The sequence below is a fragment of the Microplitis mediator genome, chromosome 1 (assembly GCF_029852145.1).
Source record: "Microplitis mediator isolate UGA2020A chromosome 1, iyMicMedi2.1, whole genome shotgun sequence".
NCBI classification, from domain to species: domain Eukaryota; kingdom Metazoa; phylum Arthropoda; class Insecta; order Hymenoptera; family Braconidae; genus Microplitis; species Microplitis mediator.
Window position 1 is genome coordinate 13,294,961 of NC_079969.1, and position 72,089 is coordinate 13,367,049.

Genomic DNA, 72,089 nt, shown 5'->3' on the forward strand with positions numbered 1-72,089 from the left:
TAAATTCCCTACAAAAATCTATGCTGGGCTTATTTGTACAATGAGCCATTGCCAAGGTAACAAATTCAAAATTAAAAAAAAATTTTTTTCCTATGTTATTTAAATGGAAAATCGAATTTTTAGATGCGCTAAGCCCCTAATTGACTTAGAATTTTTTTTCAAGCGGGAATATTTTTTTTGTTCTATAAATTGTTAGTTTTTCAGGTAGGACCGAAAAAAAAATATCGCTTAAATATGAAACACCCTAATACTTATTAATACTAGATTTGTATTATTCTTTTTTAAATTTACAAAACTATGTCATTGCTGCACCTGTCCACCAAAGTTCAATGGAGCCTTATCCAAAGAAAAGAGTGAATAAAAAATACTTACAATCACCTTTCAATCTACACCGTGTTTCCAAAAGAACAAGACAGCGATGGAGCCTTTTATGTCAGCAAGCTTCTGAATGTTCCGTCACTGAAGAAGAAAGTCAAAATCCGAATGTGTATGAAAATAGAGTTGATGACAAAGATCAGCACCCTATACCCACTGAAACCAACAACTCAGAAGACTCACTTAATGATGATTCTGATAGCTCTTCAGACACTTCTAGTTGTTTATCTAACCGTAACTACAGAGATTATTCAGTTGACGATTCTGATCGCTCGTCAGCTGATGATTTTGACTGTTTATTGAATGATAATTTAAACAGCTTATCCAATGATGAATCAAATTGTGCATCTGATAATAATAATCATACCAAATTTAACACAGAACATTTGCAAGGTGATATTGTGATGTTTCCCCAATCACAGCTTACTATCTCTGATGTTCTACTGATGATAACAGTATATTCTGTGAAGAAAAATTTAACAAAACAAGACGAAGATGATCTAATAGACCTGGTTAAAGTATTCGCTGGCCCGGAGTTCACATCATGGAACGCTTCACAGCATGCGAGGGCAAAAGCTTATAACCCACCGAAATCAAAAATCAATACTCATTTTTTTTGTGAAGCATGTAATGTTGTGTTAATCACGCATAATAACGGTAAAGTAATGCAACCAATATCTACTAAATGTCAAAGTTGTCAAGTTGAATATAAGCTGACATCAGAAAGTTCAAATCAATTTATGATTGTTGATTTGGATTACCAATTGGAACTTCTTTTGCATGAAGAAAAAGTACAAAAAGACTTATTAAACACATTAAATAAACTTAATGAAAGTACAAACGACGGCGTTATTCACAATATTTTTGATTCACAGTTATATAAAAACTTACAACGTTTTTCACCACAAACATTAACTTACAATTTAAATACTGACGGTGCACCTCCATTTAAAAGTTCAAACCGTAGTTTTTGGCCAATACAACTATATTTAAATGAACTCTCAGCTCCAATTCAAAAGCAAAATGTAATTCTTTGTGGAATGTTTTTAACTTCGACGGAACCAAGTCCTGAGTTTATGAAAATTTACTTATCTGCATTTATTGATAACGCTACAAAACTGATGACTGAAGGAATGAATGTTACTATACGTGATTCGAATTTGCAAAGAAATTTTAAATTTCATTGCCTTTTAATATGTGTAGACTCTGTCGCTAGACCAGTTCTACAAAACCGTTATCAATACAGTGGTTACTATGGTTGTAGTTGGTGTTATGCTTTTGGAGATCATTACAATTTTGCAATGCGATATCCTATTACAGAGAACGATCCAGCTTTAAGAACACATAAAGACTATATCGCTAACGTAAATGAAGTTGAACGACTTGGTAGACATATCAACGGAGTAAAAGGACGATCAGAGTTATTGCGTTTAAAACATTTTGATGTAGTGTGGGGTTTTCCGTTGGACTATATGCATGGTGTTCTATTAGGAGTCACAAGACAATTATGGACTATATGGACAACTGCAAAAACTTCATATTATTTGACTCAAGCACACCGTGAAGAAATTAATAAACGGTTTCTTCAAATAAAACGACCACATGAAATTCACAGATTAGTTAGGCCTATAAAAACTATGGCTAAGTGGAAAGCATCAGAGTGGGAATCGTGGTTATTATTTGATAGTTTGCCTTGTTTAGTTGGAATTCTAAACAAGGAATGCTTTGATTCATACTGTTTATTTGTTTCAAGCATATTTAAACTATCATCTAACAATATAAGTGAAAGAGATATTATACAATGCGAACTAGATTTGTTACAATTCGTGGGCGAGTGCCAGCAGTTTTATGGAAAATCTGCAATGACTTTCAATTTGCATTCTTTACTCCATATCGGACATTCAGTGCGACAAAGCGGGCCACTTTTTTCAAGCAATACATTCATATTTGAGAGTCAAATATTCACTTTCAAGCAAGAAATTAATGCTGCTCATGGTGTTTCTCATGAAATTGTTACTTCAACCTTAAAAAAAAATTTTATTAAATGTAACATCGATAATGCTACGGAGTCAATCGTTTGCCGTGATTACTGTAAAAACCTATTTTATCCCAAACGTTTACCAAATAATTTATGTACGATTAATAATGCAATACTCGTAGGTAAAGCAAATGGATCAAATGCAAGAATTAACAGTCTTATTCTTCAACACAACATTGAAGAAAACCAATCCATAAAAACTTTTAACCGCTGTATTTTTAAGAAAATTATTCTTCGTAGTATAAAGTATACTCGATCAAAAAAAACTGATGATACTGTTGTTCAATTAACGTCAAAAAAAATAATGCGAATTCACGATTTTGTTGTTATTAATAACATTTGCTATTTATATGGACGTGAACTTTTGACAGCTCCTGCAGAATTTTGTACATCAAGATTGACCCACATTTTCCAAGTACTTGAAGTGCAAGGTGGTGAGATTTTCATAAATATTGAATGTTTAGAGGCAAAGTTGATTTTTTTTACCAACGGACTCAAAAATTATATTTCAATACTACCGGAGCATTTAGGAATTTAATAACTGTATAAGATAATCAAATCGATTCTCTTCCTTCGAAATGTAAGATGTATTTTGTGATCCCCTGATTAAAAAAAGCGATTTAAAACGATTTGAAATAAAAAATTTTAAATCCTTTTTAATGCTTTTGAATACTTTGAATACTTTTGAATCCCTCTTTTTATGGGCATTTAACATTGCAAATCGTTTTAAATCACTTTTTTTAATCAGGGTCAAACCTTTTTATATAAACTAACATTATTAATTTTTGTAATTGCTTCATAAATATATTTTCGATTTAATTTAGATAAGTTACTTAGAAAATGATAACTCTGTGCATATTTCTATAAAAAGTTTTTTTGTCTAGTCATGTATGATGTATACTTTGTTATATATATGATTAAATAAAAAATTTTTTTTTGGATCATACTAAATTATTATATACTATTAAACAATGCGCATAAAAATAATACACTGTATCAAAATCTTTAAGCTCTGGCACGTGGCCCGATAGGGACAAAATCCAAAAAGGAAACAAAATCATTAAGTCACAGAGATATTCTTTCGACGATTATTCAACTTGTAGTGTTTGTTTTGCATCCAAATTAAATATAGAAATCAAGTTAATTAATTATTTTTCAGAAATACAAATTATGTTGAGTAGTAAATAGATCAAAAATTATAAATTCTACAAATCAATTTTTTTAATTTTATTATAGATGACGGATTTAAAACATCAAGAAAATAATTTGACTGAGGAAAATAATCCGTCTGCAATTAATGAACGAAATACTATCAACGAAAAAGATAATAATGAAGATATAGCTAAAGAAAGTTTTAAAAACTTGGAATTATTGAACAACAAAAAAATTAACAAAAAGGAAGCAAAGGTTCGTGTTATTTATTAAACATTTGGTATATTGAAATTGAATGAATTGGAATTTTTTTTTATTGTTTATTAACAAAATGTAATCCAGAAACAATATATTTCGAAAGAAATACCAGTTATGATGAATATTAAATAGATCAAAATTAATAAATTATACTAATTAATTTTTCTTATTTTATTATAGATGATGGATTTAAAACATCAAGAAAATAATTTGACTAAAGAGAATAATCCGAATGCAATTAATGAACGAAGTACTATCAATGAAGAAAATAATAGTGTAGAAATGGCTAAAGAAAGTATTGAAAACTCGGAATTATTGAACAACAATGAAATTGCGAATGTTTCAATAACGCCTCCGCTTCAGGAAATCTTAAATGTGGATGAAAAAGTGGTTAAAAAAAAAAAAAAAAAAAAAAACGAAGGTTCGTGTTATTTATTAAACATTTGGTATATTTAACTTGGATTAATTTAAAATGTCGTTTTTTTTCTTATTGTTTATTAACAAAATTTAATCTAGAAACAAAAGATTTTGAAAGAAACACCATTGAGAAGAGAATTCAGGTCAGCGATAGATAATAAGAATAAGGTATAATAAACTATAATTATAAAAAACTTGCCATTTAGGGAACATTTCACGTAATATACTATGATTACCTTCAACAGTTAACATATTTTGTACTTGTATATAATTTTAAACTATTAAATTACTAGCCAATTGAAGATGTTCATGATGCAGAAGGTGATGTGTTTACGCCCATAGATAATCATGATTCACTAAAAGATAATGATACAACTTTAATTAATCCTCCAGTCAATGATGATTTAGATTCTCAAAGTCAGAAAAAAAATGTTAGACTTTCAGGATCAAAACGATCACGATCTAGCTATCAGTGTTCTTATAGTTCTAAAAAAGTAAGTTGAAATGTCGAGTATTGATGATTTTTTTAACTTGATAATAAATTGGAAGTTATAATGAATATCAACAATTTTGCAATGTAATTTATTAACTCTAAAATAAATTCATTAACTTTGAAATTGTGAGCTTTTGAAATAGAGATAGAAATTAAATAAAATCAAAATTTTCTGACATTAATCGATAATAAAATAAACATCCAATAATTCACTATCGATAATTTAAAAAAAAAAAAAACATTTTTATTACAGCGTAAGAAAAATACAGACTCAGTTGTTAATGAAGAGAATGGTCAGGTATGTATACACACATATATATACATATATGTATATACTAGGGCGTTTCAGAAAAAAAAAAGATTTTTTTTTCTCGCAACCAGGCTCAAAAGTTTCGTTTAGATGCCTAAATAGGCCTCAGAAAATTTAAACCCTTAATATTAATATTAAGGTTGTACGCATCGTACTTTTCGATTTCCCGTAAGACTTATACAGGAAAAAAATTTTTTTTTTATGATTTTTAAAAATAATGAACTATAAATTGCATTGTAATGCCCATCAAATATTCTTGTAGAGGATTAAATGCGCTACAAAAAAAGTTTTATCATTTTTTGATAAATCCATCTGTTCGAAAGTTATTGGAGCTGAAAGTCAAATCTTTAGTAAATTTCGAGATCTTTTTAATTTTCCAGCAAAACTATCAGACTTATCAAAAAATGTCATAGGACCTTTTTTGCAGACAGTGTTATTTCCTACATAATATTTTTAATGAAGTTCATTCAAATTCCGCATTGTTTTCTAGTTATTTTTATTTTAATGTTAAGTTCTCAAAATCGGTTAGGAGACTATTAATTTTATGAGTTTAGCATTAAAATGATAATAACTAGAAAACAATGCGGAATTTGAATAAACTTTTGCTAGAAAAGTAAAAAGATCTCAAAATATACGATAGATTTGACTTTCAGCTCCAATAACTTTCGAACAGATGGATTTATAAAAAAATGATAAGAGCCTTTTTTTGTAGAGCGTTCAATTCCCTACAAAAATATCTGATGGACATTACAATGCAATTTATGGTTCATTAATTTCAAAAATCAGAAAAAAAATTTTTTTTTCCTGTGTTATTCTCATGGGAAATCGAAAAGTGCGATACGGACAACCTTAATATTAATATTAAGTGCTCATATTTTCAGAGGCCTATTTTGGCATCTAAACGAAACTTTTTAGCCTGGTTCCGAGAAAAAAAAAATTTTTTTTTTCTGAAACGCCCTAATTCATACATACAAGAGTTTATAATCTAAATATATATAGATTCTATTAGTAAAATTAATCTTTCTAATTTATTAATCCAGATTAATTTGTTCATGTATGTTTTTGTTCTAGAACCAGAGTAATAATTCTGAGATGTTGATGTTGCTGAAATCAATAAATGTGGCTTTATCGGGTCTAAACGAAAAATTTCGTAATTTTGAGGAGTTTGTTGTGGAAAAACTGTCTACCAATGATGAAAATTGGAAGCAGCTAAAGAGTAAGCAATAATTTTCCATTCAAGTTTTTTAGATTGTGCTTTGTTCATTTATTTATGTTTTGTCAATAATGTAAACTTTATGCGATATCACCTAATTAATTCAAGCTATTTTTATAAATCATACAATATAACAACTCAACTTCACATTATTTTTAATTGTTTAGACGTACAATCGATGCTTAATGATGATGATCAGATTGACTTGATTGACTTTAATCGGCCACCTGCTGTTGGCTATGTTCGACTTGATAACGACATGGTAGTGTAAATTTAAGTTTAACAAAATTATCCATTTGTAGTCATTATTTATATTGATTTAACGAAAATTTTAGATACATTTAGGACAAGGCGTGTGGATACCACACTTATCATATAAAAATGCAATCTTCACTGCATCAACAAATGCGATGTTTGTCAAAAATATCGCAGTATCAGTTTTTGGCGACCAATATTTAAAACAGCATAGCGTCAAGGGTAAAATCTGTAACAAAACTAAAAGTGCAGCAAGACCTGCAATAGATCCAACTAAGGCACTCGCCATTCGAGGTAAAATCAATGTCTTCATAATATTTTAGAAAAAATCCTTTGAACAGTTATTTAATCACCTAAACAGTTGAAAAAATTTTCATATCACTTGCATCGAAACTGCAAGTTTCAATGTCTGTTTTACTAGTCATGATTGGAAAATTAAAAAAACAATATGCGCTTTAAATTAAAAAAAAACATTAATTTAATTAAAAGCCATTGTTAATTAACTTCAATTTGTGTATTGAAAAAAAACATTAGTTTTGTGATTTGCTATCGGTAAAAAATTGGCCTCTTCTGACTGGCTTCGGACATCAAAACTCCAAGTATCGATGGATAGCTATGAAAAAAATAGTGCGTGGCACAAAATAAAGCACGATTTTGGACTTCGGGTGTTATCAACTCTCACTTTCGGCTCGGACAATCAACTTCACCCTCGTCTGAAATCGTCTTGTTTCATCCCTTGCTACGCAGCATACTACATAAAATATAGAAAAATAGCATTTGTAAAATTATCAAAAAATAAAATCTCAGATTGTGTGTGTGATTTTTTAAAATGTTATAAGGAGAAAAATCTACCTTACATACCATTTGAAATCTGTAATAAAAATTTAATATTTTTGTAGATATTTTTGAATATTATTTGAAGCACAATAAGAAATTAGTGGGCCAAGAATTGCTTGTTGAAAGGGATATGTATGAAGATCACATAAGAGGAAAAATTGCTGATCTACTTCGTCCGCCGAGAAAGTCTAAAGTCAATGATAAAGGTATAAGAGCTTCATACTATTCAAGTATTTAAAGCGATAAAATTTTATTGCTCACTAATTTATTTATAAAATCAAATGAAAGCAAACAACTATTAATGTTCTTCTGAATGTCTAGTGAACCCTATAGCGGACTGGTTAAACCGATTGAATAGATTTAATTTAGGTTTCAGTTTATATCGTTTTAATAAGGTTTATCTTGAGTTTGAAAGCTTATTTTGAACTAAAAGTAGGAGTTCATTTACGCGAAACAAACCTAAATAAACTCGTAACTAAACCAGTTTATTTTTAGTTTATATAAAACTGTAGGTAAACTGAATTCAAACTGTTTTTACTCGATGATTTATTCGCTGTACGGATATTTGTACATTTTAATTTTTGCAATTTACAGCTGGTTTATTTTCAGTTCATTTTATTTTGGGTTTAATTGGGGTTTATTATCAATATTTTTGTTTTGTCAAAATAGTTTAAATTCGGTTCAATAGTAGTTACATTCAGGTCCGGATTAACAAAAGTTCAGAATTTGTTTTTCTTTTTTGTATATTTCAACCATTTAATTAGATTTTATATTGAGATTTCTCAAATCCACTAGGAAACTGAGTAAAAAATGCTATTTATTATTATAGAATGTCCTGGGAGTCAAAGCAACAAAGTAAGTCGTGATGTCGATAAAACAACAACTTCGAGTACTTCAGTAAAACCAGCAGGTCCAAATCGAGCAGATGATATCACTATAGAAAGATTGTCGAATAATCAGTTAAAAATTATTGGTGACTCTGGGACTGATGACTCTGAGTCTGATGATTCCTCATCTTCAAGAAATAGTTCATCAGACGAATCCGAAGAGGGTAACCAATCAGGAAATAAGTTGGAGATAGTATAGTGGTAACATGTAAAATGTAATTCACCCAATAAATTATAGCTCTAAAAATAATTAAAGAAATCTTTGGAGTAAATATTTTAATCCAGACTTTGTTCCTTCAATAACTTGGAAATAATTTATCTATATGTACTTCTTATGAAATTTTAAATTGTCCAAAAAGTCCAAAACAAACCGAAACAGGCACAAAATTACCTCGAAAGATATAAGGTAAGCAGTGTTTTGATTAAAAATCCAAAAATGTTCCTGATTTTTTTCCAACATCGATGAGTAAGTACACATGAATACTCATGAGAAAAATATTTATTTCTTATTGTATACTACAATAAAATCCAAATTTTTCTATTGTTTACAATATACGGTGTTCCCGATAGAGATACGTAGCATAAAAGCTATGGTTCTTTTGGAAATTCCAGTAAATTTCTCGCTTATTTTTCTAATTGTCTGAGGAACTACGCACAAGTACCCACAGGACTGATATTCATTTATTGTTGTATATTACGACAGAATCCAACTACATTTATCATTTACAACATACGGTATTCCCGTTAGCAATCCATGGCATAAGCGCTATGGTTGATTTGGAAATCCCACCAAATTTCTAGCTTATTTTTCTAATTGTATGAGAAACTACACACAAATACTCACAGGACTGATATTCATTTATTGTTGTATATTACGACAGAATCCAACTACATTTACTATTTACAACATACGGTATTCCCGTTAGCAATCCATCCCTGGCGGATCTGATTCCACTGAATCCCCTGAAATCCCACCGTGTAAATGTGAAAAAATTCCACACAACATAAACTTAAATTACACTGTACTCCTCCGGGTTACACGATTTTTACCTGCTATTCCCACCGGAGATTTAATGAAAGAAAGAGTACACCAATACTACACTGACTTTACACGACGACTGTTTTAGTGAAAATTTAAATTTTACGCTTAAATTACATCGTATTACACGATTCTTACTCGCTATTCCCAGCGGAGCTTCAATAGAAGAAAGAGTACACTATAACTACACTTATTTTACACCACGAATGATTCAGTGGAAATGTAAATTGTACGCTTAAATTTCATCCTATACAACGTATTAAATAAATTGTAAATTTTTGTTCATATAGTAGAAACTCTGTACTTTTTACAAAAATAATTTTTTTTTGTAAGTCCAAGTTTAATTTCTGAGAATTATTATTCATGGAAGCATTGGTAATAAATACTAATGCCACGATGTAAAATAGGATATACTATGATACCAACAAAAAAGGTACTCATCACTCTGTCAAATGACAGAGGAGTACTCGTGCCAAAATTGCTTCCAGCATTGGAATATAAAACTTATGAAATGAGTCTCTTACTAGAGACACAACAACCCGTGGGCGCGATCTCGTGGCGAGCATAGAACTACTTCCGCTGCTGCTTATAGCACCGGTGACCTCCCTCTCCTACATATATACATATATATCTTTACTCCCGAGTTATTTTTCTCTTAGTTTAAGCATTTTTTTTTTGGTTGGAGCATATAAAAATTTTTGCGCTTAAAAAAATGTACTTATTCCAAGAAAATTTATTGTCTTCAAATCAAAAAATGTAATATTGTTTCAAAAAACTAATACATCTTTCTTTAAGAAAATATCCCTCATGTTAAGAAAAAAAAACTCTTAAAACAAGTATAAACTTTTTTTGTTCAAGCATAAAAATATGTTGACTTGAGGAAAAAAAAATTTTGATTTAAGATAATTATTTACTACGTGCAAGAAAATTTCAATTTTCTGAATCGTTAAACAAAATCTCTTGTATCAAGATTAATTTTCTTGGTTCAAGTGAACTGTATTACTTTGTGAAAAATAAGTTGTAGGAAGTGAAATGATTTACATAAAAGACTCTATCACATTTTAAGATAAGTCTGATAGTTTCGCCGAAAAAGTCAAATAATACTAAAATTTACTATGAATCCAACATTGACCTCAAATAATTTTCAAAAAATTAACTTTATCGAAAAATTATAAGAGACTTTTATTATAGAACGTTCAATTTTCAACACAAGTATTCATTGATTTTTCCGATACACTAATTCCCTGGTGAGTGATAAAATTCTAAACTGTGAAAAAATATTTTTCCTATGTTATTTAAATCAGAAATCGAAAAATGCGATGGACTACCTCTAAAGCTTGAATTTAAGAGCCGATCTTTTGCCAGAATTTGTATTTTAACATATTTCATAAATTTCTAGTGGTACCCAGAAAAAAAAATCTGTCTATGGGTTGACCCTGCGGGCCAGCCCCAAAACTTCCCGCTATTTTCGAACTCAAGGAGCTCGAAAACATTGTTGTGGATACATTTTCGAGCTCTTCGTGAAAAGCGATTTTTCGTGAAAAATGATCGTATCAAAAATATTAAAAAAGCAAATTGAAGCTTGAAATCTCTAGTTTAAGGATCTTCCAGCAAAATGATTTTTTGAGCTGCGGTTTTTGCGGAATCATAAGAAATAGCTCGAGACAAAATTTTTTTAAATTTTTTGGTTTTGGTTTTTGGGTCTACGGGGTCGGGAAAATTGTTTGGCTCGTTTAGGAATTTTATTTATCTACAATTTGCGTCTTTTTTGTTTATTTGTACGACAATTTGCTGCTGAGATATCAGCCTTATAATAAGAAAGGATCTTTTTTCCTTGATAATCGATATCTCAGCAACTAATGGTCGCACAGTGATTTTGAGGGCAGCTTTAGAACTCGAATTAATGCCCCACAAGCCTCATTTCCGATTTAAAAAAAAAAAATTTTTTTTCATCCTTAATATTAATTTGAAAAACTTACAAAAAATGGTCTTTTTATGGTTTTTTAGTAAATCAACCGCTGTTTTAAGAATATTGATGGAAAGGGAAATGTTGCCAGGTGATTTTACAGCTTAATGTACCCCCAAAAGCCCTGGAAATTTTCAAATCGATCCATTGAACTGTTTGTCCGGGCCGATTGTTCTAAGTTTTACAAAACAATTTAAGGAACAATCTTTGTTCCTTAATTTGTATAATCATTACCAAAATGGAAAAATTAATTTTCTTTCATTTTTGCGTTAGTTATTCAGTAAATGTAAGGAAAAGAAAAAAAAATAAATCTCCAAATACGAGATAAAACAAAAATTTTTTTACGTTTTACTCGGAGTTTTTGTTTCCTTTTTTATTATAAGGCTGATATCTCAGCAGCAAATTCTCGTACAAAGAAACAAAAAAGGCAAATTGTAGCTGAATAAATTTCCTAAACGAGCCAGTAATTAATTTTTCGGAAAAAAATTTTCTCGACCCCGTAGACCCAAAAACCAAAACCAAAAAATTTAGAAAAATTTTGTCTCGAGCTATTTCTTATGATTCCGCAAAAACTGTAGCTCAAAAAATTATTTTGCTGGAAGATCTTCAAACTAGAGATTTCAAGCTTCAATTTGCTTTTTTAATTTTTTCGATACGATCATTTTTCACGAAAATATAGCCTTCCAAAAGTCACTAAAAAATTTATAAAATTTTCTTGTTACTTTAATTTTTTGGATAAGTGTAGAATTATATATAATTATTTAAAATTATATATAATTTTTTTCACTCGGGCGCTTAAATTACATCGTATTACACGATTTTTACATGCTATTCCCACCGGAGCTTCGATAAAAGAAAGAGTACACCAAAACTACACTTATTTTACACGGCGGCGGTTTTAGTGGGAATTTCAATGTTACGCTTAAATTACACCATGTTAAACGGGTTTTTTCAGTGCACGAACTCCTTTAACGTGAAAATAACTAATTTACATACTAATTACACCAAAATTTAAAAATTTTAAAAATACGCTAGAAAATGCAGACAAAACGTCGTAAAAACTCCGAGGAAACACTGTAGAAACCTCTTGTCATCATGGCAGACAAAACACCGCTTTTTAACGAAAAACACCGTCGAAACTCCGTTGATACGTCGATTTTTTAGCGAGTTTGTACGGTGGCGCTTGAACCACTAGAATATACAGTGGAAACTCAATGGTAATAGAATGTAAAATGAGTGTCAGTAGATTAGTGTGAAACAAGGGTAAACTAAGAGTGAAATTTTCACAAACCCACCGTGTGATACACGTGAAATTCCGGTGTATTTTCAGTGTAATTTGGATTACACTAAGTTAACACTGAAACCCACGGTGGAAACGGATCCGCCAGGGATGGCATAAGCGCTATGGTTGATTTGGAAATCCCACCAAATTTATAGCTTATTTTTCTAATTGTATGAGAAACTACACACAAATACCCACAGGACTGATATTCATTTATTATTGCATACTACGATAAAATCCAACAACTTTTATTGTTTACAACATACGGTATTCCTAATAGAATTACTTGACATAAAAGCTGCGTTATATTTGGAAATCCCAAAACGTTCCAAATTTCTTTTCTAATTTCAATAAGTAACAACACACAAATACCCATATGCTTAATATTTATTTATTATTGTATATCACAATAAATTCCGAGAACGTCTATTGTCCACAAGATATGGTATTCCTGATAGAAATACTAGGTCTGAAAGCTGTACTTCATATGGAAATCTCAGAATGTTCCAAGACTTTTTCGAAGGTTCAATGAGAAATTACACTTAAAAACTCATAGAATAAAGATTTTGTCTGGTTAGCCATATAGATTACTCTTTATTTATTCGGCGGCTCGTAATATCCGATTAGAAATTTTCAATACGTTTACATTCCAATAAAGTTCAATATTTTTTAACTCTAGACATGTATTGGTGCGTATACGGATTTGCTGCGGCAAAAGCACAATACGCACCAATACAATTTTCTTTTTTATTGGAATCTGTTGGTTGTTTTCAACAGGGAAAATAATTTTTTGAGCTACAGTTTTTGCGGAATCATAAGAAATAGCTCGAGACAAAATTTTTCTAAATTTTTTGGTTTTGGTTTTTGGGTCTACGGGGTCGAGAAAATTTTTTTCCGAAAAATTAATTACTGGCTCGTTTAGGAAATTTATTCAGCTACAATTTGCCTTTTTTGTTTCTTTGTACGAGAATTTGCTGCTGAGATATCAGCCTTATAATAAAAAAGGAAACAAAAACTCCGAGTAAAACGTAAAAAAATTTTTGTTTTATCTCGTATTTGGAGATTTATTTTTTTTTCTTTTCCTTACATTTACTGAATAACTAACGCAAAAATGAAAGAAAATTAATTTTTCCATTTTGGTAATGATTATACAAATTAAGGAACAAAGATTGTTCCTTAAATTGTTTTGTAAAACTTAGAACAATCGGCCCGGACAAACAGTTCAATGGATCGATTTGAAAATTTCCAGGGCTTTTGGGGGTACATTAAGCTGTAAAATCACCTGGCAACATTTCCCTTTCCATCAATATTCTTAAAACAGCGGTTGATTTACTAAAAAACCATAAAAAGACCATTTTTTGTAAGTTTTTCAAATTAATATTAAGGATGAAAAAAAATTTTTTTTTTTTAAATCGGAAATGAGGCTTGTGGGGCATTAATTCGAGTTCTAAAGCTGCCCTCAAAATCACTGTGCGACCATTAGTTGCTGAGATATCGATTATCAAGGAAAAAAGATCCTTTCTTATTATAAGGCTGATATCTCAGCAGCAAATTGTCGTACAAATAAACAAAAAAGACGCAAATTGTAGATAAATAAAATTCCTAAACGAGCCAAACAATTTTCCCGACCCCGTAGACCCAAAAACCAAAACCAAAAAATTTAAAAAAATTTTGTCTCGAGCTATTTCTTATGATTCCGCAAAAACCGCAGCTCAAAAAATCATTTTGCTGGAAGATCCTTAAACTAGAGATTTCAAGCTTCAATTTGCTTTTTTAATATTTTTGATACGATCATTTTTCACGAAAAATCGCTTTTCACGAAGAGCTCGAAAATGTATCCACAACAATGTTTTCGAGCTCCTTGAGTTCGAAAATAGCGGGAAGTTTTGGGGCTGGCCCGCAGGGTCAACCCATAGACAGATTTTTTTTTCTGGGTACCACTAGAAATTTATGAAATATGTTAAAATACAAATTCTGGCAAAAGATCGGCTCTTAAATTCAAGCTTTAGAGGTAGTCCATCGCATTTTTCGATTTCTGATTTAAATAACATAGGAAAAATATTTTTTCACAGTTTAGAATTTTATCACTCACCAGGGAATTAGTGTATCGGAAAAATCAATGAATACTTGTGTTGAAAATTGAACGTTCTATAATAAAAGTCTCTTATAATTTTTCGATAAAGTTAATTTTTTGAAAATTATTTGAGGTCAATGTTGGATTCATAGTAAATTTTAGTATTATTTGACTTTTTCGGCGAAACTATCAGACTTATCTTAAAATGTGATAGAGTCTTTTATGTAAATCATTTCACTTCCTACAACTTATTTTTCACAAAGTAATACAGTTCACTTGAACCAAGAAAATTAATCTTGATACAAGAGATTTTGTTTAACGATTCAGAAAATTGAAATTTTCTTGCACGTAGTAAATAATTATCTTAAATCAAAATTTTTTTTTCCTCAAGTCAACATATTTTTATGCTTGAACAAAAAAAGTTTATACTTGTTTTAAGAGTTTTTTTTTCTTAACATGAGGGATATTTTCTTAAAGAAAGATGTATTAGTTTTTTGAAACAATATTACATTTTTTGATTTGAAGACAATAAATTTTCTTGGAATAAGTACATTTTTTTAAGCGCAAAAATTTTTATATGCTCCAACCAAAAAAAAAAATGCTTAAACTAAGAGAAAAATAACTCGGGAGTAAAGATATATATGTATATATGTAGGAGAGGGAGGTCACCGGTGCTATAAGCAGCAGCGGAAGTAGTTCTATGCTCGCCACGAGATCGCGCCCACGGGTTGTTGTGTCTCTAGTAAGAGACTCATTTCATAAGTTTTATATTCCAATGCTGGAAGCAATTTTGGCACGAGTACTCCTCTGTCATTTGACAGAGTGATGAGTACCTTTTTTGTTGGTATCATAGTATATCCTATTTTACATCGTGGCATTAGTATTTATTACCAATGCTTCCATGAATAATAATTCTCAGAAATTAAACTTGGACTTACAAAAAAAAATTATTTTTGTAAAAAGTACAGAGTTTCTACTATATGAACAAAAATTTACAATTTATTTAATACGTTGTATAGGATGAAATTTAAGCGTACAATTTACATTTCCACTGAATCATTCGTGGTGTAAAATAAGTGTAGTTATAGTGTACTCTTTCTTCTATTGAAGCTCCGCTGGGAATAGCGAGTAAGAATCGTGTAATACGATGTAATTTAAGCGTAAAATTTAAATTTTCACTAAAACAGTCGTCGTGTAAAGTCAGTGTAGTATTGGTGTACTCTTTCTTTCATTAAATCTCCGGTGGGAATAGCAGGTAAAAATCGTGTAACCCGGAGGAGTACAGTGTAATTTAAGTGTATGTTGTGTGGAATTTTTTCACATTTACACGGTGGGATTTCAGGGGATTCAGTGGAATCAGATCCGCCAGGGCGTCAGTATGTAATATAAATATAACGTCACATTTAGGTCACCAATGTAATATCACTCGGTCAGTAACATGCATGTAATTTTAATGTCACATTTACGTCACAAATTTGACGTACCATTTACATTACAATTTATATCATCAGAATGTAAAATTTACGTTGAATTTGTTATGTTACATGTTCTCTAGATGTGATATCACTGCTACGTTGGTGTGTTCACTGGCTCGTGACGATTTAAAACGATTGAAACAGTTTTAATCCTCACGAGTCGTATTTTCTAATCAGGGTCGGTTCATTCTGGACTTCCACTGGATTTGCTCAGAATTTGCTCTGGATTCACTCTGAATTTATACTCTTGAATTACTCTGAATACACTCTGGGAATACTCTGGATATGCCCTGGTTTCAGTCTGATTTCAGTCTGGTATCACACTTGAAAAAGGGCACAAAACCGCTCTGGAATCAGTATGGTTCCATTCTGATTCTGGTTCCAGAATATATTTCATACCGCTAGGGGTTGGTTGAAATTATTTTCAATAAAAAACTATGGCGGAAAACACCTGGAATTAATTTTCTCCTTTAAATAACAATTCGATCATGACTGAAAGATAATCACGTGTTCAGACATAGCTTTTCATTAATTTTTTTCCATAGATTAAAATTTAATTTTATTTAGTAAATTTTAATTTTTCTTGCACGTCAGGGCCATTTGTCAAGAAAAATATCACCGGTAAAGGAGATTAAAAAATATTAGCTACATTTTTCACCACCAGATGTTTCTAGCTCTATTTTTTCTGATGGGGACAATGAAAACTGGGACATTGACCAACTATGGGACATTGTTGAGGTGGGACAATGACATATTCCCGACAAAGGGTAAATTTCATTTTGCAAAAAAGATACCCCTGATAGTTGATTGAAAGTTTCACTTCAAATTGACGGCAAGTTTTTCTGTCAAATTACATTCAGATGACGGCAGTAGATTTGCATCAATTTGCACGCAAGTATTATCCAGCCGAGGCTTACCAGAAACTTGTCATTAAGTTAGCCGAAAATGTTTCACTGCAAAACTTGCTGAGCAATTATACCCTAATAGTCACTTTAGCTTGAAATTGACAGTAATTTAATATTAAAATTACCTGAAATCTGCTGCCCGAATTTGCCGACAATTTGACAGCAAAAGTTGAAAAGAAAAATGCGCGGTTAATTTTTTTTCAATTTAGAGGTAAGTCAAATTAACAATAAATTGACATCAAATTTGCCTGAAAATTGACGACAACTTTTGTCTAGTCAACTTTTGAAATGAATTTGCATTTTAATTTGGGTAGTAAATTTACGTCAAAAATTTACGTAAAAAACAAAAAAGTCCGAAGTGGACGGAAATTTTACGAAAAATTTAAGGAAACTTTTGTAAAGTAAACTTTTGCTAAAGCAAACTGTGCTATTAGGGTATAATCAAGATCATGATCCTGAAGTTAGCAGACAATAAACAATTTTTGAATTTTTTTTTTCAACAGATGAATTACAAAAAAAAAAAAAATAAAAATATGCACATGTAGAAAATTAAAAAAACTACAAGTGCAATTTTTTAAAATATATTTTTTTTTATAATTTATCGTTTTGAAAATAATCAAAAAATTACTAGACGTCGGCTAACTTCAGTATTATTCAAGATCTGGAATCTGGTTAAAAGACAATTATCATTAACTTGCAGTCAAGTTGGCTATTCGAGTAAAGAAAATGATGTGATTGGAAATATGCCTGAATGAATTGAAAAATATCGATAGTGAATTATCGATTGCCCACTATACACTATACCTATAGCCCCTATAGGTAAATATTTTATACATTATACCTAATGCTGAAATGTTGACAACTAACATGGCGGTATGTCGTCAGTGCTGTGCTGTGTCGTGGTAAGTTTTCTGAAAATTAATTTTTCTTCATAATTGCAAGCTTCATATTGATTGATAAATAATTATATTAATGTTTTAGTAGAATTTATAGTATCGTGCATGATAAGTAATAATATTTTTTTAATTAATAATATTCTTATTTTACCAACAAATTCATTTTCTCATACGATGTACTTAAAATATCGTAGTAATTGCCGATTGAACTTGAGACATTTGTTGTTTTATTTTATTAAATTAACTCATGAAAACTTGTAATGTATTCAAATATTTTTTCATTTTTGATAAGTCACGAATTATTTTTATTTAATTCCTTTGGATTTTTTTTTCACGTGGAGATAATTTTTATAAACTATTTAGAAATTTACCAAATGTCACATCTTACCGGATATCACAGATAACCTATATGTGCTTGATATAAATTTCAATATTGAAAGCTTTTATCTATGTCACGAATACTTTAAATCGCCAGTCAAAATTAATTGCACCAATTATTTTATTTACAGATATACATATAAAAACTAATGAAGAATATCAGTTTAAAGCTTGCAATGACAAAATTAAATCTGTTAATGTTTTTATGACTGATAATTTTTCTTTTGTTGCAGCTTGTGTAACTGTTAGTTTGGGACAATTTATAAATTTAGCACTAACTGTAAATTTCACTTTAAAAATAAAAGTTAAAATAATAAAAAATATAACACAGTCACACTCAGCACGCATTGAAGACATCTGAAGATTATCATGTTGATATCTATTTAATAATATAATTTATTGTCTTGGTTTCGTCTTATTTATCATAAAATATTTATTTTATAATAGTTGAGATTTAATTTTCAATGCAACACTATTGTTTTTTAATTATAAAGTGATTAAAAGATAAAACAACAAAACAAAACAAAACATAATTACCATAAATCAAGTTTTTCCAATCTGATGAAATAGATAATAATTTTACAAGTTATCACTACGAAAGTTCAATAAGATGCTTATTGTATATATTAGATAAAGTACCGTACAAAAATTAACTATTACTGCGTATCGTGGGTGAATACTAAAAATTATTTTCATCGACACAACTCTTATACGCAACATTTTTTTTCCAAAGAGTATTAATTTTGTTTTTAAGAAATAAAATAATTTTTTTGGTGCTTTGATTTTGGTGATAAATAAAAGAAACAAACTTTAACAATAACGATGATAATAATTACTACACTTTGAAATAATAAATAATAACTAAAATAGTATTAATTGAAGACACGAATTCAAATGATGAATTAAAAAAAAAAATAACAATTATCATTCTTTCGTCCTCACTGTCAATCTCGTTATATTCTGGTCACGAAAATACGACTTGATCCATTAGTTTATGATTGCATTTGAAAGATGTTTTTTTTTGTAAAGTTATTATATTTTAACGTTTACTTAATTCTATAAAAAAATTGATAATATTAAATAACGTAAAACTAAATAATGAACGATGTAAGGTACCAAGAACCATTCTGTGATATGTATGTTAACACTTAAATATTTGAAGACTAAAAATTTCTTTGTATAAATATATTTCTTCAATTGAGCGTTGTCAGCAGAACAAGCATTACTTGTTTTTTTATATAAAAAAAAAAATAAACTAAAATGATATTAAACTAAGGAGAAAATAAAATACCTTATTTAGACTGGAAGCTAATAATTTATATAAATTAAAATATTAAAACAACTTTAAACTCGTTCGTTTAAACTTTGAAATTTGTACTAAAGAAAAGTGCCGAAAGAATTTTAAAAGCATTATGTCCAACAATCCTCAGTGGAAAACGTTTCATCCACCAATTATGAATTCTGATCCTGCTATACTTGATTATAAATCAATGTCGATATCTACGAAAAGTATTATTAGTGAATCACAACAAACAGCAACTAATAACTATCGTGACGGTTCGAATTATTGTAGTGATCACAGCTTTATGGGATCCCCGGATGAATGTGGAAAAAATTCGTCTTCATATAGCACTTGTTCTAATAATGTTATTACGTCACATAATGACGCTACTCGATTTTCTGATCGTACTCTGTCAAGTATGGATATTGGTATTAACTACACGACTGAGTCAACTACTAATAATTCAATATATCAAGACCAATCTGGTCCACGAGAGGCCGGAATTATTGAGAAATTATTGGTAAGTAGAGATCATATGTTATCATTATATTTAAAAAAAACTAATATTTTACTTATTATTTTTAGCATTCGTATGGATTTATACAGTGTTGTGAACGGCAAGCGAGATTATTTTTTCACTTTAGCCAGTTTAGTGGTACAATAGAACATCTCAAAATAGGTGATCCGGTTGAATTTGAAATGACTTATGACAGGAGAACTGGCAAGCCAATCGCTAGCACTGTCAACAAAATTGCGCCTGAAGTAGTAAGATACATTTATATTATTTATTTAAATATCATGCATACTAAAAGAAAAAAATACTCGATTTAAGTATTTTAGTTACTTAAATAGTGCCAAGCAATTATTTTCTTCAATCAATTAAAATAATTACTTTTTCCAAATACTTTATTTACTAGCTCAATACTTAGAAAAAAATTTGATTTTGTCAAAAAAATCCCGTGCAAAAAAATTCGTTCCAAAAAGATTCAACATGTGGAGCTTCCAAACTTAAGACAGATTAGAACTTCGAGTGGAACTTGTTTTGAACTTTTTGTAATTTTTATAGAAAAAAAAGAAAAAAAAAGACGTGTGTGTCATGGGATACCCGAGAGATGCTAAGCTCCTTTTCAGTTCTACATAAAACCCTAGTTATTGATTAATATAATTTAATTTCGCTGTATAATAATAAATTATTGTAATATTTTTTAAATTAAAAATTCTTAACTTTGAAAACAAAATTTTATTTTAGAATTGAAAAAAATACTCGTATTTATTTTATCGACATTTAGACGATTATTTTTTTTGGCTTAGGTAGACTTAGGTAGTAATTGTTTCAATCTAATCCTATAGTATCGTCGTTAAATCTATATATTTACTTTCTTAAATATGATGAAACAAACGCGATGATACTCCTGTTCGTATTGTTAAGATTATTAATATTCCCGTGATAATTCTAAATCCCATCTAAATATTCATTACTATAATGAGTCCGTGTATCAGCAGAGTGGTAAATGCTTTGACTGATATGCAAACAGATCCATGATCAATCCCCAATGACAACGAATAATTTTTCATTAATAAAAACATTAATCGTAAACAAACAATCATTATATGCAATCTATGTTGATTATTAATAATAGGTATTGAGTGAAGAGAGAGTGACTGGTAATGTAACTACGGAACTTCAAGCCAATGGTGACTCTCAAGGCCGTATCAGCTATGAGAATCGTGGTGAATGTTTTTTTTTGCCATATACCAAAGATGATGTCGAAGGCAATGTTACTTTGCGAGCTGGCGATAAAGTATCCTTTCAAATTGCAACTAATCAAAGGTATTTTTTAAATTTTGTTATTCAATGCACGGAGAAAAAAAAATTTGATAATATTTATTATTTTTTAAATAAAAATTACTATTTAACCGAAGCAAACTTGAAACGGTCCAAGAATACAGAAATTTTCCTTCAAATAGGTATAAATTATAATCGCTTAATTTTATTAATTGCTAAATCATACGTAAAATTACTTTAAGTATTACAGTACAAAAAAAGAACCATTCAATAAATTTTATTATTTGATTTACTAAAAAATCTATTTTAAAATAAAACTCACTGAGACTGCTATTGAGTTTTTACCAATCCAGATTGTCAAAATTGTCTCCTTGTGTGTAATAATACATTTTTTCGTTCCAATGATGTATATATGCATATAATATATACACATGAGATATACTACACGGAAAGAATTTTTGTATGAATATTGCTATGCCGTTTATTCTAAAAATTACTCTAAATCGAGTAATCTTGGGCCATTATGACTTTTTTACTTTTGAATTAAGAAATTTTACTCCTTTATTGAGTAAAAATCAATCAGATTAATTTTTACTCACAATTATGAATAAAAATTACCCCTAGTGGCTGTCTTAATAAACTCTCTCTAATTCAATTTTTACTCGTAGGTTATGATATAAAGTTGATTATTCAATTTATAAAATTTATATTGAATTACAATAAAATTTACAATTAATAGGCTGAAATTTCTATAAAAAATCTAAAAACCATCTTATTGCCTTAGAATATTACTTAAAATAAATATTTAGAAAAAGAATAAAAAAAGAAATCTGTCTATCGGGTGACCCTGCGGGCCAGCCCCAAAACTTCCCGCTATTTTCGAGCTCCTTGAGCTCAAGGAGCTAGAAAACATTGTTGTAGATACATTGCCGAGCTCTTCGAGCTCGAAAATACTTTTGTATACCATTGTTTTCGAAAAAACCGTTTTTTAGCATTTCTTTCTCCCACGATATCTCACGAACGAATCAACCGATTTTGATGGTTGAGGCGGCAATCGACGTATTCTATTGAGTTCTAGAGCTGATAAGATTTTGAAGTTGATCGTATAAGTCGTTTCTAAGAAATCAATAAAAAAACTAAAAAAAAAAATTTAACTTCCCGCTAAGAAAATTGTAAATTTCCAAAAATTCGGGAAGTTATTGGTTTCGGTCCGATTTACGAAAATCGAATTTCCATCAGATGTCGACGTTTCGAGGTCCTAGGAAGCTATTCTGACTAATTTCAAGATGATGTCCGAGTGTATGTATGTACGTATGTAAATACCTGTATCTTTTGAACGGATGAACCGATTTTGAACTTTAAGGTGTCATTCGATGCGGATTGTCAATATCTTGAAGCCGAGAGAAAAATGAGCTTGATCGGTAGGGCTCGTTCAGAGATATTCCAAAAATAAAATTTTCGCAAAAATGTTTTTTTCGGATAATTTTTAATGTGCTCCATGGATTGATTCCAAAATGGACTGGGCTCTAGAGCTTTATAAGCTGCGTCGAATGCCACCTCAACCATCAAAATCGGTTCATTCGTTCAAGAGAAACCGTTGTCGAAAGAATTAAAAAAAAAAAAAAATTTTATTTTTTCTGAAATACCTCGAAAACGACTCGATAAATCGAATCCAAAATTTGATTAGCTTCAGAACTTGACAAAACACGTCGATTGCCGCCTCAACCATCAAAATCGGTTAATTCGTTCGCGAGATATCGTGGGAGAAAGAAATGCTAAAAAATGGTTTATTACAAAACAATGGCATACAAAAGTATTTGCGAGCTCGAAGAGCTCGAAAATGTATTCACAATAATGTTTTCGAGCTCAAAAACAGCGGGAAGTTTTGGGGCTGGCCCGCAGGGTCAACCGATAGACAGATTTTTTTTTTTTTCGTAATTCTCCAACATTATCGAGTCTACTTGATCAAATGATCTAAAATCTTCAGAAAAGTAAATGGCTAACAAGCTCTTTCGATTGCTGCCTTAACCATCCGAATCTGTACATTCGTTAAAAAGTTATAGACCGGTCACACATATACATTAGGGTGTGTCATTTTAAGGCTATATTTTTTTTTTTATTGTTATATCAGAAAATCTAGTAGTAAATAGAAAATAAAAAATTATGCCGCTGGGCTAAAGGGTCTAAGTCCAATAGAGGCTTGGCTCATCAAAAAACTCGGTTTCCCATTTGAATAACACGGGACATTTTTTTTTAACTTTGAGTATTTTTAGCTCGTGAACAAATCAATAGATCGAATTGACCAATACATATTTTTGTAGGAAATTGAACGCTCTACAAAAAAGGTCTCTTATCATTTTTCGATCAATCCATCTGTTCTAAAGTTATTAGAGCTCGAATTCAAGTTATAGTACATTTCGAGATCTTTTTACTTTTCCGGCAAAACTATCAGACTTATCATACAATGTTGTAGGGTCTTTTTTGTTGACAATTTTATTCTCTACAAATTATTATCAGTAAAGTTTTTTCAAATTCTGCATTGTTTTCTAGTTATTTTCATTTCAATGTCGAGCTCTTGAAATCGATCAGAACACTACTTTTTTAAGAGCTTGGAATTAAAATGAAAATAACTAGAAAACAATGCGGAATTTGAAAAAATTTTACTGATAATAATTTGTAGAGAATATAATTGTCAACAAAAAAGACCCTACAACATTTTATGATAAGTATGATAGTTATGCCGGAAAAGTAAAAAGATCTCGAAATTTACTATAACTTGACTTCGAGCTCGAATAACTTTAGAACAGATGGATTGATCGAAAAATGATAAGAGACATTTTTTGTATAGCGTTCAATTTCCTACAAAAATATGTATCAGTCAATTCGATCTATTGATTTGATAACGAGTTAAAAGTACTCAAAGTTAAATAAAAAAATCTGGGCATCGGTTGGCCCTGCAGGCCAGCCCCTAAACTTCCCGCTGTTTTCGAGCTCTAAGAGTTCGAAAACATTAGTATAAATACATTTTCGAGCTCTTCGAGCTCGACAATACCTTTGTTTTCCTTTTTTATGAGCTTTTCAAGCTCAAAAGGGTTACGGTTTATATGAAAGTTTAAAAATTTAGAATCCAAAATAATCAATGAATGAGCGTTATTTATATATTTATTTACAATTATGGTCAATAATTAGCTCAAAAATGAGTATTTACGTGATACGTTGTATCTACGTCGTGTAAATATATCGTGATACCAACGAACATGACGATTTTTGAGCAACCACTTTTAATGACTTATATAAAGAAGAAAATATTAGTTTTAAGTGATTATGTTCAGTAATTATGATGTTATTCAATGGAAAAAGCAGATATAGATTTTACAATTATTATTCCGTCGACGATATCTCTCGAACGGATAATCCGATTGAGACGGTTGAGGTGGCAATCGAATGCTTTTATCGAGTTCTAGAGCTGATTAGATTTTGGAATTGATCGATTTGATAGTTTCCGAAATAATCACGAAAAATGAAAAAAAAAACGATTTTTTTCTATGCTTTCGTCGACGATATCTCTCGAACGGATTATCCGATTGGGATGGTTGAGGTGGCAATAGATTGCTTACATCAAGTTCTAGAGCTGATCAGATTTTGGAATTGAACGATTTGATAGTTTCCGAAATATCCACGAAAAACGGAAAAAAACGATTTTTTTCCATTCTTTCGTCGACGACATCTCTTGAACGGATTATCCGATTGAGACGGTTGAGGTGGCAATCGACGCGTTTTATTGAGGTCTAGAGCTGATGAAATTTTGGAAATGATTGGTTTGGTCGTTTCGACGATATTTTCAAAAAACCGTTTCCTACTGTTTCTTTCGTCGACGATATCTTTTAAACGGATTATCTGATTGAGACGTTCTTGGTGGCAATCGAAAGCTTTTATCGAGTTCTAGAGCTGATTAGATTTTGGAATCGATCGATCCAACAGTTTTCACAATATTAAAAAAAAACGAAAAAAAAAATTTTTTTTTTTCGTATTTCTCAAATATCTCCGAGTTTATTTGACTAAATGGTCTGAAATTTTTTTGAAAATCTAAGTTCAGAAGATATCTTTCGAATGCCGCAAGAACCATCTAAATCGGTTCATTCATCAAAAAGATATGAGAGGTTTACACAAACACACACACACATATATATATATATATATATATATATATATATATACAGGCCCAGGATTCCTTGAAATTGCAGGGTAATTTTCATTAAAAAATTCTTTCCGTGTATATATTTATAAACAAATTGAGGATAAAAAATTTAAAACTATGATGTGAGTAATAAGAACCACAACTATTATCTATCAAGGAGTCGTTTTAACCAACGACGGTAGTAGATGTTACTACAATTTGTGCACCACAATAGGCTAGTAATCATTACTAAATGTGTAGTGATTCTATATATTACTCGTCAGTGTCGTATATGTATCTCAGACTGTAGTAAATTCAACTACACAATTTTTTATGTGTATATCTCACATCTTAAAAGTTACAATGACAAATAGTAATTTTTACCCGTCAAGTAGCAATTCACATTATCGATGTTTTAAAAATTGCAATACCTCAACAAAATTTTATTTGATATTATAATTTTTAGAATACTTGAGTTCTTTTTACAATTTTTTCAGTAATAGTTCTAAAATGTTATGAAGTAAAATTTATAATCTTACACCATCTACTCTATACCAATATTTTCTATTTTATTTGCTGGATTTTATAGAATGGTTGAAAATAATAATAAGTTTTATAGTAATTTATTTTAAATGTATTGTTATATTCAAGTTATACTCTCACAAATGTTGTCAACTCAAAATTTTAGTATTATCAAAGAGATTTTTGAATATTGTTATTTACAGAATGATCGTTGTAAAACAATTATTGATTTTCACAATTCTCTATTCAATTATTACTTATCTGTAGTTTAATTTTTACAAATCGTACAATTTACAATGCCGATTGTAAGAATTAACGAAGAAATGGAATTTTTCGCTAATAGTAATTTTTGGTTTGAATAATTAATTAGTAATTATTAACTAATTTTGAGCTGCGTTTTCTTCCGTGTACATACGTTCATATCGATAATATGACATGACAATTATCATATTGTTTCTTTCAGAGGAAATTTAGGTGCTTGTCACGTTAGACTTGAAAATCCTGCACACCCAGTTCGTTATCGTGGTGTAATATGTACAATGAAAGAAAGTTTTGGATTTATTGAACGTGCGGATGTAGTCAAAGAAATATTTTTTCATTTTAGTGAAGCTAAATCATTAAAAGAAGAATTGAAACTTGGAGACGATGTTGAATTTATTATTCAAACGCGTAATGTAATAATATGTTCTTATAAAAACAAAAAATCTTAGATATTAAAGTTTATCACACCATAAAAATCAACATTTTTTTATTTTATCGAATTGAATTCTTTGTAGGGAAAAGAAGTAGCGTGTAATATTAGTAAATTACCTCCGGGTTCTATTATCTTTGAAGAAATTAGTAACGAAATAATTAAAGGTCAAGTATTAAAAACGTTAGAAAGAGGAAACGCTGCCCGCCATCAAAACGATCCATTACCAGGACGTATTCGCTACAGAGCTGCCGATTATTCTGAAGAAGAAATTCCGTTTGGTGATAAAGATCAAAAGGGGGATTTTACTCTTAAGTATAGATTTTAAGAGTTATAATTTAATCTACTTTACTTTTATTCTCAGTAGACTTTTATTCTGTAAAATATTTATTTTTTTTTCACAGGCATGGTGATTGGGTTCAATTTCTAATTGCAACCGACACTAGAGATCAATTAAAAAGAGCTACAGAAATATCATTACTACCAGAGTCTTTTACAGTATCTGGTGAAAGACGAGAACAAGGTATAATTGCGGCATTAAAAGACGGTTTTGGATTTATTCGTTGTGTTGATCGAGATGCAAGACTATTTTTCCATTTTAATGAAGTCCTTGATATCGATAGAGAAATAGCTGTAGGCGATGAAGTGGAATTCACTGTGATACAAGTATTTACTTGATGTTATTTGAATACATTTAGTAGGGCGCTCCGTTTAAAATGAACATTTCTTTTTTTTTGGTCCCTATTGGAAATCTGGTTTTACGTTAAATTGCAAATTCAGTCCAATTGTAAGCTCTTAATATCAATTTTAAGAACTGGAATGACGTCGTTGAAGTTATTCCATGCTAACAGCATGACAATCTCGATTTTTTTCTTTCTGTTGAATACAAAAAGTTCCATTCGAATTTTTAAGTTTTTCGGAACGTAACAAAAGAATTGAGTCAAAAAAACATTATTAATATAAATATTATTCAATTATAAAACCGTTAATCTTGACATTTCGCTAAAATTTTTTACTTTAAATGACTTTAAGTTCACGTATCTCGTTAAATATCAATTTTAGAGATTCGAATTATATGAGTTTTTTTGTAGAAGATTAAATTTACTACAAAAAATAATATACTTTTTTCTCTCAAATAAGTCAACCGTTTACAAGTTAATAGCAAAAAATCACCGATATCATAAGAAATTAAATATTCAAGGCTTACACGTGAACTATAGTTAAAGAAACCGCTAAGCACGTACAGGAGTTTTCAAAGAGCATACAGTTCTCTTCAAATTGAACTTTGAACTAACAAGATGCGTTAATATGGGGCTGAGTTTTATTCAATAAAAAGAAAAAAATCTAGATTTACATGCTTTTAACATGGAAAGACTTCAACGACGTTGGTCAAGTTCTTAAAATTTATTTTAAAAGCTCAGAATTGGACTCAATTTTTATTTAAAATGTAAAACGAGATTGTCAATGGGGAACGAAACACAAAAAATGTCCATTTCAAACGGAGCACCCTACACGGAAAAAACAATATAGTAGTGGCAGCTCTCTGGAATAGTACTGAGTACTTTCTGTAAAAAAAAAAAATTCAGAAAGTACTGTATGCTATCTAGACTATATCCACTACTCTCTGGATAGTATTGAGTACTATCCCAGACAGTAACCAATGACATCTCGTGTAGCACGCTCTTGGATAATAGTCAGTGGCATTTGTAAAGTAATGAGTACTCTGCCAGAAAGTATAGACGCATTTCCAAGATATTACAAGATACTATCTGCAGATAGCACGTGTGTTGATCTGTAGATGTCAGCGGTTACTGCGCAAGACAGGACTGTATACTATCTGAGATAGTAACCAGGACTTTCTGAAATAGTTTTGAGGAACATCAGAGACAGTAAAAGTGAATTTGTTAGTTTCGTTACCATTCTTAACCTTATTATTTAATCAGATTAAGCTAACAAAAAAAAATTAATTAACTTTTATTTAGGGAATGAAGTAGTAGTAGATAATAATAGTTATATTCTATTAAAAACCAATTGTGTCATAAAATTTTTGTTTGACGTTGAATCTCATATAAAAATAATAATAAATTAACTAAGTGAATTCATTCATTAATGATATTTTTTATAACGCAAATAACTCTTCATTGTTTTAATTTTCAAAGATTTACTCAGCTATTTTTTTTTTTTCGGTTTCGACCTTTAAATTTTCTTTTCGACGAAGAAAAATTCTAAACCTGATAATTTCTTTATTTAAATTAGAATACTTGTGATTAGTGAAATTATTAACAAAAAAGTACATTGGATTCAAATTGAGCATACAAGTAGGAAGAGAAATTTTTAAGTTTATTACTACATTTATTATAAAAAACGAAAATTATCATATCACTGTTATTATCAATCGCATTAAATAATGAGGTTAAAAACGTTAACGAAACTAACGAATCCACTTTTACTGTCTTGGATGTTCCTAAAACTATTTCAGAAAGTACTGGTTACGACCTCAGATAGTTTTGTCTGGCGCAGTAACCGCTGACATCTACAGATCAACATACGTGTTATCTGCAGATAGTATTTTGTAATATCTTGGAAATGCGCCTATACTTTCTGGCAGAGTACTTATTACTTTACAAATGCCACTGACTACTATCCAAGAGCGCACTATACGAGATGTTATTGGTTACTGTCTGGGATAGTACTCAGTACTATCCAGAGAGTAGTGGATACAATCTAGATAGCATACAGTACTTTCTGAAATTTTTTTTTACAGAAAGTACTCAGTACTATCCCAGAGAATTGCCACTACTCTATTGTGTTTTCCGTGTAATGTTTATTCTTAAAAGCCATTTAAATAACTACAAAGTTAATTAACGTATAGGATCCTCCGACTTTTTTTGCAAATACACGTCAAAGTGCGATTCGACTCAAACATTTACCTTCTGGCACTGTTCAGTTTGAAACTGTTACTGAAAGTGACTTATTAGGAACTGTTATTCAAGATATCTCTGGTATTGATCCTGGGCTGATTGGTTATACAAAAGATGGACAACAGAAGAATATTATTTTCTTCACAAAAGATTGTGATAGCAAAGTTATTCCAAAGTTGGGTGATAAGGTAACAAAATGTAAAAATTACTTAATCAATAGCCTTTATCTTTTATACATTTTAATATCTCATGATTTTAAGATCAGTGTGTTCTACACTTTCGACGGGTAATTGTAATATTTTATTTTAGTTCCTTGAGCTTAGATAAATGTCCCAATACCAGTACGACGAAGGGTATATGACTGAAATTTATCGTTTTAAAAATATTTGAATAGATTATAAAAAATTTTATTTATTATATCATATAAAATAGACATTATCTTATTTGAGAATAATCAAATCAATTGATTTTGCTTAAATTAAAGATATGTATAATAACGTTTTCTACGACACCCGAAAGACCCAATACCGGAACAGTAAATGAATTATTTATTAAGTTAATTAATTCAAAAAGTTTTAAAAAGGTAGATTTCTTTTATTAATTGATATTAAATATAAAATAACTTTTAAAAATAATTATCAAAAACACGATAATTTCTTTCTCGGCATTTCCGTCGAATCTCTAAAAATTAACAAATTAATTTAGATGCGTAATGAAGTGTATTCAAGTACAGTGAAAATACAGTATTAACAATTACTTATTTATTAAAATATAAATATTTTAAACTGACGGATAGAAACAACATAAATAATTTGAGGTTATACTTGATGAAATAATTTAAAAAAAAATATTAAACAAAAATTTACTTTTTGTGACAGACACTTGAAATCTACGACATTTAGCGCCTATAGCCGGCAGCTAAAAATATTAGATAAGATACAGCTGGTAAAAAAGATACCTAATCGTTCTAATAGTGACGTCATCATCGGATCAAAAAATATTTTTTGGTTACATGTGCGATAGCAAACGACTAAAAAATATCGAAGTAACTTAACGAGCCATCTTGTGACAAAATTTATCATCATTTTAATTCGTCCACTTACCGACTTCTCTCTAATTTTCAACAAATACTCAAAACAATCTTACCAAATAAATAAACGCTGATTTATAACCTGCTATTTGTAGTAGTTAAATGTAGTAAATTTCAAATATCTGTCACAAAAACGAATGTATTTATCTAGTACAATCGAGTCTGAAACGCTCGTGAGTTGGTACCCTCGCCTTCGCCCAGCATTCTCGTGAAACGCGCCACCATCATTGCTCTCGCGATGAGAAAAATTCTCACATGTTCTGCGCAAGCGCGCGTATGCGCGCGCGTGCGTGGATCTACTTTATTTTAAATATTTTCAAATCTAAAAGATTTTGATTGTCAAACAAATTAACTTATTTTTAGACTAAATTATAGGCAATCATGATTCTTAATAATGAAAAATATTTTTAAAATATTAAAATAATAAATATATTAAAGAACATAACAATAACTTCCATATGAAACGTAATTTTAATTCGATTTTCATATTCAAATACGAATAATTTTTTAACATTTCGAGCAATTATTTACTTATTTTTTTTTTTTAATAAATAAACGACACTACGCCTATGAAAAATATTTTTCATACATCTACTTATATCAGATTAGTCCTGATAATCATAAACTTATGTTTAAACTTTGCAATCTAAATGACTAATACATCACATGTTTTAAATTTAAAAACAACAAATAATCTTGGACTATGACCAATTACTGATATAAATAATTATTGATTAACATTGAAATATTAATTTTTAAACTCTGTAATTTATTTTTACACGCTGATAGATTAGAAATTAAGGTTAGAATGACAGTTTTTTTGTATACACCTCGTCCATAAATAAACTGTCCACGAAAACATCCGAATCGAGCCGACCATACTCGATTCCGAAATTTTTACACCTTATCTTACTCTAGTGATGAGAAAAAATCTCACAAAGCAACAATAAATATTTTTTTTAAAAATATTATACAAGAATAATTGAATAATAGTGTTGTAATCTATTAGAGCACTGAATTTTAGAGAGATAGAAAAAATATCAAGCATTCATTACAATTGAAATTTTTAAGAAAATTTATATAACATATGAGCGTGAGAGAAAATCTCATAGCGAGAGTGCTGGAGGGTTAAACACGATCGCACTTGATAGATAAACTACTATTTATTATTTAAACCAGAGTTTATTTATATTTATTACATTTTTTATAACAATCATACTTACTGCATAAAATATTATGTTTCAAATAATAATTAATAATGGTCTTGATTTAGCCAGTCAATAAAACACACCGTTAAACTTCCAGAACTATCGTGTAGAGAGATTCTTTCACACTTTTTTTAAAACTTTTTTTTCTTTCTAAATTCAAATGGAATGACGTCCTGAAATTTTTTTTTCCTTTCTAAAATTTAATGCTCTAAATGATACTAAAAAAATCAAAATTTTTTAAACTTGAAAAATGAAGAAAATGAATTATTTGTTTATTAACTGTGAGAGTTTCTCTCATCGCGTGAGTTAAATCAGGCACAAAAAAATTGCTGTTCGTATGACTTCGTTTCATTTCGGCTGTCTCCGTCGTTTCTAGCCGCCATTTTGAATGTATATAGATATACAAATAAACAGCATTCTAAAAGTTGTTTACAAGTGTACCTGAGTACCAGTATACCAGTATTTTAAATAAAATAAAAAATGTAATAATTTATAAAGAATATTTACGAAAAATAATTTATAAAGAATTACTATTTAATTCTTAGTATTCAAATAAATAATATTTGATAGTGTACTTTACTTGATATAGAACCTAAAATTATTTAATTATTTTTTAAATTTCGCTCTTGGCACTTGGGCAGTAGACGTGAGATTTTCTTTCATCACGATAGCAATGGCTGTGGTACGGGAGACGTAAGTTCTGAAGGGTTAATATCTACCAATAACATTAACATGACTGGCACTTCTGGTACTACGCACGGGTTCATTTGGGTCACCCACCAAACTGGGTGTTCAGATAGACGAACAGCCCTGGCGGATCCAAATTACGGTAATTTACGGTATTTGGAAGAATTGCGGTATTTTACGGTACAATACTGTGTTTTGTGGTAAAAAACCGGCATTTTACGGCAAAAGTACGATATTTTGACCACAAATTTGCGATAAAATAGGGCAATTTATCGTAAAATTGCGGCAAGCCTGCGGTACTTTACCGTTAAGTGAAGTTATTGCACTATTAAATTGTAAAAAATAAAAAATCATATGATGATTACGGTAAAATATCGTAAAATTTCAAATTTGCCGTAGAAATACCGTATATTATCGTAAATTACGACAGAATGAGGTACACTACGGTAATTAACGATAATTAGTAGGGCTTTACAACAAAACCGGCTTAACCGCTTAAAAAAGTTAACCAGGTTAATTAGCTGGCTAGCTCGTCAGCTTAGCTAATTTAACTGGTTAACTTCATTAGCTTGGCTAAGCAGCCAAAGGCTTAACCGGTTAACTCAAATTAGCTAGGCTAATTAGCTGAGGGATTAACCGGTTGAATGGGTAATTTTTTTTTTATCTATTCGCTACCTTATCTTAAAAAGTATATATGAAATATCATATTTATTTAATTATAGACCGAAAAAGCTATAACAAAAAATTTATACTATTAGTTCAAAGAAAATTCACTACAATTTTTCAAATTATTTACTTAAAAACATATCGCGTTACTAATGCCAAAAGGGCGTATCTCAAAAAATACGCCTTTTTGGCTATGTAAAACTAAAAAGGCGTATTGAAAAATCTTCTTTGTTCGGATGAATTTGGGAATGTTACAACAAAAAACTATCTAGAAAAAAACGAAAACAAAATTGGAAAGCCAAACGGGCATATAATTTTTATTCTTTTCAATTATTATTCATTTTTAGCGAAAAAAAAAATCAAGAGTACAGTAAAATGAATGACTTTTCAACTCGATCAATTGGAGAAAAACATTAAATTAAATGAAAAAAACGTTCCCAAATTGAATAGAAAAAAAAAATTTTTTATACGCCCTTTTGGTATAAGTAACGCGATATATACTTTTAATTAAATAATTTTCAAAATTGAATTGAATTTTTTTTTAACTAATAGTATAAATTTTTTGTTATAGCTTTTTCGATCTAAAATTGAATAAATATGATGTTTCATATATCTTTTTTAAGATAAGGTAGCGAATAGATGAAAAAAAAAATTAACCATTTAACCGGTTAAACCCTCAGCTAATTAGTCTAGCTAATTTGAGTTAACCGGTTGAGCCTTTGGCTGCTTAGCCAAGCTAATGAAGTTAACCGGTTAAATTAGCTAAACTGATGAGTTAGCCAGCTAATTAACCTGGTTAACTTTTTTAAGCGGTTAAGCCGGTTTAGATGTACAACCCTAATAATTAGGATACGCCAGGGCTATAATGAATGTGATGATACAATTTTTTTCCATATTGTCAATGTTTTCTTGAATCTAATGTTATTACACGGAAAAAAATAAATAAAACTGGCTACCATGTCAGATAGTAGTCAGTGCCATCTGTAGAAAAAAAAATTGAAATAGCAGTGGGTCCTATCTACACGGAAAAAAATAAATAGAACTGGCTACCATGTCAGATAGTAGTCAGTACCATCTGTAGAAAAAAAAATTGAAATAGCAGTGGGTCCTATCTACACGGAAAAAAATAAATAGAACTGGCTACCATGTCAGATAGTAGTCAGTGCCATCTGTAGAAAAAAAAAATTGAGATAGCAGTGGGTCTTATGTACGTAGTACTGGCTACTCTCTACATTGTACTCAGCACCATGTCGGATGTTGCTCACTACTATCCTACATAGTACACTCTTACATATTGCCCAGTTCTACGTACATAGCAGCCAGTCGTATGTCAGATAGCAAAGGTTACTTTTTAAACATATTACCGATTGCTATCTGCAGATAGCGCCTGCGTCTATGTCAACATATTGCTGGTTACTGTGTATCATAGTAGAGAGTTCTATGTGAGATAGCAATGAGTACTATCTGAGATATTTTTTTCCGTAAGGACTTAAATAATTTTTTTTAGGGATGACGCTAGTATTTATTATTGACAACGAACAAATAAAATTATTATCATAACTAAATTAATTATGACTTATTCAACTACGTTTACGTATTTAAATACACTAATGGAAAAAATTAAAGGATCGAAAAAAAATTTCAAATTTTTGGGCGATTTTCAACAGGCCCTAACTTTGAGAGAAATGGTCGTACAAGAAATAAAAAAAAAAGGAAATTGTAGCTCCAAGTGTCTACTTTTTGGATTAGAACTTAAAAATTTTTTAGCGTTAGCAGTTTTTGAGTAATCTTAGAAAAACCAGCGACAAAAAAATTTTCAAATTTTTTAAATTTTTTTTTTTTGGTCTCCGGGCGTGGAAAAAATTATTTTTGCTTAACCACTATGAGGGTCGGATAACTTCATTATTCAGCTTTAATTTCTTTTTTTATGGACCTTGATACGTCCACTTCTCGCCGAGATATCGGTCTTCAAATGGAAAAGGATCCTTTTGTCTTTGATTATCGATATCTCAGAAACCAATGATCGCACAGAAAGTTAATGGTGGGTTTTAAAAACTTGAATAAATTCCCTTCAACGATTAGCCATTGCTTTTTCGAAAAAAAATTTTTTTCCTATCGTCACATGAATTTAAAAATGCCACAAAAAAAGGGCTTTTTGTGGTTTTTTGGAAAATTAAGCGCTGAAACGAAAATATTGTGGAAATCGATAATGTTGACTGTGCATTTTACAGTTCAATATGTCCACAAAAACCCTGCAGAGAGCCAGATTAATCCAACCAGCCGTTTTTTTGTTTCACGCGATCAAATTTTTGAAAAAATTAAAGGATCACGTTTTTTGCTCTGAAAAGCTCATAATCTTTAACAAGATGAAAACAAACATTTTTTCTGAGCTTTGTCCACAATTTTATTGCAGACAGCGCTTAAATTTCCAAAAGAGAAAAAACTTTTTTTTCGAAACAAAATTTTCAAAAAAAAAAATTTTTTTTGAATTTAATGACTGAGAGATCAGTAAAATCACGGAATGCAGCGACGCAAACGTGTTAAAAATTATTGGGTGTTGGTTTTGTAAATTTCCTGAAGTTATTCCAAAAAAAAATTTTTTTGAAAAAATTTCTTTTTTGAAAATTTTGTTTCGAAAAAAAAGTTTTTTCTTTTTTGGAAATTTAAGCGCTGTCTGCAATAAAATTGTAGACAAAGCTCAGAAAAAATGTTTGTTTTCATCTTGTTAAAGATTATGAGCTTTTCAGAGCAAAAAACGTGATCCTTTAATTTTTTCAAAAATTTGATCGCGTGAAACAAAAAAACGGCTGGTTGGATTAATCTGGCTCCCTGCAGGGTTTTTGTGGACATATTGAACTGTAAAATGCACAGTAGGGTGCTCCGTTTGAAACGAAGATTTATTTTTTTTCGTTCCCCATCAAAAATCTTATTCTACATGTAAAAATAAAAATTCAGTGAAATTTTGAGCTCTTAATAACAGTTTTAAGAACTGGAACAACGTCGTTGAAATTTTCCCATGCTTAAAGCATGTAAATTTTGATTCTTTTCTTTTTATCGAATAAAACTCAGCCCCATATTGACGTATCTTATCGGTTCAAAGTTTTCTTGGAAGAGAATTGTATGCTCTTTGAAAAAGCCTGTATGTGCTTAGCAGTACCTTCAACTACAGCCCTCGTGGAAGCCTTGGAAGTCTAATTTCCTACGAAATTAATGGTTTTTTGTTGTTAACTTGTAAACGGTTGACTTTTGGGAAAAAAAGTACACAACATTTTTTGTAGGAAATATAGTCTTCTACAAAAAAGTTCTCATACGTCAAATCTCTAAAATCAATATTTAAAAAGATATATGAACTTTAACTAAGTAAAATTCGAAATTTTAGCTAAATGTCAATGTTTAATACTATACAATATATTCAGTTATTAACTTATGGCAAGTATCAATTAATACATATTTATATAAAATATAAAATGCCCGTAATTATTCATCGAAATTGTTCTTAAGTACCAACTTCATTTGCAATTCTTTTCAAAAATTAAATGATTAAAACACAGTTTTGAAGAATCTCGTTCGAATTTTCGATGTCCTTGAGACCTAACAGATGAATTATGTTCAAAAAAACATGTTTTATATAATGGTTTTGAATTATAAAACCGTTAATCTTGACATTTAGCTAAAATTTCGAATTTTACTTAGTTAAAGTTCATATATCTTTTTAAATATTGATTTTAGAGATTTGACGTATGAGAACTTTTTTGTAGAAGACTAAATTTCCTACAAAATAATGTTGTGTACTTTTTTTCCCAAAAGTCAACCGTTTACAAGTTAACAACAAAAAACCATTAATTTCGTAGGAAATTAGACTTCCAAGGCTTCCACGAGGGCTGTAGTTGAAGGTACTGCTAAGCACATACAGGCTTTTTCAAAAAGCATACAATTCTCTTCCAAGAAAACTTTGAACCGATAAGATACGTCAATATGGGGCTGAGTTTTATTCGATAAAAAGAAAAGAATCAAAATTTACATGCTTTTAGCATGGGAAAATTTCAACGACGTTGTTCCAGTTCTTAAAATTGTTATTAAGAGCTCAAAATTTCACTGAATTTTTATTTTTACATGTAGAACAAGATTTTTGATGGGGAACGAAAAAAAATAAATCTTCATTTCAAACGGAGCACCCTAATGCACAGTCAACATTATCGATTTCCACAATATTTTCGTTTCAGCGCTTAATTTTCCAAAAAACCACAAAAAGCCCTTTTTTTGTGGCATTTTTAAATTCATGTGACGATAGGAAAAAAATTTTTTTTCGAAAAAGCAATGGCTAATCGTTGAAGGGAATTTATTCAAGTTTTTAAAACCCACCATTAACTTTCTGTGCGATCATTGGTTTCTGAGATATCGATAATCAAAGACAAAAGGATCCTTTTCCATTTGAAGACCGATATCTCGGCGAGAAGTGGACGTATCAAGGTCCATAAAAAAAGAAATTAAAGCTGAATAATGAAGTTATCCGACCCTCATAGTGGTTAAGCAAAAATAATTTTTTCCACGCCCGGAGACCAAAAAAAAAAAATTAAAAAAATTTGAAAATTTTTTTGTCGCTGGTTTTTCTAAGATTACTCAAAAACTGCTAACGCTAAAAAATTTTTAAGTTCTAATCCAAAAAGTAGACACTTGGAGCTACAATTTCCTTTTTTTTTTATTTCTTGTACGACCATTTCTCTCAAAGTTAGGGCCTGTTGAAAATCGCCCAAAAATTTGAAATTTTTTTTCGATCCTTTAATTTTTTCCATTAGTGTATTTAAATACGTAAACGTAGTTGAATAAGTCATAATTAATTTAGTTATGATAATAATTTTATTTGTTCGTTGTCAATAATAAATACTAGCGCCATCCCTAAAAAAAATTATTTAAGTCCTTACGGAAAAAAATATCTCAGATAGTACTCATTGCTATCTCACATAGAACTCTCTACTATGATACACAGTAACCAGCAATATGTTGACATAGACGCAGGCGCTATCTGCAGATAGCAATCGGTAATATGTTTAAAAAGTAACCTTTGCTATCTGACATACGACTGGCTGCTATGTACGTAGAACTGGGCAATATGTAAGAGTGTACTATGTAGGATAGTAGTGAGCAACATCCGACATGGTGCTGAGTACAATGTAGAGAGTAGCCAGTACTACGTACATAAGACCCACTGCTATCTCAATTTTTTTTTTCTACAGATGGCACTGACTACTATCTGACATGGTAGCCAGTTCTATTTATTTTTTTCCGTGTAGATAGGACCCACTGCTATTTCAATTTTTTTTTCTACAGATGGTACTGACTACTATCTGACATGGTAGCCAGTTTTATTTATTTTTTTCCGTGTATAGATACATTAAAAAAAAAAAATTATTGAAAAATAATTTTATACATTTTTTAGAAGCTTAAGACCAATGACTGATTTCTTAGCAAACCCATTAAGAGACATGGAAAAGTCATGGATCTGAGACTATTGCTATAATTAATATTTTGTTTTTTATATTTCGCATATATTTGAAAATCTATTTTATATTTTATTTTGTAAATAAAGAAAGTCTTATTAAATTTCATCGCGTACGAGTTTAAATGTAATACAATGATTATTAAATCGTTCCGGTATTGGGTCTTGTTCCGGTACTGGGACATATACCTTATGAGAATATAAATAATAGAGGAAACACTGGATTATGGTTCATTACAGCAAAAACTGTGTGAAAGTTTATTCATAAAATTTATTTGGTTCTTAGGTCAAATTCAGTATCTGTCAGGTAAAAAGAAATAAAGAATTAGTAGCAGTTGACATATCACTAATTGATTTAAGCGAAGAAAAGACGGAAAATGGTAACGAAAGTATAAGTGGTTTAATATGTCAAGGTTTTATCGCTGCACTTAAAGATGGTTTTGGTTTCATTGAAACTTTCAATCATGAGAGAGAAATATTTTTCCATTTTAGGTAAATTACCAATCACACAATGTAAAAACCGTAGCTAAATAAACATAACTTAATTGGTCTTGCATCTTTTTACCTGTAATTTCAAGATTTTACGATTTTCATATGGGTCCGGAATATTGAGCTTATTATTAAATGATGCTGATAACTTTAACCTAAAAAGAATAGTAGAAGTATAGAGGTCATAAAAGCCTAGAAACAAAAAATAAAACAGAAAGTAATTTAAAACTGAGTTATTTGCATGAAAATCAGGAATAAAAAATAAAATGAAAGAAGATTTCATGGAAAATTTACAATTAAGAAAATAATACATACGGAATCACTTTAAAAAACTTGAACTTCTCAAAAATATACTTAAAAAATTTTCAGGTAGATTTTTCCAAAATCTAACTATTGTATTTGTCCTTATGGTCGATTTTTTAAGGAATTTCGCTATAACCTATAAATAGGTCAAGTAGGTTCCAAACATATCACTCGTGCAAAATAAATAGGCGATTATCTTGATCAAATTCGGAGGTGGGCTAATTCCGTCGGTTACTTTACAAGTTATGGCTGTTTGAAATTTTTCCGATTTTTCAAAAAAATCATTTTCTTACTATTAAAGATTATGTAACTTTAAAACTAAAATTTATTAACAATTTCTGTAGAAAGTTTCTTGATGTTTGTTTAATAAGCTTCAATTTTCGTCCTTAAACTAAACGTTTTGACTATTTCTTACATTTATTTGATACCCTTGAAAATTTGAACAAAATCAAGAAAATTACTAAATATGGTTTTAGTGACTGATGATTTTTTTTGTAACTTTAGACCTCTTACAAATTTTCGATAAATTTATCAAAAGTTATTCAACGTCAAATTTAAATTGATGGTAAATTTCAGTATTATTTAACATTCCCAACGCAAACACAATTATGTAAGGTTATTAATAGCCTCAACGCTACCTTCAACATAAATTCAAACAATATAGGGACGACCGTAGGGCTCTTAAACACGAAATATTAACTTGACACACCACTTGAATAAGCATCAACAGCTGTAAAATAGAAAATTAAAATCAAATATTGATAACTGACTTAAAAACGAATAAATGATTGATTGGATATATGAAAAATTATTTTAAACAAAGCGATTTTCGGGATATTTGAAAATTTATAACTCAGATTCCAAGCTCGATGCCAAAGTTGAAATCTTCAGGGGTTTTTAGGGATATAACAAAGCAACTTTCCTAAGAATTTGAAGCAAATCGAAGTACCGAGCAAAAAATTAATTGCTATCTGAAAATAGCGATTTTCGAAAAATGAATCGGCTTCGGATGGCCGCATAATAACGAAATCGAAGCAATTAAGGGAAATCAGGGTAGATATCAACAGAATTTCTCTACACAAAACATATCACCTGTTATCTAAAACCGTTTATTTGGAAAACTGTAGATTTAAGAGAATTTTGAAAATAGGTGAAATTTTGCTAATTTAGGGTTTCAGTTGGAAGCTCACAGGTAAGCTGAATATTAGTTTAGATCAAATGTCTATTTTTTTCTTGAAAGTAAAGTGAACAAAAAAAAAAGAATGCTGCCGGAACAGACTCTTTAAGTTATATAGCAACTGAGATACAAATTTTTAAAAATAACCAAAGAATTGACTTTCATCAAATTTAAAAAAATGCTCCAGTGGTCGGATTTAGGCTATCAAGCTCAAATATAGAATTTCCCATAATTATGTCAAATTATGCACTAATTTCTTTCGAATTCATGAATAATACATCATATATACACTCATGCCATAAATTAAAGGAACAGAAAAGTTTTAGAAATTTGTTAGTGATTTGTGCAAGGCTGTAACTTCGTGAAAAATAATCGTATCAAAAAATAAAAAAAAGCATTTTGTAGATTGAAATCTCTAGTTTCGACGCATATTAATTGAATTTTTTTTAGACAATCAGCCATTGCGCAAACATGAGAAATACCACGAGACAAAAATTTTCTAAATTTTTTCTTTTCTTTGAGAGAGTCCACGGGCTGCGAAAAAATTTTTTCAGCTCAAGCAATGCATAGATCAGTTAGCAAATTTAATCAGCTTTAATTTGCATTTTTTTTTAAGATTGGTACGATAACTGGTCGCTGAGATTTCAGACTTCAAGCGAAAAATGATCCTTTTGAGTTTGATCATCGATATTTCAGGTACCAATGATCGCACAGCAAATTTGAGGGCGGCGTTGAAAACTTGACTAAATTCCCTACAAAACCCTTTCATCGTTTTCTGAAAAAAAACGATTTTTTTTATTTTCAACATCCATTAGAAGTAAGTACAAAAAAATGACTTTTTTTGGTTTTTTAGTAAATCAACCCTAGTAGAAGTGATTCCGGGTACCTAATTTAGAGTAGATGGGTCGGGTCGCCACAAGAATCATCACTTCGGGTACCCAAGCGGGCTGGTATAATTGGGTCCATAACATTTTGCCCAATTAGTTGCCCGATCAGATAAAAAGTTATCGGGATACAGATATTTAGCCACTTCGGACACCCAAGCGGGTCAGTGTAATCGGGCCCATAACATTTTGCCCGGTCGGATTAATGGATTCGGGATATATACTTTTAAACTCAACAGGCTCCCGACAGAGTATAACAAATGAGGTTAACAAGATTCTCCCTAACTAGTTTCCTAACTGGGTTTTCGATAGTTCGGGCAACGAAATCGTCCCTGGTCTGTCACCTTCTCCGGTGCATGAGATCGGGCCTTACTTTTACTCCCCGAATGGGTGCTGGTCGACATTCGGGCGGTTGTCGGGCACTTTCTACCAGGGAACAGCTACTTTGTAAATATCGATAAAAAAAAATAATGTTACCAGATACTTTTTAAGCTTAATGTACCCCCAATAACCCTGCAAATTTTTAAATTGATCTATCAAACCGTTTTTCGGGGTGGATTAATCAAAGTGTTGCAAAACAATTAAAGGAACAAAACTTGTTCTTTTGCGATATTTACGAAGTAGCGGTTAATTTACTAAAAAACCAAAAAAGTCATTTTTTTGTACTTACTTCTAATGGATGTTAAAAATAAAAAAAAAAACGTTTTTTTTTCAGAAAATGATGAAAGGGTTTTGTAGGGAATTTAGTCAAGTTTTCAACGCGCCCTCAAATTTGCTGTGCGATCATTGGTACCTGAAATATCGATGATCAAACCCAAAAGGATCATTTTTTGTTTGAAGGCTGATATCTCAGCGACCAGTTATCATACCAATCTAAAAAAAAAATGCAAATTAAAGCTGATTAAATTTGCTAACTGATCTATGCATTGCTTGAGCTGAAAAAATTTTTTCGCAGCCCGTGGACTCTCTCAAAGAAAAGAAAAAATTTAGAAAATTTTTGTCTCGTGGTATTTCTCATGTTTGCGCAATGGCTGATTGTCTAAAAAAAATTTCATTAAAATGGATGTCGAATGCTTCTGCTGCAACTTAATTGTAACTCCTCACTCCCACCGGATCTCTAATCGGTGCGTCCCTGGAATCGAATTTCATGGATTCCAAGGCCAGTCGATGCTAACAATTACCTGCTTTATCCAGCGCTGTCCAATTACCAGATACAGCCACCAGGTCCAGGTTACCTCCCGAACACGCAGTTGTAAATAAACCCTATCTTTATTAAACAATTATACCTAAATCCTTGTTACAATCAATCAATGTAACAGAGCTAACCAGTAAATCGGCTACTTTCAATGCTCACCCCTTTCTGCAAGGGCCGTTTCCGCCCCCTTTTAGGTATACACGCGCTTCGTACATCCCTATGTTCTACCATAATATAGTTATAGCGAAATATTGAGCGTGAGCTCATTATTGGCGTTACTCTAGGATCAACGATCAGATCAAGAATCTTTTTGGATGTGGGGCTGACTCAACAGTCATTACGAGTCCAATCTCATAGAATCCTAAGCGTTCGGTTTCCCCTATGCCGACTTGAGAAGGGTTCACTCATAGCATCAATTCCACGTATTGGTCGACATACCATTTGGTCAAAAGTAGACGTGTTTTCTTCCTCTGCCTTCCTGAAACGACGCTCAATAAATCCCTATTACAAATTTTTGCGTCTTCAATCTCAAATAAGTTTTGAATATAAGGTTGTTCGATTAGTCGAGATGTTTTTGAAAAATTTTAAAAAACAGCCTTTCAAAATCATTAAAAAAATCAAAAAAGTTTTCAGCTCTCTCAATTTTTTGGGTTTGTATAGCAGAGCACTACTCAATGTTTCGTGTTAGAGGTGCATAGAAGTAAAATATTTTTGTGCTTTTACTATTGTTCCGAATAACTGCAAAATATTATGAGTTGATTACTAAGCGCTTAAAAACACGTGTTGTAAAATCACTAAACTTAAAGGACTCAAAGACTGTAGAAAGTTTGAAGATTCTTGTAAGAACTGAAAGAAAATAAAGTTTTAGTACATATTCTTAGCAACACCTCATAATAGGCGAATTTATTCAGATTCTTAACAACCTCTAATGTTTGCTGAAATTACAGGCAAAAAAGTTCAACAATAAGTTTTTTGTGCAAGCATCCCTGATTAAGAAAAATTATTTGAAATGATTCGAAACAACTTGAAATGATTTAGAATAATTTGAATCGACTAATATATAGATATACACTTAACATGGATTAAATCATTTTTCTTAATCAGGGATGGCTACGAGTTATAATTCTCCATATATTTTATAACGGATTGGTCGTAATCTAGCATAATTTAATTTTTTAGTACCTTTGACGGAGATGCCAATACTTTAGAAGTCGGCACTGAAATTGAATGTACAATAGGATTAGGTAATGGCCGCGGCACTGGAGGGTGCATTGCTGCTGAATCTGTCCGTCTTGTGCCACGTGGTACGATTCCACGTGCGGCCATAGTTAGTGAAGTTTTGGATGGAACTGTTATTCGACCATTACGAAGTGCGAATCCTGAACAAGCGGAGTACGCTGGAATGATAAAATTAAGTGTGAATAATGACGAAAATGATTCAAAAAAATATGAATTTGGTATCATGGGCTTGCTAAACAAACGCGAATTGTTGCAAACGGGTGATCCCGTACAATTCCAAATTGATTCTGAAGGTCACGCTTGTAATGTCGTAGCTGTACGCAAAAAACGAATTGCTACAGTGGATGCAGTGAAAGGAGCTTTTGGTTTTTTAGCCTATGAAATTGACGATGGGAAAAAGTTATTCTTCCATATGACTGAAGTTAAGGATCATGCAACGCTCCAGCCAGGTGATCAAGTTGAGTTCGTACTTGTGACAAATCAAAGGACAGGAAAATCATTCGCATGCAGTATTACCCGTTTAAGGTAAATTTAAAACTTCTATTTTTATTACAATGGTAATAATTCTGAACCCTTCGTTCGTCGCGTCGCGGCGTTCCGCCGCCATAAACTTAATATTGCGGTGTTGCCAAGTATCATGACTGATTGTTCGAAATTCAAACCATCTAAGCTTATACGGCTAGACAATTATAAGTTTTTTTTTCGAATTTTTTACTAGAATAAAAATCTTGTAATGAATAAAAATATCAAAGGAAGAGATGAATTATGGGCAGGAAATAAGTCGCTGGTAGTAACTGGCAACACTGCGCAGAAAATCCAAACAAATTCAACGCCTGAGTTTACTCGCGTCAGCAGCTAATCGCCGCGTTTCTCAGGTTTTCCAACAAGAAACGATATTTTTTTTTAAATTTAAAATATCGGAACAGTTATTTTCTATACGTATGCAGAACGGTAGGGATTCTGACGGCTCGAAGTGACATCACGAGTTTGAGACTATGGGCGCTTTCTTATCAAGACCGGATACAGTACGAGGTCTTGATGAAAATGTATCCATAGCCTCAAACGCGTGCCTGCACTTCAAGTCTGTCAGGGTTCCTACCTTTGAGCATAAAGTATCGAACAAAATTTTTTGTCATATCAACGGCGGAAGTTGAATTTGAGAGAGAAACAGTCAAAAATGTTTCAATTGGTGTAGAAATGTAGACAGATAGAGAGAGAGAGAGAAGTTACTTTTCGATACAAGTTCGAGGAAAGTTTACCAAACTATAGATTGCCGGAAATTGTATAGTTTGCGCCCTCTACATGTTGCTCGAAAATCCAACTTTCGCGGTTGATATGAGAAAATAATAATTATCATTCATTTATTCGATACTAAAAAATATAGTGGAAGAACTCATAAGATTTCGAAAGACTAGGGAATTTATTTTCTTTTTAAATAATCTTTCAATAAAAATTGCGGCGTTGCGCTCATAGGACGATGAACGATGGATTAATGGATGCCACAGTATTTGAAATAAAAAAAATCGGTCTACCGGTTGACCCTGCGGGCCAGCCCTAAAACTTCCCGCTGTTTCCGAGCTCACGGAGCACGAAAACGTTGTTGTGAGTACATGTTCGAGCTCTTCGAGCTCGAAAATACTTTTGCATGCCATTGTTTTCGAAAAAAATCGTTTTTTAGAACTTCTTTCTCTCATGATATCTCGCGAACGAATGAACCGATTTTGATGGTTGAGGCGGCAATCGACGTTTTGTATTGAGTTCTAGAACTGTTCAGATTTTGGAATTGATGTATCTGGTCGTTTCTGAGATATTTCAAAAAAACTAAAAAAAAATTTTTTTTTATTTCTTTCGACAACGGTTTCTCTTGAACGAATGGACCGATTGTGATAGTTGAGGAGACTTTCGACGCGGCTTATAAAGTTTTAGAGCTGATTAGATTTTGGAATCAATCCATCGAGCACATTACAAGTTATCCAAAAAAAACATTTTTGCAAAAAAATTATTTTTGGAATATCTTTGAACGCACCCTACCGATCAAGCTCAATTTTTTACAGCTTTTAGATGTTGACAAGCCGCGTCGAATGCCACCTTGATGATCAAAATCGGTTCACCCGTTCAAAAGTTACAGATATTTTCATGCGTACGAACATACATACATACACACACTCGGATATCATCTTAAAATTAGTCAGAATAGCTTCCTAGAACCTCAAAACGTCAAGATCTCTTAGAAATTCGATTTTTGAAAATCGGACCAAAACCAATGACTTCCTTTTTTTTTTAAATTTTCAATTTTCTTAGCGGGAAGTTAAAAAATAAAAATTAGAGAAATTAACGCTAATATTGAAGCTAGAATATTATTTACTGTGAAAATGTGACCACATCGCAACCATGACGGAGACAATAAACTAAACATAACTATAGCACATTTGAATTTCGCTATAACCCGATGAAGAAAGATTTGATACAATTATATATAAATCGGATAGACAAAACGGCCCGATCCAATTATATACAATCTGTATAGAAATCGTATACAATTCTATACAAATTGTATACAATTCTATATAATTATATACAATTCTATATAATTGTAATTATATAGAATTGTATATAATTATATAGAATTGTATATAATTATATAAAATTGTATACAATTTGTATAGAATTGTATACAGATTGTAAACAATTGGATCGGGCCATTTTTTCTATCCAATTTATATAGAATTCATACATAACGCATATATAATTTTATACGATTGTATAAAATCTTTTTTCATCGGGAAGATAAGGTACCGCGTAAATTTCAATATCAATAAAATACATCCGAGCGTACCAATGATGATAACTTCAAAATGGTATTGAATTTATTATTAATATTATTATAAATAATTGATACATAATTATAACATTTTTTAAAGTATTTGTCAACAATAATAAACTTAAACGTACAATTTTTAAGTAAAAAATAAACGCACATTTCAATATTGGCAGGGAGTCTAGTATATGGTGGGGACAACTGAATCGATCACAGCGCTTGCTGTGGGCACAATTTCGTTGAATCATGCTCTCTTTGAAAATTAACACGTGAAAATTAAGTTTAAAAATAGTTCATAATAGTTATTGTGTCGTTAATGTTTGCCTTTGCTCATCGTTTGAGGTTAAAATAATATTTTATAATTTATTGGTTCAAATCCGGTTTGGATAATTATTTTTATCATTGCCTAAAAATTATTTTTTAACCCTTTGTTGCTCGCGCTATACGGCGATTCCCCGCACAACACTACTCAACCTCATAGAGTTGGCGTGAATACGAGTGAGACACTAGAAAAAGCGCGTGTAACGGAGGGTTAAAAAAACATTATGAGTTAGTACTTTCTTAGTTACGATCCACAAGCAAATTATCATGAATTAAAATAAAATTATTTACTTCAATTTTGTTAAAAAACTTAATTTACTATTCTACTATTTTTTAAACTTTTATCATTGTAATTGTCATGTATTATTTGTTTTGATTTTATCGGTTAACCTTATTCTACTCTAAAATAATAGAATTTATTATTTATTAAAATTTTTTAAACTTAATTTCTTTATCCAAGTATATTTAATTTAATTTTCTCTATCAAAAATGCAATTGCACTTTTTTATTTATATCATTATAAATTTTTATATTTTGATTTTATAACGAATTTTTATTTTTTACACTGATTTTATATATCTTTTATAATTCTCGAGAATGATTTTTTGTTACCATCAGATATCGTTTTCGTCGCGCTCCCTGCCAATAAGATACAGTAACTTCAAATACTATCAATATTGTAAATAAGAAACACTCTCGTCAATGGGCAATGCGCATACGCATGCTCTAGTCACCACAGAGTTGGAGGAAGTTACTACTACCAGCTGTTAAAACTTTATGGTGTTCTCACGTTTCACTATGTAAAAATGATACTTGTTTTGTTTAAATAATTTATAAAAAAAAAAAAAAAAACGGTATAGTGCCGGATAGCTCAACTGGCAGAGCACTCGGCGTGATACCGAATTGGTCTGGGTTTGATTCCCAGTTCGGGCTATCTATATGTTTCTCAATTTATCTATAAATTGTATTATTGAGAAGGTCATTTGCATGTTTGCATATTTAGATTTCCACTATATTTAAATGGTAAAACAGGCCAATGTTTGCTTTCTAAATTTTCATGAAATATTTTTAAATGATTTACATCATTTATTTCAAATAAAAAAAATCTGTCTATCGGTTGACCCTGCGGGTCAGTCCTAAAACTTCCCGCTGTTTTCGAGCTCTTTGAGCTCGTAAACATTGTTGTGAATACATTTTCAAGCTCTTCGAGCTCGAAAATACGTTTGTATTCCATTGTTTTCGAATAAACCGTTTTTTTACCAATTCTTTCTCCCACGATATCTCGCGAACGAATTAACCGATTGAGACGGTTGAGGTGGAAATCGAAAGCTTTTATCGAGTTCTAGAGCTGATTAGATTTTTGAATTGATCGATTCGATAGTTTCCGAAACATTCACGAAAAACGAAAAAAAGCGATTTTTTTTCATTCTTTCGTCGACGATATCTCTCGAACGGATTATCCGATTGAGACGGTTGAGGTGGCAATCGAACGCTTTTATCGAGTTCTAGAGCTAATTAGATTTTGGAATTGATTGATCCAACAGTTTCCACAATATCCAAAAAAAACGAAAAAAAAAATTTTTTTTTTTTCGTATTTCTTAAATATCTCAGAGTTTATTTGACTAAATGGTCTAAAATTTTTTTGAAAATCTAAGTTCAGAAGATATCTTTCGAATGCCGCAAGAACCATCTAAATCGGTTCATTCATCAAAAAGATATGAGAGGTTTACATCCACAGATACAGTTTACATACAGACATCGCTCTGAAAATGTCAGAATAGCATCCTAGCACCTTCAAATGTCGACATATGATGAAAACCCGGTTTTTGAAAATCGGGGTGAAACCAATAACTTCCCGAATTTTTTGAAAATCGTCGATTTTCTCAGCGGGAAGTTCAGAAGTTATATATTTTTTTTTAAAGTAAGATTCACGGCATGTTTATTGCCAAAAGTTTTCAATTAATAATTACAAATATTAAGAATTTTATTAAAAAATGAAGTGAAGACGAAAAATTTTTGGTTATTTCATAAACTTGATATTAAATGCTAATTTATGACGATAAATTCGTTTTTTTTATGCAATATGTATGAAGATATTCGTTAAATTCAAATTTCGTAAACTTTTGGCTCTGATTGTATCTCCAAAATATCCTTAAATAGAGCTCGGACATGAATCTACAAGATGAATACTTTTGGTTACTTCAAACAACTGCACGGAGAAATTGTTTCTGTTTGAAATGCTATGGTGTCATAATGAAGTCGGACCATGTTGATCACCTGCAGAAATCTAAATGAACATATTGCAAAAATTACTATGTCCATAGTCAAATTGAAAACGATCATATCACAAATTACTGTAATCATTGTAAAATTTACTATGGTCATAGTAGTTTTTTCTTGTGTTTATTTCAATTTCCGTTAGGCCATTCTGATCCTACTTTGTTATGACATCATAGCATTTCAAACAAGAATAATTTCTGCGTGTAAGCACACCATTAAGTAAAAATTGAATATTTGAAAGCTAATTGGAATTTTCTTGATTCGAGTCGAGTAATTCGAAGAGTTACGAATAATACGAAAACTTTTGAAAAAATCGAATATTGACAGATAATTCAAAAAGTTTCAAATTATTCGGAACGCTACTGACAATTTGAGTTTATCGAATCATTCGCACGAACACGATTCGCACACCTTTAGGATACATGTAAACATCCATCTAACTTTTTTTTTTTTTTAGTGGTGAATCAATACAGCAACGGCCCGAACGTTTAATCAGTCGATTACGTACTATTTCATTAGAAGACGCTGGGCCAAAACTGACAATAGTAAGACAACCAAAAGGACCAGATGGTACTCGTGGTTTTAGTCAAGAACGTTTACAACATACATCTGGTGTTATAGAAGAATAATCAATTATTCTACGTTATGTTTTATTTGAAAATAATTACTTATTTTGAGTTGATGCACGTTATTTCTGAGATTATTATTTTAAACCAATGCTAATATTTGCCAAAATAATGTCATGTGATTGTTAAAAATGAGACAAAACATTTATGCTACCGAAAAATTGATATGTATTTCTGGTATTACACGACATAATTGATATTACAAAAACAATTTTATCCATCGAAATTCAAGAAGATTAATTTTATTTACTATATATTGTGATTATATTTGACGTCTAAAAGATATTTTGATTTTGTATAATCATCTTTGTTTTTTGGTTGTTTTTTTATGCTTCCTTACAACAGATGGTTCTATTATTTGTATTATTCGAAACGAATTGAATATTGCGAATTTCCCGGAGTTAGATTTCAGTTTATTAAATGTTTGAAACATGATTCTTGCCATACTGAATAAAACTGAACATTTAATAGATATTGAGAAGCTTCAAATGAATAACTTCAAATTATTCACGATTAATATTTACTTCCTGTGATTTCCTCGTTTCCACTAATGATTTAATTAAAAACTGAATCAACATAACATGAACGAAAAATGTTGGGAAATCCAAAAATGCTCACCTCAATCGCTCATGATAATTATTAATATTTTATTTTTTTATTATTACTTTGATTACATCATTATTTGAATTATTTTGTTACATTATTGATTATTATTTAACTTTTAACTTATTTATTTTATTTATCATTTGTACACTGTACAAACAAATTCCTGACATCAAACCAGATTCGTTTGGCTCAAGTACTCCGAGCGTTTGGATACAGCCTGGTGTTACGTCCAGAATGATGAACACAAGTTATTCAGTCCCTTAATTCCGAATCAAAGCGCTTAAGCTATTTACTCGGGTAGCGGGGACCTCGCTATTTAGTGTCGAGTATGTCAGTATACGGAAACATGATGTATGAGGTGAATGAATGTGTCTTATCACTAGATAAATGAACAAATAATTGAACTTACAGTTGGTTTATTCAATATAATAATTTGTCAGGATACAAGATTTGACTGAGCTGGAGACCAGATTGTTGTTAGTTGAAATTCGATTCGAAAGAAATTGTTGTCAGGTGGCTTGATAGTTGGTTACGATTCTTGAATGTTGAGAATTGTTGATGTAAATGAGCAAAGGGGTTTACTTATACTGGGTAGTTGACAATCTGTCTGAATATATTTCTTAATATGACGAAATTTATTTAAATGTGAATAATAAATATTAAAGCAGCAATAATAATCAACAGAAATAATTTAATTATTTAAATTATTTGTAATATTGAATAAAAGAATTGAAAATCGAAATTATTTTTATTTAAAACAATTCTATTTGAATTGTATAAATTCTGAATTTAATTATTAACGACTCGAACAAAGAAATTAAAATTTAATATTTAAAATAATAAAATTATACGTAATCAAGAGCTTGATAATTAATGGGCATAGAGGACCGATTTGCGGCGGTTTTTATAGGCGCCACTATAGGCGAGGAGTAACTTGCGTGACCTAAATTTGATTTTGCTCGCTACTGAAAAATAGGATAGTAAACGAAAGCTCTAGTAATTAGAACGAAAAAGAAGATAGTGTTACTAAGCAGAGTCGAATAGTTGAGTTACTGGCGGGGTGTGGTGTAAGAAAAGGCGTACGTGCTGATCTCGGGTAGAAACTTCTAGAACAACAACAAAGACTCAAAAAAAGACGATGGTAGTTTATATGGGTGGAAGAAGAAGATCCCATGTTATTAGAAGGGGTTATTTTAGTCTGTTAATTACGGATTATTAAGTAGATTTATGGTATAGGTGTTTATTGATTATTAATTCTTTTGTTATTATCTTTCGATTGATTACAATTATTTCTTTTTACCGTTATTGGTTTATATGTTATACCTATTTTTGATTATAAATATCCAATAAATTGCAACTATTATTAGGTTCATAGATAAAGGTGCACTAGAGAATTATTGTGATAATTTTGGTTAATCGATAATTTATTGACCTTGTGGAAAAGCTCTCATAAATTCTGTTAAGATATTGAATATTTTTTAGAAGAATCTATGAGCTTCGAAAATATCTATGAGATTTAAAAAAATTCTCATTTGAATTTTTATGAGAATCTATGAGTCAAAGCTTTTAATGTTTTCCTACCATGATTTCCGTACTAGATTTTTAAAAGAATGTGTAAGATTTTTTAATTTATGAGATTTTGTAACTCGAATTCCGCCAACGATTATAAGATTGAATAAGTACTTTCACTTCTATAAGATTGTTACAGTTTATTCTAATGTATTTTCATTAAGAGTTGATCAGGCGAATTCCGATGCTATAATACTTACAAAATCTCAATGAGATTATTTTTTTATACGAAATTTTTAGAATTTATAAGTTTTAATAATAGTTATCCTAGGAAATAATATCTTATTGAATATCATACAATATTTGTCATATTTTATGAGAAAATATTTAACAAGTATTTCTTCGAAATTTTATGAAACTGAATCGGGAATCACATAGACAAATGCAGACCTTTTTCTCATAAAAATTTTATGAGAATTAGTAAAAAAATCTATAATCGAATTAACTTGTAAAAACTTAAAAGATTTAATTTTAATTTAAAAGCTATGTGATTTATAAGTTTTTGTAAGTTTTAGTTAGAAGGCTATTACTTATAAAATATTATGGAGTACTTATGAGATTTTATAAATAATTTCCATTCACATAAAATATTAATTTTATCAGATTCATTCAAAAATAATTGCTTAACTTTATTTTTTTTTATAAGAATTTACACCAAAAATACTAATACACTTATCCAAAAAATTAAAAGAACAAAAAAATTTTATAAATTTTTTAGTGATTTTTGGAAGGCTGTATTTTCGTGAAAAATGATCGTATCGAAAAAACAAAAAAAGCAAATTGAAGCTTGAAATCTCTAGTTTGAAGACCTTTCAGCAAAATATTTTTTCAAGCCACGGTTTTTGCGGAATCATAAGAAAAAGGTCGAGACAAAATTCGTCTAAAGTTTTTGGTTTTGTTTTTAAGGTCTACGGGGCCGGGAAAAATTTCTTCAAAAAAACGAATCCATGGCTCGCTTAGGAAATTTATTCAGCTACAATTTGTTTTTTTTTTTTATTTCTCTGTACGTCAATTTGCTGCTGAGATATCAGCCTTCAAATGAAAAAGGATCCTTTTGTCTTTGATTATTGATATCTCAGCAAATAATGGCCGCACAGTAATTGAAAGGGCAGTTTAAAACAATTTGAATAAATTCCCTACAAGCTCTAGTTTTTTTCATCCTTGATATCCATTTGAAAAACCTTTAAAAAATGGCCATTTTCTGGTTTTTTAGTCAACTCATCGCTACTCTGCAAATATTGATAAAAAAAATAATGTTGCCAGGTTATTTTACAGCTTAATGTACCCCCAAAACCCTGGAAATTTTCAGATTGATCCATTGAACCGTTTGTCCGCTCCGATTGCTCAAAGTTTTACAAAACAATTAAAGGAACAAGTTTTGTTCCTTAATTTGTGTAATCGTTATCAAAATAAAAAAATCAATTTTTTTCGGATTTTCTTTCATTTTTGCGTTAGTTATTCAGTAAATGTAAGGTAAAGAGAAAAAAAAAAATTTTTCCCGAAAAACTTCCCGCTGTTTTCGAGCTCCTCGAGCTCGAAAACATTGTTGTGGATACTTTTTCGAGCTATTCGAGCTCGAAAATACTTTTGTGTGCCATTGTTTTCGAAAAAAACGGTTTTTTAGCATTTCTTTCTCCCATGATATCTCAGGAACGAATTGACCGATTTTGATGGTTGAGGCGGCAATCGGCGTATTTCATTGAGTTCTATAGCTGATGAAATTTTGAAATTGTTTGGTTCAGTTGTTTCGAAGATATTCACAAAAAACCGTTTTTACCATTTCTTTCGCCCGCGATATCTCTTAGACAAATGACTCGATTTTGATGGTTGGGGTGGCAATCGACGCGTTTTATTAAGTTTTAGAGCTGATTAGATTTTTAAATCGATCGGATGAGTCGTTTCTAAGAAATCAATACAAAACTAAAAAAAAAAAATTTTTCTTTCGTAATTCGCAAATATTTTCGAGTCTACTTGATCAAATGATCTGAAATTTTCAGAAAAGTTAATGGCCACCAAGCTCTTTCGATTGCCGCCTTAACCATCCGAATCGGTTCATTAGTTAAAAAGTTATAGACCACACACACACACACACACACGAATACATACATACACACACTCGGACTTCATTCTGAAAATAGTCAGAATAGCTTCCTAGGACCTCAAAACGTCGACATCTGATGAAAGGCCCTAGGGGTAAAAGCATGGTGAATTTGCCCCCGAAAGGTATCGGCTTGATACTGCGGGGATTTTTAGGTACTAATAAGATATTAAGATCCTGAGAGTTTCAGCTTTTGAAACCAATCGGTCTTCGAGAAAAAGCCAAATATGTAAAAATCAGATAAAATGAATATTCTCAGAGACTATTTTATCGATTGACTTATACTCGGGATATGTTTTGGGGGTCGATAGTAGCTCCTCGGAAAAAAATTGGGAGCTTGATCGGTCGACAACAACCTCGAAAAAAATGACTTTTTAGAGTAATTTTTTTCCGATTCGGATGGTTAAGGCGGCAATCGAAAGAGCTTGGTGGCCATTAACTTTTCTGAAAATTTCAGATCATTTGATCAAGTAGACTCGAAAATATTTGCGAATTACGAAAGAAAAATTTTTTTTTTTTAGTTTTGTATTGATTTCTTAGAAACGACTCATCCGATCGATTTAAAAATCTAATCAGCTCTAAAACTTAATAAAACGCGTCGATTGCCACCCCAACCATCAAAATCGAGTCATTTGTCTAAGAGATATCGCGGGCGAAAGAAATGGTAAAAACGGTTTTTTGTGAATATCTTCGAAACAACTGAACCAAACAATTTCAAAATTTCATCAGCTCTAGAACTCAATGAAATACGCCGATTGCCGCCTCAACCATCAAAATCGGTCAATTCGTTCCTGAGATATCGTGGGAGAAAGAAATGCTAAAAAACCGTTTTTTTCGAAAACAATGGCACACAAAAGTATTTTCGAGCTCGAATAGCTTGAACAAGTATCCACAACAATGTTTTTGAGCTCGAGGAGCTCGAAAACAGCGGGAAGTTTTGGGGCTGGTCCGCAGGGTCAACCGATGGACAGATTTTTTTTTTATTTTTTCGTTTTTCGGGAAAATTTTTTTTTTTTCTCTTTACCTTACATTTACTGAATAACGAACGCAAAAATGAAAGAAAATCCGAAAAAAATTGATTTTTTTATTTTGATAACGATTACACAAATTAAGAACAAAACTTGTTCCTTTAATTGTTTTGTAAAACTTTGAGCAATCGGAGCGGACAAACGGTTCAATGGATCAATCTGAAAATTTCCAGGGTTTTAGGGGTACATTAAGCTGTCAAATAACCTGGCAACATTATTTTTTTTATCAATATTTGCAGAGTAGCGATGAGTTGACTAAAAAACCAGAAAATGGCCATTTTTTAAAGGTTTTTCAAATGGATATCAAGGATGAAAAAAAATTTTTTTTTTTTAAAATCGAAAATGGAGCTTGTAGGGAATTTATTCAAATTGTTTTAAACTGCCCTTTCAATTACTGTGCGGCCATTATTTGCTGAGATATCAATAATCAAAGACAAAAGGATCCTTTTTCATTTGAAGGATGATATCTCAGCAGCAAATTGACGTACAGAGAAATAAAGAAAAAACAAATTGTAGCTGAATAAATTTCCTAAGCGAGCCATGGATTCGTTTTTTTGAAGAAATTTTTCCCGGCCCCGTAGACCTTAAAAACAAAACCAAAAAATTTAGACGAATTTTGTCTCGACCTTTTTCTTATGATTCCGCAAAAACCGTGGCTTGAAAAAATATTTTGCTGAAAGGTCTTCAAACTAGAGATTTCAAGCTTCAATTTGCTTTTTTTGTTTTTTCGATACGATCATTTTTCACGAAAATACAGCCTTCCAAAAGTCACTAAAAAATTTATAAAATTTTTTTGTTCCTTTTATTTTTTGGATAAGTGTTCTCGCTTTTTATTTTTTAATTTCATCGTCACACTAATGCTGCTGTCAGTAGTTGGTGGATATAATAGTACAAATATAATATAGTATAATATTTGTAGTACAAGAAACTATAAATATTAGTTAAGATTACTATTCTTTCATACTCATGCCTTTCTAGTTACCACACTTATGCACTTTTCTCTCAGTGTGTATAATGTATGACATTACTAAAAAAAACCTGGTCAACGGTTGACCCTGCGGACAAGCGTCAAAATTTCCCGCTCTGTAAGCTCGAAATAGTAGTTTATCTATCGAGTGCGATCGTGTTTAAGACGCGAGGTGTGAAGATTGGTGCCCGAGCCGAAGATGAGCGTCTTAGACGGTACGTTTTATATTGAACTTGAAAAGTTTAAGACATCGAAAATACATATTAAACAAGCGTTTCTAAATTTTTTATTCACAATGAAGTTCTAAAAATTAATGGAATCAGGTAGAAATCAAAGTCAGTGATTAAAATATGGATTTCACTTACTTTTGACTAACAGCAGAGCATTAATATCTCAAGTATTCGAAAAAAATGTTAAAACAAGTGTTTTTTCAGTTTTTTTGTTGATAATACTATTTAAACTAAAGAACGAATTACATTACATTATGTTGAGATCGAAAAAGACTATAAGGACGAAGAGTTGGTATGATTTTAAACACATTTTACTACATTATAACATGATTTATCCGGGAAAAATGGCACAAATTGTTATGTTTTAAACTTTTCGTCGTTGATAACTTGTGAAAAAACTAACTGATTTTGATGTTAAATGTGACAATCGGCGCGTTTTATTGAGTTCTAAAGCTGATAAAATTTAAAAAATGATGGATGCCGTTGTTTCAAAGATATTCATGAAATAGTATATTACACGCCTAGGGCAGTAAAGTAAGAAATGTCTCAGATCACATGTAATTGTTGGCCGAGGCGAAGCCGAGGTCAACAAACATGTGATTAATTAATTAATGTAACGGGACCAAAGTCCACCTCCGTTTGACAGAAGGTCGATTCCTTGCCTACCCTGGTGAAAATTTTTCGGACTTTTCTCTGAAAAAGTCTTTAGAACTTTAGAACTGAGTTTTTCAGAGAAGATTACGAAAAATTTTCACCAGGGTATTTCAGGCATACTCGCGCTGCGTAACATCCCTATCCTCCACCATAATATTATAAAAGCGAACTATGAGCCTAAGCTCACATTAGCTTATAAGCTATACCTTATAAGCTATAAGGTATACCCTTGGATCAATGATCAGATCAAAGATCCTTATGTAATGCTTGTTACGGATGGGCAAATGGAAAAAACATATCGATATATATCGTATCGATATTTTTAGATAATATCGATATATGCAGAGTAAAAAATATACATATTTCGCTATATCGATACTTTTACTCTCAGGAGCGCGATTACCGAAAAAATTGTCAAAATACTTAAATGTGAAAAAACTTCGCCGATATTTGGTACTTTTATTAGTTTTACTTATAAGTAAAAGAATAAATTTCTGTACCCAAATGTGTGTGGTGGCCGGGCGGGCTTAAGCACAGGACTTGAACTTCTCTTCCTTTAGTTGTGATGGGTCGGCGATTTTAGCCCATCATACGTCGGAAAAAAATAAATATTTCTTCCTTACAGAAATTGAAAAGTTAGGAATAACGTTAATTCCTTGGTTCGAGTAAATTTTTGTTTGTGTAGTTATAATTTTAAATCGCTTGAAATACTTTCTAATCGTGAAGCCGAATTCGAAAGCTTTTTATATTTACAATTGTAGATTGCTCAAATATTTTGAAATCGTAAAGGTAAATTCAAAAATATTATAAGTTTATAATTTTAAATCGCTTTGAATATTTTCTAATAACAGAAGTCAATTTAAAAGTATTTAAATTTTGTGATTTTAAATCGTTCCAAATACTTTCTAATCGAAAGGTGAATTCAAAAGTATTATAAATTTGTAATTTTAAATCATTTTGAATATTTTCTACACTGTAATAAGAGCGATGTTAAAAATGGACTCATTTTAACTCCGCCCGGTGTTAAAATAAAATTACACCAGTGTAGGAGTACCCAGTGAACACATGACCTTATTTTGACGTCATACGTAGGTCATAGCAATGTCACGACATCTGATGTAAATTTGATGTCAATCTGACGTTCTACATGACTTTAATATGATGTAAAGCTTGTGACATCATATTGATGTAAGCATTACTCTTGTACGACGTCACAGTTATGACTCATGTATTACGTACGTTTGACATAGAATCTACATCACATTGTTATGTAGTAATAAAGTCATTATCCGTATGTCATAATGACGTAATTTTAAAATCATACATTGATGTCAGTAGCAAAGTCACGGTTATACGTAATATGGATGTCACTCTTAAATCATATCTTTACATCAGTGACAAGTCAGTATTTTACGCAATGCTGATGTAATTTCCGAGTCATAGTTTTTTATCATCTATTTATTGAAATAAAACAATCATAGAATGAATTTTCGAATATGTGTAAATGTGTAAAAATAACAACTAAACGTCGAACATTTTTGGGGTCAAAGTAATCGATAAACTCGATAATAGATCATTCAGACGTTTTAGATTAAAACATTAGCGTGAGCATAAAAAAATTAACTTTATTTTTTTAAAGGATATATCGAAAATATCATTTAGGATGACAAAGAAAATGTAACGACAGTTTGAACTCTTTTGCTATTATGATTTTAAAGTTTAGTATCACAATTTTTCAATCGATTAAATTTCATACGATTTTGTAAAATTATTTAATGTTTCGCAAAATTTTATATAAGATTTTTTAAATTTCATATCACAACAAAAAATTAAAAAATTTGATGAAACTTAATGAAATTTCATACAATTATCGTCGAGGCCGACAAATATTGCTTCTATAAAATTTTATAAAAGTTCATGGAGTTTTTTAAATTTTGTAAAAATCCATCACGAAAACTTATTAACTCTGTCTTTTCCGGCATTTCACTCTAAATACATCAATTAAGCACGAGATTTGAACTCTCGTGATGTGGACCAGTGAGCAACGTTCAGGACTACCAGCCAAGAGGAGCCGTGTTCGAACCCAGCAGACGCCCAGGATTTTTTCATCATTTAACGTTATCTAATCTTGTTTCAGAATTCACAATGCGTTCGCGCGGTAATAATCAAATCAAAAATTCGGTATTTCATTTTATTTTTTTCTTTTTCAAAATATTTTTTCCGAATTGATAATTTTGACATCACCCATATGTCATATTGACGTCATAGAAGGTCACACAGACATCACATTTACATCATGCATACGTCATTAGTTTTACATCATAATCTTACGTAAAAAAGTGTGAAATAATGAGTCACACCTGACTCATTCGTGACTTATATCTTACGTAAATGATGACATAGCGTAACGTCACTCTGACGTCAAATTTACGTCAATGTGTTTACTATATATATAGTAATTCACCGGTGTTAAAAATACCGGTGTTAAATCGGGGTAACCGGCGTAAAAACGGAGATATCGGTGTAAAAGCGGGGTAACCGGTGTAAAAGCGGAGTAGGAACGATGTAAAAGCTGGGTAAACTGCGTCCGCTTGGAGTATTAATTTTAAAGATTATTAAACACAAAAAATGTCAGTTCTTTATGAAAATTAATAAAAAAAATATCATTTATTAACAAGTATAGTGATCGAGTAAGTAAAAATATTCACAAAGTAAAATATTTTAACACCGGAGAATTTTTTTAACACCGGTACAGAATATTTACACCGGTGGCGGCGTTATTTTCACACCGATTTCGTTGTTGAAATTTAACACCGCCGATTTTAACACCTACACCGCTTGGACTTACCCCAGTGATTTTTAACAGTGTAATAGCAAAAGTGAATTTGAAAGTATTCAAATTTTATGATTCCGAATCGCTCCAAATACTTTATAATCGCCGAGGTGATTTAAAAGTATTCGAATTTTGAAATTTCAAATCCTTTCAAATACTTTTAAATACCGTAAAAAGATTTAATTTGATTCGAAATAATTTGAATCGCTTCTTTTAATCAGGGACGAACCATGAACCTCCAGTTTTCCAATCGAACCAAAGATGTAATTTTGGCCGGCCGAAAATCATCAAATTTTCGCGCAAAATTTAAAATTTTTTTAAAAAACTCCGCCATTTTGTTAAATTTCAATTTTTCTCTTAGCCCGGGGGTCATGGCATAGAAAATACCTTCTAGCTTAATAAAATTTTCGTTTTTTCTTACTTTATGCACTGTGAAGGTCGCTATCACTGTAACATTGGGAGGGGGACTTTTTTTTTAGCGTTAGGAGATTGTGAATAACTAGCTGAATTTTGAATATTTCGGTCCTAAAATTTGATCTTGTATTCAATATACATCCCCAAATGTGTCCTTAAAACATTAAAACATTCCATGTTGTAGTTTTCTTAAAAAAATTCCCGAAAATCATCTTTTTTTCAGGCGGTCATACTAGTGGTCCCCCTTCAGTCAACATAAAAATATTCAATTTGTTAACATAAAGATAACATTCTATATCCGATATTATATATTTCCTTTTCTCATTTGTTTACAGAATACGAAATTGTTTATAATCGTATTTACTGTTAATTGGAACAAGGCCCCATTCATGATTTTTATGCGTGTGTCTTGTTTGTTTTAGGTATCGGGTGACAGGAAACGTTCCAAGACGATGCTCAAACTGTGTTTATATTTCTCTAAATACAATATAATGGATTATTTATCTATTTATTTCGACTTTCCTATAATCTTAAGATATAATTTAATAAGTATGTGCCACAAAGATTAATTATTTAAATTATTGACTAATTATTGATAAGATGTTATAAATGTTGTAAGATTTTAATATATGAATTTTAAAGGGAAGTTAAACGCGCGCCTATTTATGTATTTCAAGTTTACTAATTAATTAACAGGTGGAGGCACCTGAAGTCATTGAGGACCCTAATAGCCACTTTAGCTTGAAATTGACAGTGATTTGACATTGAAATTGCCTAAAAATTTGCTGCTCGAATTTGCCGTCAATTTCACAGCAAAAGTTGAAAAGAAAAATTTGCAGTTAATTTTTCATCAATTTAGAGGTGACTTTTTACGATAAAAAAAAGTCGGTAATGTTCTTTTTTACTATTTCAGAAGGTAAGCAAATTTATACATGGAAATGTCTACAATTTGACGGTAAAAAAATACTTAACAATTTTTCACGTCAAATTAACAATAAATTTGCATGAAATTTGCCTGAAAATTGACGACAACTTTTTTCTAGTTAACTTTTGAAGTGAATTTGCATTCTAATTCGGGTAGTAAATTTACGTCAAATTGAATAGCAAGTTGCATCCAAATTGTCGTAAAAACAGAATAGTCCGAAGTTAACAGAAATTTGACGAAAAATTCAAGGAAACTTTTGTAAGTAAAGTTTTGCTAAAGCAAACTGTGCTATTAGGGGGCATAACAGCTGGCCACTTGGGGATAGTTAAAGCATCGAGAGTTGTCAAAAATATCTGCTACATTTACAGTCATGAACAAAAGTTACTTTAAATTTGTCAGAAATTCGTAGAAAAGTTGACGTCAAATTGAACATCAACTTCTTTCAGTCGTCTTTGATGTAAAATTTCGTCAGTAGCTTTCCGTCATTTTGCAGCTAAAGCAGGGATGCCAATAGTTCGTCCTAACGGACATGTTATACAACGTACTACTCTGGCAAAAACGACATCTAGAAATCGTGACAAAAGTACCAACGCAACATCTGGAAATCGCGACATTCGTCCAGCGTGACATTTGGATCGTTACACTGTACGTAAAATGTGACACTCATGCAAGTGCGACGTCTGAAAAAAACGACATCTAGACAAGTCGACAATGTTGCAAACGTGACATTTGAAAAACTCACCAATCTGAAAATGGGACATTTGACAAACACGACAGTCAAGCCAACGATAAATGTGGTAAAGTCGACAAATATGTTATGTGACGTTTAGAAATATGGACATCTTTGCACAAGGACAATTGTACATTGTGACAATTGTAAAATTTGACTTTTGGAAATGTTACCACTCACTTACAAGCGACATATGGATAACGTGACAGTTGAACATAGTGACACTTGTGAAAAGGTACATTCGGAAAAATAATTATTTCTACTTACCAGCAATGAATTTATAAGAAATCCGTAGATAAAGTAGATTTCTTATGGTAATGAAACATGGAAAGAGAGAGGACATACCCTGATAGCCAAGTTGCTCGCAACTTGTCGACAATCTACTGCCGCAACCTGTCGCCAAGTTTGCCGCAAAAGTCAGCATTTCCATAAGTTGACGACAACTTTCTGAGCAACTTGTCGACAATTTCAGCTCGTGTAACTGTTGCCGACAACTTGGCTACAAGTTGCTCAGAAACTTGGTGACAGGTTGCGGCAGTAGATTGTCGCCAAGTTGCTGAGCAATTTGTAGCCAAGTTGTCGGCAACAGTTACACAAGCTGAAAGTTGTCGACAACTTGTCGTCAAGTTGGTCGCAACTCAGGTACACCAACTTTCTGATCGGAAACTCTGGCTATCAGGGTACATTTTAAATAAAACTCTAACTAATGCAGCCAAAAAATTATTTTAATATGTTTAATAAATTTTAGGATAAAACAATCCAATTGAAAATATTAAATTAAATTTATTTATCATTATCACTAACTCAAATTGATATTATTCTACGTACATAATAAAATGCTATACAAATAATGTTAATTAAAAATAATCTCGTAATATAAATTTTTTTGTACCTAATTGAATTTATGAAATCAAACTTACTTACCATGCTCTTATACCAGCTATATTCTGAGTACACTATCTAATTCTATAAAAATAAGAATAATTAGGATATCTTATCACTAATAGCTAGGACTCTTGGTGATTTTCGAAACGGATATTCTTCCGATGATGACACCAACATGAATTCAGAAAATGAAGTGATTGCAGATGTTGATACTGGTAATTCCGATGATGAGACTAATGGAGATGTAGATAATGAAGCTGCAGCTGTTACTTCTAGCAATCCCGATGATGTTACTTACATGGATTCAAATAATGATATTGATAATGATTCGGAAGAATCCGAGGCTGACACTATCATTCTCGATTTTGATGACTATTCTCATGGCAATGTTCCTAATCCCGACCTAAATGGTGCTGATGTTGCCTGCAGTTTACGGCGCGACGCGGTTACACCTGCGGACTTGAACAACGCTATCAGTAAGTTGAATATTCAATATCTCATGATATTAATTATCTATTCGATTAAATCAGTTTCACTCTTGTTGTTGGATATTCGTTTATAATGTTAAATATTAAATAATCTCAAATAAACCTTGTCCATTTTAGGAAGTGAAGAATGTATGACTTACATGGCCGCTGTTCCGAACGTCTACTACAAGCCCTGTGGGCACTATACTTTTTGCGAAGCCTGTCATAAGAAGATGTTGAATGATGTGCTAACCGAGGGTGGTGATTTCATATGTCAAATGTGTCATCAGTATGTAAACGAAGTTTTTATTATTTAAAACAACTTTTAAAAACGGTGTCAAAGATGGTCTTCAGCAAGGTTTTATAAAAAAAAGAAATTTCGTTTTGAGGGTACTCTCAGACACTGCCCCTTCCCTATTTCGAAAAAATATTCAATGACTTTTCACTTTCATAAGCGTATCAAAATTTTATTAACAATTGGAATAAAAATTAAACAATAAATTAAAAAAAAAGACAATGTAGTTGCAATTTCATTGTCATGTGGAATTCAAATAAAACAACTTATAGTTTACATCAATTGGGAGTTAAACGAAATTTGTTGAATGAATTTCAGTAAACTCTTTATGTAAATTTGATAATTATAATTGTTTAAATTTTTAGGCTAAATATTATTCAACGAATTTCGTTTAACTTTAATTGATAACATCTGTTAGTAATATTTTTGAATTCTACATCTCAGCAAAATTGCAACTACGTTGACCTTCTTTTTAATTAAGGCTTGATTTTTTTTTCTAATTAATTGATTAAATTTTGACACGCTTTGACAGTTAAGGGCATTTCAGACAGTGCCCCCCACTTCAAAAATTTCAATGGCTTTCAACTGCCATAACCGTATTAAAATTTTATTAATTAATTAAAAAAAAAAATTAAAACCTTAATTGAAAAAAGGAGAACGTAGTCGTAATTTCACCGAGGTATAGAATTTTTTAAAAATTACTTGCAATTGATATCAATCAGGAGTTAAACGAAATTTGTTGAATAAATTTTAGCCTAGAAAATTTGAAAATTCAAATTATAAAATTAACATGAAGATTATACTGAAATTTATTTTACAAATTTCGTTCAGCTTCCAATTGATATCGAATGCAAATGTTTTTTTTTAAATCTATATCTTAGTGAAATTACGATTACGTTCTCCTTTTTTCAATTAAGGTTTTAATTTTTTTTTAATTAATTACTAAAATTTTAACATGGTTATAACAGTTCAAAGCCATTGAAATTTTTGAAGAAGTGGGGGGCACTGTCTAGGCATGACCTTAAAAGTTATTGAATATTTCCAAAAGGGGAGGGGGAGCTGTCTGAGTTTGGCCTTAAAAAGCGAAATAACATGACTCTAATGAAGATTAAAAATTATATACTAAGTAATAAAATTTTATACTAACTTTACTAGATAAATTATCTAAATATTGAAAGTAAAAATTTTTTTTTATATTGTCAGGTTTTCTATTGTCGGTTTTTAATAATTTATATTATTTAATAATATAGTAATTTAACTTAAAAAAAAAAATTTGAATTGTTTGTTGTAACCTTCCAATATTATAAAAAAACAATAAATATCAATTTTCCTAATAAAAAAAAAAAAACTTTCAGCATTATTTTTTGTATAAACCATCAATTTATATCCTAATTATTCTTATTTTTATAGAATTAGATAGTGTACTCAGAATATAGCTGGTATAAGAGCATGGTAAGTAAGTTTGATTTCATAAATTCAATTAGGTACAAAAAAATTTATATTACGAGATTATTTTTAATTAACATTATTTGTATAGCATTTTATTATGTACGTAGAATAATATCAATTTGAGTTAGTGATAATGATAAATAAATTTAATTTAATATTTTCAATTGGATTGTTTTATCCTAAAATTTATTAAACATATTAAAATAATTTTTTGGCTGCATTAGTTAGAGTTTTATTTAAAATGTATGTCCTCTCTCTTTCCATGTTTCATTACCATAAGAAATCTACTTTATCTACGGATTTCTTATAAATTCATTGCTGGTAAGTAGAAATAATTATTTTTCCGAATGTACCTTTTCACAAGTGTCACTATGTTCAACTGTCACGTTATCCATATGTCGCTTGTAAGTGAGTGGTAACATTTCCAAAAGTCAAATTTTACAATTGTCACAATGTACAATTGTCCTTGTGCAAAGATGTCCATATTTCTAAACGTCACATAACATATTTGTCGACTTTACCACATTTATCGTTGGCTTGACTGTCGTGTTTGTCAAATGTCCCATTTTCAGATTGGTGAGTTTTTCAAATGTCACGTTTGCAACATTGTCGACTTGTCTAGATGTCGTTTTTTTCAGACGTCGCACTTGCATGAGTGTCACATTTTACGTACAGTGTAACGATCCAAATGTCACGCTGGACGAATGTCGCGATTTCCAGATGTTGCGTTGGTACTTTTGTCACGATTTCTAGATGTCGTTTTTGCCAGAGTAGTACGTTGTATAACATGTCCGTTAGGACGAACTAATGGCACCCTAAAGCAGTAGCTGTCTCTCTCAGGGCATACTTGAGATACAACCAATCATCGTCATTCGTTTTCCGTAGCAAATATACACATCCATATATATATATATATATATACACGTACTCTTGAACTGACAACAAAAATAATTTTTTCGTTCTATTTTGTGCTCGTAATTTTTTCAGTTAATTCAAAATTTTTCATACTGTATCATTAATTCGTTAAGCTCAGCTAATACTTTACTATTTGTCTACAAGACTAATATGTTTGGATATCATCATACATTTGCATATATTCAACATTAAAAGTTTGTTTATATTAAAATATTACTCGACAACTTGTAAATTTGATAAAATTCAGTGATTGCGTAAGAATCTTTTAAACTATCAGCCGTAATCATAATAAAAATTATATTCATCGCTGTTTAAATTGGGATTGAATAAAAAAATGTATTCAACTATAATACCAACCAAAGTATATTACGATCAAAAACCGGGTACTTCAGGACTTCGAAAACCTGTGAAAACTTTTCAGCAAGAGCATTATACAGAAAATTTTATTCAATCTATTTTTGAAGTTTTGAAAGATAATCTTAATGGAGCTTTGGTCGTAGGAGGTGATGGACGATATTATTGTAAAGAAGCAGTAAAGAAAATCATACGCATTGCTGCAGCTAATGGTGTAAGTCATTTAATCCATTATCAGATATTTTTTTCGTATTACTGATAAATTACTACTTAACCATCGAAACTGGGTAGCAGGGAACAAATTTTCACATTTTAGATTCTTATTTATTAATTGATTATCATTACAGTGATTTTTCAGCTTCTGGAAAAATGCATAAAGCTATAACTTTTGCGTAAGATTTTCATCATTCGAGTCCCATAAATAATTGAATCTCGAAAACGGTTCTTACCATTTTTTTTTTAAACTTATGTACTGTTTAATAAAAAAATTAGAAATTTTTTGTAAAAAACCATGAATTTCTAGACCGATTTGACTAAAAAGTATTGATTTTTTAATTATTGATTATTTCAAAACGACGTGTGGTGGAGTTCAGTAATCACAACTCTTGACCCCCAAGTGACCTAATGTTAACTTTTTCTTATCGAAAACATGAACAAAAGGAAAGTTACCATGTATTTTGCGATGTAAAAAGGCTGATTTTTGGCAACAAATATCACTACTAATGCCGAGCCAGAAGTTAACAATTTTATGTTTCGAAACGATAACTTTATGTTAACAATTTGTCTACTGTTTGACAACATTTTGGTAACTTTTTGAAAACACTTTGTAACGTTTTGTTGACAAAAAGCAATTACTTTTTTGGTACCAAAAAGGTAACAAATTGACAGTTTTTTAATGTTGACTTATGAGATTCAGAATGTTATTTTTATGTTATCAAATTCAATATTTTTATGTTGACTTAATGCTAGCAAATTGTTGAATTTTTGAGGGCTTGTGGAAAGGATAAATAGTAGTAGAATTAAAAGTCCGTAAATAAACAAAAACAAAGTACTTTAGTACTTAGCATATTTTATTGTAAACTGAAACAATTACTACTTTGATTCAATTTATTTTAAAAATTAAACAAGCGAAAACGATTTCTCATTTTACAATAAGATATGGAATGCACTAGTGTTTCATTTATCTACTAACTCTTAATTGTCCACTATCGGCTTATACAAATACATGGGTCATTTCATATCAATTCAACGACATTGCGACAGTGACTTTCTTCGATTTTTTTGATTTTTTAATATGTTTTCATACATATAGAAAGAAGTCTTCAGCTAAATTTTTTAGCTCTTTATCTCCACCCATTCCGAAGTTATCATTTTTGCTTAAAAAGGATATAACTTTGACTATAGTTATGATAATCTCACGTCATGGGGGGTCAATTTTTTTTATTTTCAACACTTTTTCTGAAAAAAATTCAAAATCAGAAACAAAAAATTTTTTAATGCTTTTTCGGCCATTTTTAGTCAAACAATTAGTTTTTCGTTCAATGGGACACTTAATTTAAAAAAAAAAAAGTCACAAAATTCTATGTTGACAACAGAGTTGCAAAAAATGCATTACTTTAGTTAATGCATTGGCGTTTCATTACTCATTACTATAATAATTACTATAATAATAAGTAATGAAATCAGTTTCCATTGCTCATTATTTTTTTCTTAATGGAATAAAAATTAATTCTCATTAAATTTTTTTTAATGAATAATGTATCATCTTTACATTACTAATTTTTTAATTTTAATGAGTATTTCAACAATCGACATTAAAATTTTTAACGGTAATGAGTAATGTACCAACTTTTCACTACCCATTTTATTTTATTTAATGAAGGATTAATGAGTATTCGATTACCCATTACGTATAAATAAAATTACTATTTTTGATAATGGCTGTTATTTAGATGTCGAAAAAATGAAAACCTTATCACAAATAGGAGAAAAAAAATGGAATCTAATTTAATATCACATTTTTCAACTAAGCATCATTTCTGTGTTTATAATTTTTCATACTTAAGCGTGCCCTGGCGGATCCGTTTCCACCGTGGGTTTCAGTGTTAACTTAGTGTAATCCAAATTACACTGAAAATACACCGGAATTTCACGTGTATCACACGGTGGGTTTGTGAAAATTTCACTCTTAGTTTACCCTTGTTTCACACTAATCTACTGACACTCATTTTACATTCTATTACCATTGAGTTTCCACTGTATATTCTAGTGGTTCAAGCGCCACCGTACAAACTCGCTAAAAAATCGACGTATCAACGGAGTTTCGACGGTGTTTTTCGTTAAAAAGCGGTGTTTTGTCTGCCATGATGACAAGAGGTTTCTACAGTGTTTCCTCGAAGTTTTTACGACGTTTTGTCTGCATTTTCTAGCGTATTTTTAAAATTTTTAAATTTTGGTGTAATTAGTATGTAAATTAGTTATTTTCACGTTAAAGGAGTTCGTGCACTGAAAAAACCCGTTTAACATGGTGTAATTTAAGCGTAACATTGAAATTCCCACTAAAACCGCCGCCGTGTAAAATAAGTGTAGTTTTGGTGTACTCTTTCTTTTATCGAAGCTCCGGTGGGAATAGCATGTAAAAATCGTGTAATACGATGTAATTTAAGCGCCCGAGTGAAAAAAATTATATATAATTTTAAATAATTATATATAATTCTACACTTATCCAAAAAATTAAAGTAACAAGAAAATTTTATAAATTTTTTAGTGACTTTTGGAAGGCTATATTTTCGTGAAAAATGATCGTATCGAAAAAATTAAAAAAGCAAATTGAAGCTTGAAATCTCTAGTTTGAAGATCTTCCAGCAAAATAATTTTTTGAGCTACAGTTTTTGCGGAATCATAAGAAATAGCTCGAGACAAAATTTTTCTAAATTTTTTGGTTTTGGTTTTTGGGTCTACGGGGTCGAGAAAATTTTTTTCCGAAAAATTAATTACTGGCTCGTTTAGGAAATTTATTCAGCTACAATTTGCCTTTTTTGTTTCTTTGTACGAGAATTTGCTGCTGAGATATCAGCCTTATAATAAAAAAGGAAACAAAAACTCCGAGTAAAACGTAAAAAAATTTTTGTTTTATCTCGTATTTGGAGATTTATTTTTTTTTCTTTTCCTTACATTTACTGAATAACTAACGCAAAAATGAAAGAAAATTAATTTTTCCATTTTGGTAATGATTATACAAATTAAGGAACAAAGATTGTTCCTTAAATTGTTTTGTAAAATTTAGAACAATCGGCCCGGACAAACAGTTCAATGGATCGATTTGAAAATTTCCAGGGCTTTTGGGGGTACATTAAGCTGTAAAATCACCTGGCAACATTTCCCTTTCCATCAATATTCTTAAAACAGCGGTTGATTTACTAAAAAACCATAAAAAGACCATTTTTTGTAAGTTTTTCAAATTAATATTAAGGATGAAAAAAAATTTTTTTTTTTTAAATCGGAAATGAGGCTTGTGGGGCATTAATTCGAGTTCTAAAGCTGCCCTCAAAATCACTGTGCGACCATTAGTTGCTGAGATATCGATTATCAAGGAAAAAAGATCTTTTCTTATTATAAGGCTGATATCTCAGCAGCAAATTGTCGTACAAATAAACAAAAAAGACGCAAATTGTAGATAAATAAAATTCCTAAACGAGCCAAACAATTTTCCCGACCCCGTAGACCCAAAAACCAAAACCAAAAAATTTAAAAAAATTTTGTCTCGAGCTATTTCTTATGATTCCGCAAAAACCGCAGCTCAAAAAATCATTTTGCTGGAAGATCCTTAAACTAGAGATTTCAAGCTTCAATTTGCTTTTTTAATATTTTTGATACGATCATTTTTCACGAAAATACAGCCTTCCAAAAATCACTGAAAAATTTATAAAATTTTCTTGTTCCTTTAATTTTCTGGATAAGTGTATATTTTGCTTTCAATTGTTTGATTAAAAAATACAATTCATTTTTACTTTTAACGAAAAACTTTTTTCAAAAAAATATCTCTCATACTAAGAAATAAAAACACTTTAAGCAATTGAAATTATTTCAATTTAAGCATAAAAATATGTTGATTTGAAAAAAAAAAAACGTTTTGACATAAGATAAAATTATCAAGATAATTATTTACTTGGTGCAAGAGTATCAGATAATTGTAAAATGTATTTGTAATCAATACTAAAAGTTGTAATTATTTTATAATATAATAATTAGGGTGTGCCGGAAAACAACATTTTTTAACTTCCCGCTAAGAAAATCGACAATTTTCAAAAAAATTCGGGAAGTTATTGTTTTCACCCCGATTTGCGAAAATCGAAATTTCATCAGATGTCGACGTTTTGAGGTCCTAGGAAGCTATTCTGACTATTTTCAGAATGAAGTCCGAGTGTCTGTATGTATGTATGTATGTGTGTGTGTGTGTGTGTGTGTGTGTGTGTGTGACCGGTCTATAACTTTTTAACTAATGAACCGATTCGGATGGTTAAGGCGGCAATCGAAAGAGCTTGTTGGCCATCAACTTTTCTGAAAGTTTCAGATCATTTGATCAAGTAGACTCGAAAATATTGGCGAATTACGAAAAAAAAAATTTTTTTTTTTTTAGTTTTTTATTGATTTCTCAGAAACGACTCCTACGATCAACTTCAACATCTAATCAGCTCTAGAACTTAATAAAACGCGTCGATTGCCGCCTTAGCCATCTCAATCGGAGTATTTGTTCGAGAGTTATCGCGGGAGAAAGAAATGGTAAAAAACGGTTTTTCGCGAATATCTTCGAAACAACTGAACCAAACAATTTCAAAATTTTAGCAGCTCTAGAACTTGATAATATACGCCGATTGCCGCATCAAACATCATCGGTTTTTTTTCGAAAACAATGGCACACAAAAGTATTTTCGAGCTCGAAGAGCTCGAAAATGTATCCACAACAATGTTTTCGAGCTCCTTGAGTTCGAAAATAGCGGGAAGTTTTGGGGCTGGCCCGCAGGGTCAACCCATAGACAGATTTTTTTTTCTGGGTACCACTAGAAATTTATGAAATATGTTAAAATACAAATTCTGGCAAAAGATCGGCTCTTAAATTCAAGCTTTAGAGGTAGTCCATCGCATTTTTCGATTTCTGATTTAAATAACATAGGAAAAATATTTTTTCACAGTTTAGAATTTTATCACTCACCAGGGAATTAGTGTATCGGAAAAATCAATGAATACTTGTGTTGAAAATTGAACGTTCTATAATAAAAGTCTCTTATAATTTTTCGATAAAGTTAATTTTTTGAAAATTATTTGAGGTCAATGTTGGATTCATAGTAAATTTTAGTATTATTTGACTTTTTCGGCGAAACTATCAGACTTATCTTAAAATGTGATAGAGTCTTTTATGTAAATCATTTCACTTCCTACAACTTATTTTTCACAAAGTAATACAGTTCACTTGAACCAAGAAAATTAATCTTGATACAAGAGATTTTGTTTAACGATTCAGAAAATTGAAATTTTCTTGCACGTAGTAAATAATTATCTTA

At 30.7% G+C, this 72,089-nt stretch overlaps 4 protein-coding genes across 6 annotated transcripts in view; all 4 read left to right on the forward strand.

Annotated features, from left to right (window-relative positions):
- Positions 1 to 8,464, forward strand: part of LOC130675482 (uncharacterized) — a 14,682-nt gene extending 6,218 nt beyond the window's left edge. Inside the window, exons 2-11 of one of the 2 annotated variants that reach the window (XM_057481217.1) lie at positions 3,650 to 3,820; positions 4,004 to 4,244; positions 4,340 to 4,408; positions 4,534 to 4,734; positions 4,987 to 5,031; positions 6,115 to 6,259; positions 6,424 to 6,518; positions 6,592 to 6,805; positions 7,411 to 7,554; positions 8,178 to 8,464. In XM_057481217.1, coding sequence (XP_057337200.1) covers positions 4,197 to 4,244; positions 4,340 to 4,408; positions 4,534 to 4,734; positions 4,987 to 5,031; positions 6,115 to 6,259; positions 6,424 to 6,518; positions 6,592 to 6,805; positions 7,411 to 7,554; positions 8,178 to 8,434 — 1,218 coding nt within the window. In that variant the 5' untranslated portion in view covers positions 3,650 to 3,820; positions 4,004 to 4,196 and the 3' untranslated portion in view covers positions 8,435 to 8,464. Of the gene's footprint in view, positions 1 to 246; positions 2,994 to 3,649; positions 3,821 to 4,003; positions 4,245 to 4,339; positions 4,409 to 4,533; positions 4,735 to 4,986; positions 5,032 to 6,114; positions 6,260 to 6,423; positions 6,519 to 6,591; positions 6,806 to 7,410; positions 7,555 to 8,177 lie in introns of those variants that run through there. The other variant, XR_008991296.1, reaches the window with a different exon arrangement.
- Positions 8,465 to 17,756: 9,292 nt separating this feature from the next.
- LOC130665612 (cold shock domain-containing protein E1) lies at positions 17,757 to 50,581 on the forward strand. The gene is made up of 11 exons (XM_057466075.1): positions 17,757 to 17,878; positions 18,484 to 20,052; positions 20,118 to 20,297; positions 21,173 to 21,363; positions 26,481 to 26,691; positions 26,794 to 27,023; positions 27,113 to 27,374; positions 29,581 to 29,817; positions 39,064 to 39,269; positions 44,005 to 44,589; positions 49,941 to 50,581. Exons 2-11 carry the CDS (start codon positions 19,663 to 19,665, stop codon positions 50,110 to 50,112), a joined length of 2,664 nt encoding a protein of 887 aa, XP_057322058.1. The 5' UTR covers positions 17,757 to 17,878; positions 18,484 to 19,662; the 3' UTR covers positions 50,113 to 50,581.
- A 12,555-nt stretch (positions 50,582 to 63,136) lies between these two features.
- Positions 63,137 to 64,012, forward strand: LOC130666037 (uncharacterized). Its single transcript, XM_057466685.1, has 2 exons — positions 63,137 to 63,524; positions 63,654 to 64,012. Exons 1-2 carry the CDS (start codon positions 63,224 to 63,226, stop codon positions 63,830 to 63,832), a joined length of 480 nt encoding a protein of 159 aa, XP_057322668.1. The 5' UTR covers positions 63,137 to 63,223; the 3' UTR covers positions 63,833 to 64,012.
- A 2,097-nt stretch (positions 64,013 to 66,109) lies between these two features.
- Positions 66,110 to 72,089, forward strand: part of LOC130666022 (phosphoglucomutase) — an 85,188-nt gene continuing 79,208 nt past the window's right edge. Inside the window, exon 1 of one of the 2 annotated variants that reach the window (XM_057466672.1) lies at positions 66,110 to 66,742. In XM_057466672.1, the coding sequence (XP_057322655.1) occupies positions 66,509 to 66,742 (234 nt within the window). In that variant the 5' untranslated portion in view covers positions 66,110 to 66,508. The remainder of the gene's footprint in view (positions 66,743 to 72,089) is intronic. The other variant, XM_057466666.1, reaches the window with a different exon arrangement.

Coding starts and splice junctions, on each gene's coding strand:
- LOC130665612 (XM_057466075.1), top strand. CDS start 19,663: ATGTCCAACAATCCTCAGTGGAAAACGTTTCATCCACCAATTATGAAT. Junction 27,375..29,580: donor TGGAATTCACTGTGATACAA/GTATTTACTTGA, acceptor ATTAACGTATAG/GATCCTCCGACTTTTTTTGC. Junction 29,818..39,063: donor TTCCAAAGTTGGGTGATAAG/GTAACAAAATGT, acceptor TTTGGTTCTTAG/GTCAAATTCAGTATCTGTCA.
- LOC130666037 (XM_057466685.1), top strand. CDS start 63,224: ATGAATTCAGAAAATGAAGTGATTGCAGATGTTGATACTGGTAATTCC. Junction 63,525..63,653: donor GGACTTGAACAACGCTATCA/GTAAGTTGAATA, acceptor TGTCCATTTTAG/GAAGTGAAGAATGTATGACT.